The sequence below is a fragment of the Perognathus longimembris genome, chromosome 1 (genome assembly GCF_023159225.1).
Source record: "Perognathus longimembris pacificus isolate PPM17 chromosome 1, ASM2315922v1, whole genome shotgun sequence".
Classification (NCBI taxonomy): Eukaryota; Metazoa; Chordata; class Mammalia; order Rodentia; family Heteromyidae; genus Perognathus; species Perognathus longimembris.
In genome coordinates, this window is record NC_063161.1 from 137,504,216 (window position 1) to 137,576,304 (window position 72,089).

The following is a 72,089-nucleotide window of genomic DNA, read 5'->3' on the forward strand; positions in this document are numbered from 1 at the left end:
TATTCCTGAGAGAATTTGTATATGAATATAAAAATATATATCTCATCGTGTATTTAAGTTGGGAAAAAATAGACTAACATGCTATGATGACTTCGCCTTATATTTTTTCATATACTTACTATATTTTGTAATTTTCTATAATAATTTCATAATCAGAAAATTCAGAAAAGAGAAATAAGACATCTTCTCTCTATTTAAATTGCTTATATCTGAAACTAAGTGTTTTTGTAACTGAAAACAAAGACCTGTCATTAAGTGTCCACCATAGATTGACTCAATATATTACAGTATTAATTAAGCCACATTTTGCCGGGCTAGATTCACCTCCCCCTGGGTCCAGGGATGCTAAGATTACTCCCTCTTAAGTGTGTTCCCCTTTTCACCCTCTCTCCTGGGCGCCTGACCTGCAGGCACCCGACCTGCAGGCGCCCAAGGTGGAGTGAAGGGTAAGCCTCAGTGCATGGGGGCCGATGTGTGGGAGTACCCGAGAAAGCCTCAGGGGCACTCTGGTTTATTCAAAGGAGGTGCCAACAACTTATACCCCCAAAGGCGCATGCAGGAGAGGGGCTAACCATTGGATAAAAGGACTAAAAGGTGATGTCATAGAACTTCCTCTATGGGCAGAGACCACAGCCCCTCAAGGACTGGGTTTCTGGCATCCCCGCCATTGCAAACGTGCTGGCCCCGCAGGGGCGGGAAGGTTGAAGCCAGAAGGTGGGAGGGACTACCTTCCACGGCCCCAGGGCTGGGGGAAGGGCAGAGTCTCTAAGGGAACCCTAGTTGCCCTTCCCCCCTTAAGGCCAAGCTGAATCCCCAACAACATCTCTTGTGTTTTTAAAACTGCCTGGTGTCTACTGATTTCTCTTTTACCTCCACTACACTCCATTAGTGCCATTAAAAACAACCCTTAAAACATCACCTTATGAAAAATTTCTTCTTCTGAATTAAAACATTACCCACTAAGAATTTATCATTCCTGCTTACTGACCCATGGTAGCTTCGCATGTATTTATTATCCTGAAACTATGTTTGTACTTTTCCATGCTCATATTTTAACCTTGAGATTAGCAGCTCTATCTAAAAATGGTTCCCAGTAATGAGTAGAATAGGTGCTTGGTGAATATTTATTGAGGATAGAAAGGAAAGGAAAGAGAAAGAAAGAGGAAAGACAAGAAAGTAATGAGAGACAGATAAGAAAGAAAGAAGGCAGGAGAAAGGAAGGGAAGAAACAACCAAATACATGCTGAGTGCTGAATAGATACTATTTTCAATTGTGGTTTTGAATTATTCCTTGGAATTTATTTGAAAGTGTATTATTTATATTTTTCTATTCATATACCTACTTGTAAGAAGAGCCAAGAAATATTAAAATTAAGGTTATAAGAGAAAATTGAACAAATATGAAACATTGAAAATATGAAATTATAAATATGAAAAATGAAACTATAAGCCTCACAAATAAATTACAAAATTATATATATACACATATATGTTCAGTATAGTAAGGGTATAGCATTTTAAATTTTCATATCATGCTACTCTGGAGTCTGTGGGTGCTTTAAAACCAGTATGTTGAGTCTTTACTGTAATAAGAATTGAATTAGGGGTAGGAACATTGACAATGTAGCTTGGAATAAAAATAAAGGTCAGTAATCAGTGACTTCTCAGGCAATGTCTTGGGCATTATTATAGATGTTAAGGGATAGGCTATTCTGAAAGAAAGTATAATTGCTGAAAATGTACATAAAAATTTAAACTACCAAGAATTGAGCAGTAATGCTGATGGGAACTCATTGATGTCCACCTACAAATTGGTAATATTACATAGGGTACTGGGAAATATATATGTATGCAAATTGCTTTGTAATTGCTTAATGGTGTCCCAACACAAATTATTTTCATTTTATAATTCCATAAGTAATTTTTATTGAACATGTACAAATTAGTAGTGTATTTTTGAGACTGGTATAATAGGATGATACTGGATTTGGAACTGTGATGGTTAATCTTTATGCCAATTTGATTGGGTTGAGAAGGTCCTGGGAAATTAGTATAGTACTCCCCTGGGTGTATCTGTGAGAATATTTCCAGAGACTATTAGATCTAGAGAGCCCCAACCTAAAGAACAGTTTAATAGATTGATAGATTCAAAATTTGAATAGACCATGGGAATATAATGGAACTGTGGGACGTGAGTGGAAGAAGCAGGTCTTCTGTAGAAGATTCTTGGACAATATCCAGTTACCCTAGCCCTTCCTGTTACTTCTCCCCTCTGCTTCTTGGCTGCCACAAGTGAAGAATCCCTTCCACCAATGCTTTATCCACTATGATCCTGCACTGGCACAGGAGCAACACAGCTAAGGAGTATAGACTCAAATCTCTGAAACTATGAGTCAAAGTAAATAATTCCTGCCTTGAAGTCATTTCTGTCTAGTATCTGGTAACAACATCAATAACACTGATGGCATAAGGACTATAATGTAATGATTCCCTTTCAATGATGTGCTTATTGATATGCTGGGAATCCTATTGGCAGACAACCTTCACTTGTCAATAGCCTTGGAGACTATCTCAGTTGTAGAAACCACTTTCCTAATACCATGCCAAATCTACCCACATCAAATGACTATGTAGCACTATAAATATTGGAACATTTAGGCTTAAATTGGGATCATTCTCTATAGAACTTTACAGATTCCCACTAGAGTTGACTGTCATAAGGCCAATGTCACAGCTCAACTTCTCCTGCTGTTTGCTGTCTTCCTCTTTACATATGGTGATGTCTAGGTAAATCCTTAATGAACATTCTGAGTCTAACCTCTACCATGGTATCTGTTATTTTGAGACACCCCACCTCACCTCACAACATAAAGACCAGTGTTACTTATCAGATCCATTATTTATTACATAATTTGTGAAAAAAATGATTTTTTTTGCCAGTCCTTGGGCTTGAACTCAGGGCTTGAGCACTGTCCCTGCTTCTTTTTGCTCAAGGTTAGCACTCTACCACTTGAGCCACAGTGCCACTTCCAGCTTTTTTTCTATATATGTGGTGCTGAGGAATCGAACCCAGGACTTCATATATATGAGGCAAGCTCTTTATCACTAGGCATATTCCCAGCCCTAATTTGTGAAAATTTATCAGCAAAGTTTTTGAAATTTCCTCCAAAAGGTGGAGTCTCTACTCTAATGCTTGAACTGGGAGGACTTTTGATACTGCTTCAATGAAGAAAATGATGTAGAAAAGGCTTCCTTCCACATGATTTATGACTGATGAGGCTAGAAGTAAAGGTCATATGGCTTTTGCTGATTATTTCTGGGGAAAGTCACTCTGGGCACCATTAGCTGTGGTAAAGAGAATCAGTTTTCATGAAGCCAAAGCTGCTATGTAGGAAAAACAAGTGAAGAGACCATAAAGAGAGCTATGTCTGAGGAGATACAACTTTTCTGACTCCCAAATGTTTGAATTATTCCAGACCAGGTACCAAATATGTAAATAAAACCTTTGAAGTGACCTTAATCTCTGCTACACCTCATCATGAGAGACCTAAAGCAATGATTACCCGATCCCAGACAATCATCAGGTGAGAAAAACAAATTAAGTTATTATTTAAAGCCACTGTTTTAAGATGATTTGTCCACAGTTATAAATAACTGAAACATTAATTAATTTTACTTTTCTTGGTCTTCATTTTTCTATTACATGGGAATATTTTACTTAAAACTCTTAAGCCCACCTTATTAGCACATTGTGAAAACATGAAGAGCATATAAAATCTAGCTTTATAAGCTATAAGAGGCATTAGAGGGGCAATTTATTATAATTACCACCATAAATCTTCATTTCCTTGGAACAGATTGTACAGAATACTAAAAAAGCATAGTTGCTAATCTCTAAGAGGAAAGATATTAGTTCTCAGTTTACAATAATTTGTCTTAAACACAAGAATATAAATAAGGGTCTGGAATGAAAAAAAGTGGGATAGAAAACAAATGGATTAAAAAGTAATAATGTACTATTTGTCTTTATTGATTTGTCCTTTGTGTACATCTCAGATAAAAAACTATTTTTCAATATTTGTTCAAAGCAGTGTCTTTCCAGTATCAAACTGACTCACTAGTTAATTCCCACTTTTGCACTCACTGCCCCAATACCCTTTCTGTTTTTGTTCTGACTTACATCCTTTGCATACGTATATAGATATAAACATCTAGATTTAAACTAGATATAAACATCTTTAAGTGAATGAAATCAGATTTTCTTCATCCTGAACATATTGTTTTTTCCATTACTATTCCTAAAGTTTTAGTAAAGGAATATTTACAAGTTCCAATCTTGACTTGTCTTTAGAGCTTTAAATAGAATAGACCATTTCAATTCCTTCTGAGAACTTTTTGCCCCACATTGTTAATTCCAAACCTATAGATGGTTGAGGTATGCATGGTAGCTTTGATATTAATTGTTGAGGAACTTCACCCAGAGTAGAGGCAATGCAAGAGCATAGGTTATCAAGTCTAACTGTTCTTTTCCTAGTAGAAAACTTCCCCACAGAGCCTCCAATTCTTTGTCTTCAGTTTTATTTTTCAGGGAAGCAATTTCTTTACTTAGCACTTAAATTATTTGTACATTTTTTTTTTTTTTTTGGCCAGTCCTGGGCTTGGACTCAGGGCCTGAGCACTGTCCCTGGCTTCTTTTTGCTCAAGGCTAGCACTCTGCCACTTGAGCCACAGTGCCACTTCTGGCCATTTTCTGTATATGTGGTACTCGGGAATTGAACCCAGGGCCTCATGTATAGGAGGCAAGCACTCTTGCCACTAGGCCATATCCCCAGCCCCTGTACATAATTTTTTTTTTTTTTTTTTTTTTGGCCAGTCCTGGGCCTTGGACTCAGGGCCTGAGCACTGTCCCTGGCTTCTTCCCGCTCAAGGCTAGCACTCTGCCACTTGAGCCACAGCGCCGCTTCTGGCCGTTTTCTGTATATGTGGTGCTGGGGAATCGAACCTAGGGCCTCGTGTATCCGAGGCAGGCACTCTTGCCACTAGGCTATATCCCCAGCCCCAACCCTGTACATAAATTTTAATTTCTCACTTGATCTGAAGTTACTTGAGACAAAAGTAAATTTGGGGAAATCACTAGGAGCCTTAATTTCTGTATTGGCAAAGGAGTGGCTATAATTCTTCAAGGGCATTTTCACCAGCAGATCTTGCTAATGTTATATGATTAACCCCAAATGATAGGATAGCATGATTCTAGAAAGGCTGAGAATATCTTATATGTGGTTTCTATGTTAGTTTGCTAGCAGATATGGTGTCTACATTTCTTTTGCTGTCAGGTAAAAACTTGCTCTGGAAGGGTAAGAATAACAGAGAAAACAAGGAAATTTCACAAAAGCCATCATCAAGAACTCAGGGGGCAATCTAACTTAAAGCAGCTTGAATTAAAAGAAAAGAAAACAGACTATACAATCTGTTTTCTCATTTGCTTCCTGCATCTTCTTTAAATAAGCACACTATATCTCTTCAAAGATTTCCCCCTAAACAGAAAACATATTGCACAGCTTGACCTGTAATTTAAATCACAATTAAGCTTCCAGTTAAAATGCATCTTCATCATAAATCTGCTAGGAATCCCCCAGTGTTCTGTTAAATTCCCCTACCCTCTTAAACAGCATGACCCAAGTTTTATTTTCCCTAAACATAAAATGCTGAATTATAGCTTATTTATGAGTTTCATGAATAAGACTAATTTGATTGCCATTTACAAAGAAATTTTCAACAGGTTATTATACTCCTGGATCCTATAACTAATAAAAATATACAAACTAAAAATTACTCCAAATTAGTCTTCCAAGCATAATTGCTGGCAGCATTTTTTAAATACAAAAAGAAGAGCCCATCATCCAGAACTAATAAAAACACTCCCTCCTGTCTCCCTAAGCAGTACTATCTATGCTAAATCCAGTCTACCTTTTGTACGCAGTCTACCTTTTAGCCTGTTATGATTTTATTCCTAATAGACGTGGCTCTTGCACTAAATATTCATTCCCCTTAAGCAGGGCTTATAGTGGATAATGTTTGACCTAAACTTGACTACTCAGTATATACAACTGTGAATGAGAGTGTCCAAGCACCTGGGATTTCAATGACTTCAGGAGATCAGGAGTCATATGGGAAAAGCAATTACTTCATATATTAACACTGGTGCTACTCCAAGAGTAGTGTATAATTATTGTTATGGTTCAAATCAATAACATAAAAACTGATATCAAGTTTAAGATGCATAAAGCAATGTAAAACTACTGTTCAGTGACAGATTAAGCACTCAACCACTTGTTCAAAGAGTGGATAGACTTCAGTCAGTCACAGCTCTGCTCTATGTAGGGTCAACAGGTGATTCGTGGTGAACTACCATTCAACTAACAGGATGGTAGAAATAAATTATTCAAATTGTGCTGCTACTGAAGTCCATTTAAATATAAAAACCTTCTATAATTAGTCATTTGTCTCTTTGAATACAAAAATACTCCCTCAACAAAATGCATTGCCTTTTCCTTATTTCTGCAAGTCATTTTATTTCTTCTTCTGTGATAATTGCAAAGGAATAAACAGGTGATCAATATTCTTTTTTTTTTTTTGCCGGTCCTGGGCCTTGGACTCAGGGCCTGAGCACCGTCCCTGGCTTCTTTATTTTTTGCTCAAGGCTAGCACTCTGCCACTCTGAGCCACAGCACCACTTCTGGCCATTTTCTGTTTACGTGGTGCTGGGGAATCGAACCTAGGGCTTCATGTATGGGAGGCAAGCACTCTTACCACTAGGCCATATCCCCATGCCCCTTATTTCTTCTTCTGTCCTAAGGTCCGAGGAGGGAGAATTTACTCAGGTCTCTATAAGATATACTTTAGCATGCTAAAACTACTACAGTATGTTCAGGAAAAGAAGGGAGGGATCCCTCCTAATGCCCTAGAGAACAGAAGATCAAATCTTTTTCTTAGGTTCTATTTTATACTTTTACCTAGGTTTTTGCTGGTACTGCTGCCTGCCATTAGTAACTAAGATTCCACTAGCTGAATAGATTTCTGTATGGCTTTGCAATTGTTGAAAATTTCACAATCTTTTGATTCATAGTAATAAAACAACAATAGTGCTCAATTTATATAGTGTCTGCTCTACATCTTTGTTTTCAGTTCTCTTCAAATCCAGGGCTACTGTTGACTTTGTGCCTTGATGTTTTCTACATACCTGTTATGACTGCAGAAGGAAGAATCATAAGCCAAATTTCTTTGACTGCCTCTGCACAGTATTTTAGCCAAAACTCCAGTGTTTCTGGCATGCATCAAGACTAAAACTGACAGGGAACTTTACCTTTATGAATAATTTTAATAAATAGTCATAATAGGAATAGTTAGAAATGTATAGGCCCTAATCTAATAGCGGTATATTGAAACATATTTTTTTCATTAATTTGTCCTAAGGATATCACCTAGGTAGCTGCAAAGGCTAATGATGTCTGCTTGAACGCTTACTTCTTTCTTAATGAACAGTGTATAAAATGTGGTGAAAAAAATCCACATTTGGATTTGTTGACAAATTAAATGACTTTTTAGTTTAGAAAGTAAAGCCGGATATGGAGGTGTGGCTTCTTCAAGTACATAAAGCCCTAAGTTCAATTCCCATAACACACATGCGTGCGCGTGCACGCGCGCGCGCGCACACACACACACACACACACAGTGACCAAAAAAAGGCAAACTTTTACCAGCCAATATAAATGGACTACAATTGAGTGTAGGGAACAAGGAATCAAGGCAGATAAAATATCTGCTTAATCAAATGTTACCTCCTGTCTAATATCATGGGAAAAGTGGATGGCATATCGGAGTACATAACTCAAATCCTGAAGTTGAGAAACTTTCAAAACATAGACCTATTCTTGATTATTTTCAACTGGATTACATTACTACAGTAATCCTAGGGTTAAAAAGCCACTTTAAAGATCTATGTTCAACTGTATGAGCTAAGAACGTCTTCTCAAAGTTCAGCTTCAAATCCAACCCAACCCGCCTCCCAGAGTACTTATATTAGCAAGTTGGATCTTTGGAGAGGTGACAGAATTAGCCATTATAAAATAGGCCTAGGTGTGCCTCAGCTCTCTCTCCACCTTCAAGCACATAGCTAATAGCTAGCTACTCACTAGAAAGCAGTCTTTATCAGATGTTAACTCTCCTAGCCTTTGTTTGTGGACTTTTCAGATAGTGGATCTGTGAGGAATAGATTTATATTTTTCTTTAAACTCCATATGGTCTGTAGTATTGGTGTCACTTTTTAAAAATTATATTACTATTGTTTTAAGTAGTTGTACAAAGGAGTTACTGCAGTGGTGATCATTATCACCACTTTCATCATTCTGCCTCATCCCTCCCAACCCTTGGATTCACGATTGGATAGCTCATCTATGGTAGCATAAAATCCATTTAAAATGTGAGCTATTCCTAAGTCAATAGTGTCAATGTTCTCAAATACCAGTAAATCTAATATTTCTCTTCATCTAAGGAAACAATAACAGATAACAGGATCAGTTCCTACTAGTACTGGGTTCTATACAAGAACCCAGCAGTATTTAATTAAAAACAGGTAGTGTACAGATGGTCTGGGAACAAACCTAGCCCTTCATCTGCTATACAAATTGCTTAACTTTTGTGACTCTGTTTACCTGCCTATGCAATGAGTACAATAGCAAAGGTTTCCTAGAGTCACTAATGAAGATTATTTTTAAAGCCAGACACATTCAAGTCTGTGTCATCTCTCTTGATATAATTCCTGGAAACAAAAATGCTGAAATGTGCCCAAGGGAACCCTACTACATTGTTGGTGGAAGTGTAAACTTGTTCAACTACTCTGGAAAGCAGTGTGGAGGTTCCTCAAAAGCTAAACACAGAGCTCCCCTACAATCCAGCAACCCCCACTTCTGGGCATTTACCCAAAGGATCACAAACAGGGCACAATCATGTTCATTGTAGCATTATTTACCACAGCCAACATATGGAACCTCGATGCCCTTCAGTAGATGAATGGCCCAAGAAATTGTGTTATATATACACAACGGAATTCTGTGCTTCTATCAGAAAGATTGACACTGCTCCATTTGTAAGGAAATGGACTTAGGAAAAAAACAAACTTAAGGAAAGGGAAAGACTTAGAAAAAAAAACCATACTAAGTGAAGTGAGCCAGACCCAAAGAACCATAGACTCTATGGCTTCCCTTATTGGTAATAATTAGCATCTGTCTAGGATAGTACTGGAGGAGGATCACAACAGCTCAGTGACCATGTACATATGATCACATAAGATGATGTTAAGAAAAATGACCTCCAAAGTATGGAAGCAGTGGTTTATCATTGAGGTTATTATTTTGAACATACTATGTGAAATTATTTTTTTCCACTGTTCATCTTCCCTATGATTTAGACTCTGTTGTCACTGTATTTGATTCTAGTGCCCTGAGTATTTTATATATGTGTCTGAATTAGGGAAGGAAAGGGAAGGGGAACATTAAAACGGAGAGACAAAAGGTAAAAGGCAAAGCAATGCACTAACAATACTTACAAGACAATATACTGTAAACTAATTATACAAGTGGGGGTGGGGGAGGAGGGAAGGTGAGAGAAAAATGAGGATCAAGTTGGATAAGAAATGTACTCACTACCTAATGTATGTAACTGTTACTCTTCTGTACTTCACCTTGACAAAAAAAAAAATAAAAGATGCTAAGTGAAATGAGCCCTAAGTTAGGGAGTCAAGTGGTTTCTCATTGTTGTCATTTTTAATGTATTATTTGAAATGATTTCTTTTTTTTCTTGACTTTTTCTTCCCTATGGTTTATCCAGTTGTCAGAGGATTTAATTTTGGTACCCTGGGTATTGTATATATGTTTATTTGAATTAGGGAAGGAAGGGGAACATCAAAATGGTAAGGCAAAAGGATAAAAGACAAACCAATGCCAACAGCAATATTACAAGACAATATGATGTAAACTAACTGGACAACTGGGGGGGATTGGGGAGGAGGAAAGGTGGGAGAAAAATGAGGGAGGAGGTAACAAGTTTGACAAGAAATGTTCTCACTACCTTAGGCACATAACTGTAACCCTTCTGTACATCACCCTGACAATAAAATTAAATTTAAAAACATCTGGAATGTTAGGCCGGTCATTGCTTTTTATCAGACGGCACCGCTTTTTCAATGAAAGGGGTTCAACACCTATTTATCTAACCCACTTAACTATTTATATTTATCTGCCCCACTTAACTTTTCCTCTGGGCCGAGACCAGCGGCTAGCGGCGGCTGAGGTCTAGGCTGGGGAACTGAGAAGCTCCAGAAAGGCTTCGATTTTCCAGCCATCTCGGTCGTCCGAGAAGACGCCGACGCTTCTAAAAACAGAAAACTCTAAAAGAAACTTCGGAGGACTGGACAACCCAGTTGCCCCGACGAGACACAAGAACCAAGGGCCAAAATCCTTCCCCAGGCCTCCAGAAGGCGGGGTCTGCGGAGCACAGCCCGTGGCCGGAAGGGGCCTGAAGCACGGAGGGGCGGGAGATGTGGGGCTGTCCAAAGTCTGCCTGTCTCTCCAATAGCAATATATACCCACTTCTTCCCCTTCTCTATCAGGTCTCACGCCCGCGAACTTGGGTTCTAGGAGATTACATGATTGGAGCTCCGTGCTTGTCACGGCGTGTCTCGTTGATGTTCCTTTCGGTAGGTAAAAGTGAACCCCCCCCAAATCAGGCTTCTGATAGGCACCAGCAGAGGAAATGCGCCCCTGAACTGGGGTCCTTCGCTCGCGCCTAAATTCAAAGGAATAAATAGTTCCGGCGCGGCTCCTGGGAGTGGGGCTAGACCGTAGCCGGTATGGTAGAACCTGCTTCGTAGTTCCCCTAGCAAGGTACAGTTGGTCCTTTCTTGGCCTTTATGACTGGGAGGAATTCTGGGGACTTCTCAGGGTCAGGCAACCCGAAGCAGCACCCAGGCGGCTACAAAAGTAGCCGGTTGGGCCTGTGCCGGGTATCCGGGCGGGAGATGGGGTTGACTAGAAGCTAAGGGGGACTTAGGGGATTATTAGCAATGTAGTGGTCAAAGAAGTGCTGAAAGGAAGGCCTAGGGAAACAGGGAATAGTTTTGGTAAAACCTAGAGGCGAAAGAAGATGCGATTCGTCCTATATCGTTAATAAGTATTTGGTCATTTTTTTGGCCCTCCATCGGGCACTATTCCAGGCGGATCTCAGCCATGGACGCGAGTGAAGAACTTGAAGGAACTTAACCTTGTGATGAGTTGGACAAATCAGTGTTGTTTCTTGGCAACTTAAGATTCCTTGAAGAAACTCGAGATTGAGGGTGGATAGAATTGCTCATTTACATAGGGAAGTCAGGAAGTACTTGAATAAGGTGACATTTGTGTCTGGACAGGAGTAAAAGACGTAGTAAATGACCAGTGCCAGTATCGGTTGCACATTGCGGGCAAAGGCAACGTGATGTAAAATCAGTAGCTTTTGTTAGCAGTAGGAGAAGGTAGAAGACAAGCTTGGAAAGGAAGGTATGCATAGTGATAGAGTTAGGAGTTCTAGATTAGCTTCCAAGTAGCGTCGAAGTCTTGCATATTTTCAAGTAGGAGGAAGATAACTTTAACATAGTTTGACAAGTGGCTGTTTCATTTCAGTTACCTTGTCATTCCTGTTATAGTGCCTCATAATCACTCTGATTTCAAATTGACATTTCACCTATATGATGTTTCTGTTTTGTACAGACCTGGCTTGTGCTTTTCTACATACCTGGCAGAGGTCTCCTGGTCCAAGACAGTATCAAAATGCATATTAAGTCGATAGTTCTTGAGGGTTTCAAGTCTTATGCTCAGAGAACTGAAGTCAATGGTTTTGACCCCCTCTTCAATGCTATCACTGGTTTGAATGGTAGCGGGAAGTCCAACATATTGGACTCCATCTGTTTCTTGCTAGGCATTTCCAACCTGTCCCAGGTAAGGTATAAACATTCTGATTTCTGTGACTTGACACTTAGTAAAGGATTCCTCACTAAACTTTGTGACTATTGCCAATATTTTCTTCATTTTATTTTTCTTTTTAACTTTATATCACTTATGGCTTGCCTAAGTATGATCTTTTAAGGAAATTATTCCTTCTCTTAAAGAGGAAAATAGAAACTTAGAGTTGCTGCCTAAGGTTCACCCTGAAAGAATGTTTGAGAATAAACCCACACTCAAGTATTGTGAGTTTAAGGCAGTGTCAGAGTTTGTACCCACTCCCCCTCTCCATTATATTGCTTAAGGCATAGTAATGTATTGGATAATAGTGGAACTCATAGGCACTACCATCTTCCTTAAATCTTGCAAATTAACATTTTTAATAACTAGGAAACAGTTCAGTTGAAGGGAAAATCATTAGAGGTTGGTATTATTTGTCTCGACAGTAGCCTTGTTGACTTAACTGTTATATCAATGGGATTTCCAATGGCAAAAAGCCCATTTTAGGGCTACACTGAGCATTATGGGGTTTGTAGTTGGCAATTTTTTTTTCTTTATTTTAGGTTCGGGCTTCTAATTTACAAGATTTAGTTTACAAAAATGGGCAGGCTGGAATTACCAAAGCTTCAGTGTCAATCACCTTTGATAATTCAGACAAAAAACAAAGCCCTTTAGGATTTGAAGCTCATGATGAAATCACAGTAACAAGACAGGTAAGTGTCTACAAGTATTTGAGAACTTTCATATCTGATTTGTTGTTTGGCAATATAGCTTTGCAAAAAGTGCCAAGGGCAATGTTTATAAGCATGTTAGGTGCATCAAGTACTGAGTAGGGTCCTTAAGGTATCTTGTGCACTCATAATATACTTTCTTATGCACTGCATAATCACGTTTCAGTCAATACCAAACTCCATCTATTACAGTGGTCACATAAAATTATCTCATCTACTGATGTCATAGCCATCTTAATATATGTAAATACTCAGACACTGGAATTTCTGGGTGATTCATTTCTCAGAATATGTGCCTTATTGTTAAATGAAGGATCGACTGTATTAATTTTGATCATATAGCTGCTATTGTAAACTAAGAGAATTGAGAGACATAAGGAAAATTCATCTATCTAACAGAATACTGAACCATATACTTCACTCAAGCCATACTTGAAAATGTTCCTTGACTGTGTTAAGTACTTCCAATAACTTTGATCTTGCTGTCTTCTGAAATAGCCTATTCTCCTTTGGGGTAGATCTTATTAGAAAGGTGCTCTTAAGAAATTCAACCTAAATCTACTGTCTTAAAGTTTTGTACATTAATTCTGATTCTCTTGAAAATACCAGGACCAAGTCTAAATAATCTATTCTTCAGTACTGAAGTAGACTGCAAGTCTAAATGTCTTCTAAGTAGAATCCAACCAGGCCTGTCTCACAGTATTTGTTTCTAATTCCTTCATTTGTCTGATCACACCAAGTATGTATTAGTCTCCCCTCCTCCCTTCTGTTTATATTTTCTTAATGCATGGCACCTTATATTAAGCATGGGAGAATTGGTCTAAAGAAAAAGCAGAATTCATATTTTCTTCATTTTAGATATTAATATTTTTCAGGTTCAGCATTTATGTGGTGGATTTATCAACAGATTTTAGTTGAAACCATTTTAAATTTTATGTATATTATTAGCCATATTACTGCCATTTCTGTATATATGCAGGTTTTTTTATACTGTAAGGCCTTACAGTTGTCCTTTAAACTTTGCCTTACATTTAGATTATGTTTTTCACCTTGTAAGAGTTTGGTTTAATCCCATTCTCCATCTTACTACTATGTTGCTTATATATATTGTCTCATAGAAGATTCTGATAAAAATAATGTTGAGTAGAATATGACAGAGTCCTATTCACTTATTAGGCACCATCAAATGATCACCCTTTAAAACGGTCCATAAGTATCTTTCTGATCTACCAGTTTAGTTCAAGACTACCTTTAAACAGTCTTTGATAAACTACTTATTTTCATATTAGCTTTGTTGTTGAATTATGTTAATATATGAACTACCAACCTACAGTAATCCTGTCAAGGAAATAAATAAATAACTTAAATAAGTTGGTCTATACTGGATATTCTTGAATGCACCGTGGTACACATATAGAAATAAGTGCTACAAATAACGTGTCTGTATGATTCTCAAAATCTGGATAAGAGTTATAATGATTAAATAACAATTTAAATACTACAGTAAAATATGAACAAGTCAGTGTATGGCATGCCTTGTTTTTAATAAGCCCATGCTGAAGTTCCATGGCTCCTAAGTGGTCAAAAGTCATATCTATCCTTTTTTATCTTTGAGTGGAAAAAATGCAGGGGGAAAAAAAGGTGATGAGGAAAGGCAAATGCATGTTATCCATGCTTGATTGCATAGATCTAGAAGCAATCTTTGGGACCTAGTCCAATGCAGGGTAGGTTAGAAGGCTTATATGTGATTGCATAGCACATTAGCAAAAGTACTTGTGTTGTCTTGACAGGAATTAGTATCCTCTTTGGCCATTCTTCCATTGTTTACTCAGAATTGTTTTGTTTACTGTTAATTGGAAAGAACAAATATAAGTAATAGACTGTTTTATTTATAATTTTAACCTCAGATGTGCATACAAATTTATATTTTTAATACTTCTTTTTTAGGTAGTTATTGGTGGGAGAAATAAATATTTAATCAATGGAGTGAATGCAAACAACACTAGAGTACAGGATCTCTTCTGTTCTGTTGGCCTGAATGTTAACAACCCTCACTTTCTCATCATGCAGGTATTTTCTTTTGGTCTTTATATGTCTTCATAATAGTATTGAGGCTTTTTTATTGTAGCTGACATTGCTGGAGCTATGCTTCCAGTTCTTGAATTTTGCTATTTAATTGAAGATAAGACTCTGAAGCTTTTCTGTTGAGGCTGGCATTGAACTAAGATCCTCAGATGTCAGTCTCCTATGTAGATAGAATTATAGATGTGAGTCCAGTACACCATTTTTCAAATCATTACAATAGAAGTACCTTCTTTTTTTAATCTTTTCATTTTCTGAATTTATTTACTATTATGCTTTGTTTGTGTACCTCTTAAGAAATGTGATTAAGTTCTACCAATGTCTATATCATATATACATTTGAATTTTTAAGATGAGTAATTTTCTTTGATTTATTTTGATACAATAATCATAATACATACAAAATTGGCAAATATTGCCATTGTATTCATCAGTTTTTTGTCACTGTGACAAAATGCTTGAAAATAACAACTTGAAGGAAAAAAATATTTATTTTGACTCAGTTTCAAAGGTTTCAGTTTGTGATTGGCTGGCTCTGTTGGTATGTGCTGGAATCTGGGCTAAAACATATTAAAACAGTATGGCAGGGAAAGCTGAAGAAGAGGCAGAGAGGCAGAGAACTCACCCACTGCCTCCTACAGGCCCTATCTTCTACAGTAACCACCCCTTCCTGGTAGCCATTCAGTTAGGAATCCATCAATGATTTAATCAGCTGACTGACTGGGTCAGTACTCTCCTGTTCTAATCACTTCCTAAAACCTTGCCTCTGAATATTGCTTTAAGAACTAGAACTTCATAGCTGTACCCCCTTTGTACAACACCTTGTCAATAAAATTTAATTTAAAAAAAGCACAATTCAGTAATACATGAAAAAAAAGAACTAGGACTTCAAATAAGTAGATTCATATCCAAGCCATAATATCATCATCTTTTAAATTAGTGGACTCTAAAACATTTTTAATCTTTCAAGGATAAAATTATAAATAATTTCCTTTAAAGATATGCAAAAATAAAGTAAAGGCTGGTGGCTTGAATTATTTTATTTGATACTTTCTTCTATTAGAGAGAGTCACCTCAAGGTCAAGGGCAGGATATGCAAGGAACTCTTTCTATTTTGTGTTGCTTTAAGAGAATACCAAAGTCTCTAATTTATAAAGAGAAATTTGTTGGTTCTTGATACCGGTGGTTGGAATGGCCAAACCAAGACAGGAGAAGCATGCCACAGGCATCTATGTCATGCTATAACAGAAAAGCAAGAGAGGCTGAACTTGCTTTTATAATAGAACTACTAACTTATAACTGATACAATCCCATTATCATTGATTTCTTCATGAGGAGAGGCATCATGACCTAGTCACCATTTATTAAGTACCACTTTCTGACATTTGCATTGGGATTAAGTGTCTAAAATAAACTTTGAGGAACGCATTCAAATTATAGTGTGCCAGAATAAATACCTATTTATTATATCCTGGATATATAAGCATATGTTAAAACATACAATATGAATATTATTTATTAGATATTAAATTGTATTCCTCTTTTCACTATTAAATATGACTTAGATATTGTAAAATATATAAATACATAATATAGTTACCTGTTCTAGCTCTACTAGTACATGTTAAAATTGTTCCAGAAAAATAGTTTTGTCTCATTTTGTAAATTACTTCAATGTATCATTTAATTAGTTAATTAGTACCACTAGTACATGCTAATATTGTCCCAGGAAAATAGTCTGATTTTGTTTCATTTTGTAAATTATCTCATATCATTTAATAAATGACAAAATTTGATACTGTTTTGTTTTCAGGGTCGAATTACAAAAGTATTAAATATGAAACCTCCTGAGGTAAGAATATTATTTGTGAACAGTAAAAATACTAATCATAACGTTTCAGTCTTTTAACCACTCATTAAAAAAATTGTTTCTCACATTAAAATCCTTAGAAACATTGTTTGACAATAATTAGTGAGAAAGTATTAAAGAAAATAGTTTAATATTATGTCCAATGTCAAATGGGATTTTTTACTGTTTATCATCATTGCTCAACAGATGGACCATGTCAGGATTAATTTGTACAGAAGATCTTTCCCTAATAAAAGATTTGTGTAAAAATAGTTTGTTTCATAGAACAGGTTACTGAAGGCATTAGAGCTTCATTTTCTTTTGGAAGCACCTTGACAGTAGTTGGTATGAAGTAATGAATAAAAGCTCTTGAAATATGCCAATGGTGAACTGCTAGTAAGATCGATATTGATAGTACTATTCTTTGAATGAGGGTTTTTTTTTTTTTTTTTTAGTAACATGTTAGGGAGAAACTTGCCAGCCACTTAGATATCAGAATGGGTTCCAGAATGTTAATCCTCTTGATGTTGTAGGTGCTTCTGAAAAAAAGAGTGCTGGCAAAAAAGAGTATTATAAAATTATCACTAATTAATACTTCCTTTTCCCACATCCATTATTTTCCTTAATCTCTAGCAGTGTTTGAGACTGATGTACTCTGGAGGGAAAAATTGAGATACAGAGAAAATCAAAATTATCTGCCCAAAGTTTTACTGCATGTTCCTCAGTTGGGATGCTAATGTTATGCCACTAAAAGAATTTTTAAAATTCCAAAATAAGAATAGAATGGGGAAGCATTTTCTTTACCTTCTTTATAGTTGTATTTGAATGGAAATAAGAATCATTTGCTTCAATTATATAAGAAATAAACTTAAGGAACTTAATATAGCAGAAGGCTTGATTTTAGAACAGCAAGGATGCCAGATACATGTCTTGAGGATTATAGCTAATGTGTATGTATAAATATATCTGCTTAGCTTCTATGTTCTTTGGGTATTATTAGGAAGATCTAAGCAAGGTCAATATATCAACTATATAACGTAAATTCCAATAAGAGACATTAACTTACATTCTTAATACAATTGTCATTCCAGATTTTGTCCATGATAGAAGAAGCAGCTGGAACTAGAATGTATGAATACAAAAAAATAGCAGCCCAGAAAACAATAGAAAAAAAGGAAGCTAAGCTGAAAGAAATAAAGTCGGTAATGTAATTTACCTAAAACAGTGGTTGGCAAAGAAAGTACTTTTCCAACTGGAGCTCCTATAAGCAAGGAAAAATTTCTCTGTTCATTTTTCCATAGTTATCCATGTTACTTGGGGTTTTGTTTTTTCACGTTTTTTAAATTGTATTTGTTGACAACAAATAATGGTTTTCCTTTATTTTTTAGATACTTGAAGAAGAGATTACTCCAACCATTCAGAAATTAAAAGAGGTAGGTATTTGTGTGTTAGGATGGCTTTCAGAACTGGTGATATATCCCATATCATGTAAATAGGTAAATTTTCTGGGCATTTTTGTCTAGTATGAATTCAGTTCATGGTGGTACTCATTCCATAATTCAACCTTCTGCTTGTAAAGGATGTATGCTTACTCCTAGTAATTTTGAAGAATAAACTTAATAACTCAGAAAATGATGTACTACAAAAAGAAGCAAGGCGAATTTTTGTGAATAATTAAAATTGGAATTGACTGGAACAACATTTCTTAAAGATCAGGTGCTCACAGAGTGGGTGACTTCTAAGATAATGCAGCTGTTGCTCTTACTACCTCTTTTAAGACATTTTATATGTGAAGTGTTGAAACGGGATTAAGTTTTCTCTGTAATATCTACATACCATCTGTAACAGACTTTGGCAATACCTGAAAGAATGCATTTGTAAAATATGTTGCCTTAAAAGATAACTCACTTAGGAATTTATTGATTGACTATTAAAATTTAGAACTACTTAAGCCGTCTTCTAGTGTAGATGAAACTGGAAAAGTTGAAATGGATCTTGAAGGTACTCCCTTTAAATGCATGATTACACAGAAAGCACAAGTTCAGGAGTTCAAATTTAGCTTTCCAACCTGATTTTGCCTCATTTTTTTCTAAATCTGGAAACATGGACAGGTCTTTCCTCACTCTGAATTTCTTGTCTTATCTGCAAATTAAGGAGGTTAGTTGTTACTTTGTCTCATTTATGTATGCCTTTATGGATATCAACTCTTGATAATGTATGAAAAAATATTGGTAGGCATATCTGAAAGAATGTTAAGAGGCATCATGGTATATTGCTACAGAATACATTCAGTAGGATATCCCTGACAGTCTGAATTGTCTTCATAGACTCATTTCCACCAGTGTATGAAATAGGATTTCTTACTTAATCCCAACTGCCTGATTAGAAGAAATGCTACATAGTTTATCTTATAGTCATCACATATAACACTATCTAACCGCTTAAGTTCTCATGTTAAAGTTTCCAAAATTGTTAAATGACATATTATTTAAGATAAAACTATTACATAAAATTTTTTGATACATGTTGGAAGTCTGTTTAAAAGTATATATTTTGTGTGAATTATTGTTTTCTTCTATTTCAGGAAAGATCTTCCTATTTGGAGTACCAAAAAGTAATGAGGGAAATAGAACATTTGAGTCGTTTATATATTGCTTATCAGTTTTTGCTGGCTGAAGATACCAAAGACCGCTCAGCTGGGGAATTAAAAGAAATGCAGGATAAAGTTGTAAAGCTTCAAGAAAAATTATCTGAGAATGATAAAAAAATAAAGGCACTTAATCATGAAATAGAAGAGTTGGAAAAGTGTAGAGATAAGGTCAGAACATAATTTAGAACTGATAATGTAATTTGGAAAAAAAATACACAGCTTCTAATTCACAGGCTGTTTTCCATTTGATTTGTTAGTGTAAGTGTGGTACAATTAAATAGACTGTAAAAATAAAATATATAAAAATAGAAGAAAATTATAACCTGAACAGATCTTAAGTTATGTGCATTTGCTTATAGGAAACTGGAGGCAAACTCCGATCTTTAGAAGATGCTCTTACAGAGGCTCAGAGAGTTAATACCAAAACTCAAAGTGCTTTTGACCTCAAGAAGAAAAATCTAGCAAGTGAAGAAAACAAACGCCAAGAGCTAAAAAACAATATGGTTGAGGTAAGCACCTAAGAACCTTAATTTCTGCTGGTACAATTATCCATTCTATTGATACCTAGTGAGTGTCTACTATGGACTAAACATCACGTGTGTGTCAGAGATATAGCAATAGGAAAATGGTTAAAAGTATGCCTTGGGATCCTGTCAAGGAAAAGAATAGGAGAGTGAAATATGTAACATGTTATACAGTAATAACATATGGACAGAAAAAGGTAGAGGTTTAGGGGAAGAATAATAGTTTAGGATTTTAAATTGAGTAGCTTCTGATGTGTGGAGTTAAAGTGGCAAATACAGTATGAACATAATAGGTTTATGATGCCTATTCAACATCTTGAGTAATCAATGATGTTAATTATACAGGTTTCTAAATTGATACTAAATACAGATTTCAGGCCATTAGTATATATTTTAACGAGATTGTATAAAATTATCAAGGATATGAATATATATCAGATCTGAAGTTTGAGTCCTACCATAATTCATATATGAGGAAGGGAAGAGGAGGAGCAAGAAGGTTGAGGATGTGAGGAAAGTCATACCAGTAAATTATAGAGGCCACGAGAAAAAAAGTTTTAAGGAAAAGTAGCCTTAAAGAGAGTTTCTGTACTCACAATATAACATTAAAACTATGAGTGAATATAAAGAAGAACCTAACAGGAACAATACTAAGAAGTATTTTTATTTGAATTTGCATGGAATAAATAATATAAAAGTACAACAGAAATAACATTTGTGATTCAAATGACAGATGGCAGAATTGCTAAAGGGACCCTCAAAGTTTTCAGGATAGGAACAAAGATACAGTTAGAGGAGGTAGCCTTTGCAAGGGGTGGTGGCTACAGGTAACTTAGTAACTGGAGTCCAGTATATAGTCCCAGGTAAGTAGATGAATGGGTAGGTGTGTGATGGAGCCTTCAAAGGGTTTTTGTTTTTTGAGGAAGAATCTGCTGTGTAACTGAAATACATGTTCTCCCTTTTTTTAAAATGTATTTACTTCATAAAATTAAAGGTCTCTCTCCATACTATCCAATGAGACATTGTTTTCCAGAAATAAAATTGATGTAAACATTGGGATGAACATTTAGACAAAACATTTAACATTAAAGCATGAATATGACATGCGTGACATGTGCTATAACACACAGCAGATGAAATCAGTTAGTCATTTCTTTTTATAGTCTGGTTTATAAAACTATGTGTCTTGCTTCTTAGGTTTTTGGCTTACTTTTTTCCCCTCCATTTTTTTGGCACACCCTCAAGAGTTACTGATTGTTGCCTTTCATGTGTCCTTTTATTCTTGATGTTTTAGTGTTATCATGTCCAAGCTAGCACATAGACGTATTTATATTACTTCTTATGGTCTCATCTAAACTCCTAATACTTTCTAAGTGTTCACACTTTTTCTCTATATGTGGTGCTGAAGAGTCGAATCCAGGGCTTCATGTATACAAGGAAAGCACTCTTGCCACTAGGCTATATTCCTAGCGCCATGTTGATACTTTTGAAATCAACTAGGCTTAACTCTTTGAAGTATATGAATCAGTTTCACTGTGCACTTGGTATTTGACTGAGTCCAGTAAGAAAAAATATGCTCTTGAATCAAATATTACATGACATAGATTTACTAATTGCAGTTAGTTAACAATGTAGAATTTTGTGAGCTAGTTACTAAGGGCACAGAAAAGCTTCTCAAAGACAGATGGAATTTCAGCCATAGTTAAGGGACCTCAGAAAGCAAACAACTCTTTGATTTTTGCACACTAGGATGATGTGAGATACTGGCCTACATAATTGAAAGACTCTTCAGGGGTTAGGAAGACTAGAACAAAGCTCTGACTATTCCAGGGAGTTCCACCTCATTGGCAATGTGTGTGGGTGCGCTCCACTTCAGGTTTTCCGTTTGTTAATTGGAGATAAGTGTCTCATGGGCTTTCCTGCCTGGGCTGGCTTTGAACCATGTTCCTCAGATATCAGCCTTCTGAGTAGCTAGGATTACAGGCTTGAGTCACCAGCACCCAGCTCCCTTATTCTTAAAAATAGTAATTCCCAGCATTTTCCTTTGACTTTGCTTTATTTATATGTTGTCCATGTCTTCCACCTTAGAGTATGAGCTCCTTGAGGACTGTCTTTTGTCTTTCTTCAATGTCTTGGAAACAGTATCCAGTATAGAACAAGTACCTAATAGCCAGTGTTTAATGTATCATTAAAAGTGGCTTAAAATTTCTGGTCACTTTAATTCAAGGGACATAGTTGAATTTTTATTTTTAGTGCTAGTGTCATATATTAGTATGTCAAATGTATGGTTAAAACTATTGCTTGGTTGGTTTTTGTTTGTTTGTTTGTTTGTTTGTCCATCATGGAGTTTGATCTCAGGGTTTGAACACTGACCCTGAGCATTTTTGTTCATGGCTAACACACTGACACTTTGAGCCACAGTTCCACTTCAGGTTTTCCGTTTGTTAATTGGAGATAAGAGTCGCATAGCCTTTATGCCAGGGCTGGCTTTGAGCCATGATCCTCAGGTCTCAGCCTCCTAAGTAGCTAATATTACAGGGATGAACCACCAGCACCCACTGGTTAACACAAGTTTAAAAATGTCAAATATGAATAACATTTTCCAAACTTACCATATATTTAGATCTTGTGCCCCAATTCTTTATAAAGTATTTTAATACGTATACTCTTAATTTTAAACCCTTTGCTTTTAGGCATAATATAGCATGACTTACTTCAAGTTTGTAGATTTAGAGACTTATAACTTCTTCAAGTGATTTATTTACATCTGCCAAGATTTATTTGACTAGATTTTGCTGTCATATGGGGTTGAAAATATTTGAGATATAGTGTATGAGTAATATCCCCCAAATGGTGAATTACAGAATGAGGTAATTTTATTTTCCTTATTATTTCCTACTTCAAATTAGTTTTTGAAATTTAATGCCCTAAGGATATGTGTGTGTAAGAAAATAAAGTAGATGTTTTTCCTTAAATATAACATCTTTCAATTTGAAATTTCTTTTTCCAGGACTCCAAAACTTTAGCAGCAAAGGAAAAAGAAGTAAAAAAGATAACAGATGGGCTGCACAGCCTTCAAGAAGCAAGTAACAAAGATGCTGAAGCTTTGGCTGCTGCCCAGCAGCATTTCAATGCTGTTTCTGCAGGCTTGTCCAGTAATGAAGATGGTGAAGAAGCAACTCTTGCTGGTCAAATGATAGCCTGTAAAAATGATATAAGTAAAGCTCAGACAGAAGCCAAACAGGTAAAGACAGACATTAAACGTTGTGTGGTTATCTTGTTTTTTTTAAAGCTGTCTTTCACCTGCTTGGAATTGTTATAAAATGTTTAAAGTATTATCAACGAGCTAGTTTATTTTATTCTACTGTTTCAGTAGTGCCTCGAAAAATTCAAAACTATTGATTCTTAAACGTTGATGATAGATTGCCAAAGAATGCTCTAAAATTTAAATTAGCATATTTTGGGTTGCTGCTTTGTTTTATTGACATATGTTGAGGTCTTATGCTTTAGCAGAAAAAACTGTCATCCCAACCATTTCTAGTTTGTTTTGGTTTTTTTTTTGCACCAGTCCTGGGCCTTGGACTCAGGGCCTGAGCACTGTCCCTGGCTTCTTTTTGCTCAAGGCTAGCACTCTACCACTTGAGCCACAGCGCCACTTCTGGCCATTTTCTGTATATGTGGTGCTGGGGAATTGAACCCAGGGCCTCATGTACACGAGGCAAGCACTCTTGCCACTAGGCCATATTTCCATCCCATTTCTAGTTCTTAAACCTTTATTTCTGGAACTTTACAATATCTTCATCAGCATCTCTACCACATACCCACACATACTCCAGTATTGGGTCTTAGTACTTTGATTTTTGTCATCTGAAATGATTGTCAATTTGTTAATAGTTCTCAAATTTGTTAGTAGTGTAGGTTAAATTGAACTTTCCTTTCCTATATTATCTTATTTCTCATCACTCAATGGAGTTCTCTCCTGGTAGTACACAGTACTAACAAATATACACAAATACATATCTGAACACCTAAATGGAAAGGAATGGAACTAGAGTTGTGATTTGTAGCCTTTTTTTCTATTTTAAATTAAACCACCTACTAGTCATTATTGCATAGAAATTTTCAACTGTTTGTATTTTATGAACATTAAAAATGGACTTATATTCTAATTTTTAATAATCTATATTAGTTGTATGTTCATGTATAATATGAATTGTTTTTTAAGGAGAAAATACTGGGAAATGAGTGATCTTTTAGGATATTAGTCTAAAATAACCAGTTACATTTTCAAGGCTGTCTCTTAAACCAGTCTGAATCTGGGGCCATTTAATTACTGGCACACTGCCTCATGTAGTCTGTTACCTTTTTTTTATCACAGGCTCAAATGAAGTTGAAACATGCCCAGCAAGAATTGAAGAATAAACAAACAGAAGTGAAGAAGATGGATAGCGGCTACAGGAAGGATCAAGAAGCTTTAGAAGTTGTTAAAAAACTCAAGGAAAAACTTGAAAATGAAATGAAGAAATTAAATTATGAAGGTTTGACTTTATAGACATGATAATTTAATCATTAGGAGATAGTTAATAGAAACTACCTTAAAGGCAATATATAAATAGGAAACATTGTTTCTATATGCCATAAAAGTACTAAGTATATAACATCTCTGATGTTTAAGAACACATTATTGAGAATTTCAGTTACTTGAAATTCAGGAAAGGCTTTTTGTACATTTTTACATTAGAAGACATTCAATTTATATGTGGTGTCTTGAAATGAATAGTGTACTCTTTGATGTATGTCTACTTGACAACTGAATGAATACTTAATGGTAAGCATACTTCTTTTTATTTAATACTTATCAGAAATTCATATTTGCTTCTAGGAATGCTTCTAAAGAAGGTTTTCCTTATATTTTTATTAACATGGTAGACTATTTAAACTTGGTTTCAATGTACTTAACACTTTCATCCTCAGAAAATAAGGAGGAAAACCTTTTGGAAAAGCGTAGGCAGCTGTCTCGTGATATCAATAAACTGAAAGAAAAATATGAAGCTCTCTTGGCCAGATTTCCTAATCTTGGATTTGCATACAAGTAAGAGCCTTAAACATTATATTTTATCATAGTAATAACTAAAATACACTTTGGGATACACTGGATGGTAATCTAACAATTCTGTTGACATCAAAATTGTTGTATGAAAAAATTAATTGCTTTCTTCAGTTGCTATTTTTCTCCCTTAAACAATGTTTGTAGGGAGATTTCTTGTGGAATAACTTGATTTTCTTCTACTTTACTATTTTAGGGATCCAGAGAAGAATTGGAATAGAAACTGTGTAAAAGGACTTGTAGCTTCTCTTTTTAATGTGAAGGATACTTCTGCTACCACAGCTTTAGAATTAGTGGCTGGGGAAAGACTCTACAATGTTGTAGTAGACACAGAGGTAAGCTGATTGATTCTACTTAAAGTTAAAATGAGTGTTTCACTTGGAAACAAGTATGCTACTAGAAAAAATGGGTACTTAATGTTTTAGGGCCTCCTAGGTCACTTATTTGTACAAAATACAATTATTCGCTTACTGATTTTTTTAAACTTTATTCCAGAAGATTTACTTTCATGCTATGTAAGTTTATATTTACTTAAATAGCAAAATGATCTAAGAGTAAGTAACCTGTTTTGGTATCTAAATTTTTATGCAATGAAAGTATATACTATTATACAATAAAATGGCTATGATAGCTGAATTTAGTAACATATCCATCACGTTGTGTATGATCATTTATACTGTCTTCGGGTGGTAAGTCCCTCGGAAATCTATTCCTCTCATGGAACATTTTAGAATATAGTACAGTATTAACTGTAGTTCTCATGCTATGCTTCATATTTTTAGGCTTATTCATCCTAATAAAAAATGAAGCTAAATACTATCTACCTTTATTTCTTTCCTCTATCTTAGCCCTTTCTTCTGTATTTGTGTGTGTATGTCTGTGTGTATGTGTCTGTCTATGCCAGTCATACTGCTAGTGCTTGAGGTTTTTTGAAAAATAATTTACTCAAGGATAGGACTCTACCACTTGAACCTCAGACTTTGCTACCCAAATTGGCTTCGTCGCATTATCCTCAGATCTCAGCTTCCTGAGTAGCTAGGATTACAGACGTGAGTCAACAGCACCTAGCTTCTGTTTATTTTAACTTTGTTGTTTCTTCATATCTTTCTTCCTTTCTTCTTGTTTTTGTTAAGATTCTCCATATACCTGAGATCATGCAGTATTTTTCTTGTTGAGTCTGTTGTATGTGGGCTGGGAATGTGGCCTAGTGGCAAGAGCACTTGCCTCGTATACATGAAGCCCTGGGTTCAGTTCCCCAGCACCACATATATAGAAAATGACCAGAAGTGGCGCTGTGGCTCAAGTGGAAGAGTGCTAGCCTGGAGCAAAAAGAAGCCAGGGACAGTGCTCAGGCCCTGAGTCCAAGGCCCAGGACTGGCAAAAAAAAAAAAGTCTGTTGTGTGTGGCAGCATACTTTTCAGGTTCATTTTAGTGTAAATGGCAGCATCTTTTTTAAGACTAAGAACCCATTATATGTTTTTATAATATTTGTTTGATTTTGGATTCCTAAACTTTTGCAGTTTTCCATTTTAATATTTTCTATCATCATTAATAATTTTTTCTATTTCAAATGAATGTTTTAGGTTACTGGTAAAAAGTTACTAGAGAAAGGGGAATTGAAGCGTCGTTACACTATAATTCCTCTCAATAAAATTTCAGCCAGATGTATTGCTCCAGAAACTCTGAAGATTGCTCAAAATCTTGTAAGTTTTCTTATCTTAATTATACTTTAAACTATGCCATTATTTTTAATGTTAGAAAACACTGGGGCTGGGGATATGGCCTAGTGGCAAGAGTGCTTGCCTCATATACATGAGGCCCTGGGTTCAATTCCCCAGCACCACATATACAGAAAATGGCCAGAAGTGGCGCTGTGGCTCAAGTGGCAGAGTGCTAGCCTTGAGCAAAAAGAAGCCAGGGACAGTGCTCAGGCCCTGCGTCTAAGCCCCAGGACTGGACAAAAAAAAACAAAAAAAAACCCCACTAACTTTAGGGGACAAAACCATGAAAGACCCCAAAAGGTTTAATTTGGTTAAATTTTTAAAGAATAGAAAAATATTAGGGTTGCCTCTTTTCTGCAATTACATGGCAAGAGAATAAAAGTATTAGAAGATCAGAACTCCCTTTAATTACTCAAAAATTAGTGTTAGATTGACTTTAGTGTTTAGAATGACTTTAACTTTAGATATTCACAGACTGGAATGGTAGTGAAAATTACACTTCATATTTCTGAAGTTCAGATTGAACTTTGTAAATCAATATTTGAAATACTATGTCTTTTTTCTTTAATGCCAGACATGCTTAAATTGCTCACAATAACAACTATTATAGAAAACTATCCACATGTATTGCAGAGATTCTTATTATAGTTTGGGTTTGCTATCAAGCCCATGAACAGTCAACTTTTTGCAGTGGACAAATAGGGGTGTGCCTGTGAGTAAGAAAATAGATTTTTACAGGAAATACATTTAAAGGCTATCATGTGCTTTACATAGATTTGTACAGGAAATATGTTTAAAAAGCTATCATGTGTAAAACATGGTAAAAAAATACAAAATAACTGATTCTAGATGGTAAATATATAATTTAGTACCAAAACTAGTTTGTTATTGAGAAGGCATTCTAAATATGTGCATTGGAAAGACAATTTTATGAATCTTAGAAATATTTGGGACACTGAATATATACCCATTTCCTTACTGAAATTGAAGCTTTCCATAAAAATTAAAGTATTGTTGTATTAGCATGTGTGTAGTCAGGAGAGTTACAATAAGTGACTAATAATTGAATGGCAGTGTTTTATGGTTGGCATTTCTTTTGCTTAGAAAATCACCTTTTGGGGTCAGAATGGCTCTTCAAGTTAATTTAGCTGTAGGTCAAGTCCCAGTAGATGTTAATTGGATTTCAAGTGACAGCAAAAATACTTGCTCTTATTTCTGTCTCCAGACCAGTTTAACAGTAGCTGCTGTCTCAAAGAACAAAAACTGTCTTCGTTGTTTTTTTTTCTGTGAGATCTGCCAAGTTCCATTGATATACTTAATTTTTCTGAAAAGATTAATAGTAGGTGTTATAAATAAAATTTATAAAGAGACAATTGGATCAAAATAAAAGATAGCTTGTCCAGTTCTAATTCCATTACTCTGTTTTCACTTGTATAATTGGCAGGTGGCTGCTATAGTTTATAGTTTTTAAACTGACAAGAAAAGGTGTTCACTTTGGAACAACCAAATTAGAAGTTTAAACAAATGGTAAAATTACATCAATCTGAGAATTATTGTACTTGTAAGAAAGTTTTGCTCATATAGTTCATTTTAGATTGACGAACTTGGTATTGGCTCCTTCTTGACAGATTCTCATGCATGGTGATTTAGCTAAATATTTACTTAGTACCAGATCAATGAGTGATTACATCTGTAACTTTTTACTTTAAATTACATAGTTTTTAAGTAAATTCATAAGAATTAGAATACAAAGTAAATATTGCCTTTTCTTGTTGGTTTGGGAAGCAATATACCCAAAGAAAGGAAATAATATACACTGTGGCACATTTGTTTCCATACAGGTTGGTCCTAACAATGTTCACATAGCCCTTTCCCTGGTTGAATACAAACCAGAACTTGAGAAAGCTATGCAGTTTGTCTTTGGAACAACATTTGTTTGTGACAATATGGATAATGCCAAGAAAGTGGCCTTTGATAAAAGAATAATGACTAGAACTGTAACTCTAGGAGGAGATGTGTTTGATCCTCATGGGACATTGAGTGGAGGTCAGTTTTCTTGTCCTTGCAATCCTGTTTTGTGTGTGTTTTCTTTTTTATTTTTATTTTTTTGGTACTGGGGATCGAACCCAGGACGTTGCACTTGCCAGGCAAGCGCTTTGCCACGGAGCTACATCTCAGCCCAATGCAATCCTGTTTTATAAATAAAATGAGTCTTTATTTCTTTCTATCATTTTTGAAGTAGGGACACATGGAGTTGGCATGACTTATCTCAGAGTTTTATTACTAGTCTCTAATAAGAACCAAGATTAGAGTCCAGGTTTTACACGTAAGCTCATATACATAGTTTAGAAAAGCCAAGAACCAGTGGCTCGTGCCCATAATCCTAAATACTTGGCAGGTTGAAATTTAGAGAACTATGATTCAAAGTATCATGGGTAGATGAATAGAAATATACAAAGTAATCATCCAAAACTAGGGATGGTGTGGCTCAAGTGGATGAGTGCCAGCCTAGCATAGGCTCTGAGTACAAACTCCAGGACCACCCAAAAACAAAATAATACTTGCATAGCCTAAATATAAGGACTGGGTTTAATATTTGAATATTCTGCATGTGATAGGCTGTTAATAAGATGAGAAGGTATACATCATCCTTAACCTCAAGGAGCTACCATTATGCTAGTCAATCTTATAACTGCTTTTATATTCATCACAGATCCATTCCTACTTATTTGTCCTGTCCAGTCAGTGGGATATTAGTAGTTGGAGATAACTTGCATAGAAATGCTAATCTTTTGCTTAATTACAGTCACAAGAAATAAAAGCTTTATATTAGGTACATTTTTAGCCTAACTACCCTCTTATTCAGGAAACGTATCATATCAGTGCTGCTCCTGCACCTATCTAAAGTGAAAGCTGTTTATAAAGGTTCCTTAATACCTTAGGAAATTTGTAGGCAGTGTTCATATTACCATCCTTCCTCTATCCCCCATGATACTGGGGATTCAAGTCCTTGTTCTAAACAAGTTCTCAACAGAGGCCATGTTTCTAGTGCTTTCACTTCTAGTTTATTTTTCAAATAGGTTCTCATGCTAACAATTTCTTACTTGGCCACAAATTACAATCCTCCTAACTTCTCCTCCCATATAGCTGAGATTACACAAATTTGTTGGATCATATTCTTCTTGTGTTAAGATTTGCCACATTGTCTTTCCAGATCTCTGTTCATTACAGTGGCCATTAACCACATGTAGCTCCTTATATTTGATCATTAAAATTATTTTCTCAGTTGCACTTGTTTTTTCAGAGTTCAAATATCAGAAAAGATTAATAATTGGATATTGCAGATGTATAGTACATTTTTTATCATTCTATAATGTATAATTCTATAGTGTATAAGCAATAAAAAGTTGCCAGGTTAAAAAACAGGATGGTTAAGTAACTTGGAATCCAGGCAGTCTTAATTTCAGAGTTTGCTTTTAACCAAGAAGGCTGGCTGTATATTGGAATACAGAGTGACTTAATGTTTCATTAGCCAGTTAATAAATTCTGTGTTCACATATCAGATTCCCCAATAAACTTGACTAGTATCTGCAAATGGAACATAAGTAGTTTTATAGATTTAAGACAGAAACGTTTTAGAAGAAACTTTTTAGACTTTTATTGATTTGAATGCTCTCAAATTTTCACTTAAGAATCTTCTTAATCCCCTATCCTATTAACAAAGAGATTTTAATAGCATTACTAATTGACCTTGGCCTCCTCCCATCAAACCTACAGTTTTCTCATCAATATAATACTTGAAGCTGTCACTGCTTGGTGATGGGGTGCTGGTTCAATAATGGGAAGTAAGTTTATTTTGCTTTCCCTGCTGTATCAAAAATTAAGCCTGGTTATGATTTGGCAACAGCTTCTAAATCCTCATAACTTATGAGTTTATTCCATAATTATACCATGTCTATTGCAGTTAGTTGCCTTTGCTCTTATGTTTTTCTTTCTGTAACTCAGTCCAAATGATTAATTCCTGTCTTCCATATGATTTTCTCATGGAAAAGGGAAAAGTAAATGGTGACTTAAATACAGCTCCTCAAAGCTTACTTTCAGAAAAGGAATATTTATTTCTGATTTAATTTACATAATGAAGCGTCCATGGAAATGAATTGAAGGACAGTGGTTCTTTTGAATAAGCAAAACCACATCTACTTATGAGAGTTTCTCATCATGTATTGTTTTAAGGTTTAAGTGATGGAATGATTTTTTTAGCTTCATGAGTTCTAAAAGATTTTCTATTAAAGTATTTCTTATATAATTCTATTAGAAAAATTGTTTACTTGTTAATATTGTTTATTAAACATGTGATAACATAATGTGCAAGATCTATTTCAATTTATCTTTATTAGGTGCTCGATCTCAGGCAGCTTCTATTTTAACTAAGTTTCAAGAACTCAAAGTTATTCAAGATGAGATGAGGATCAAGGAGAATGAGCTACATGCTTTAGAGGAGGAATTAGCTGGTCTTAAAAACACTGCTGAAAAGTAAGGTTTTTGTTTAATTAAACTGTAAAAGATTTGGGAAATCTTTTACTTTTATTTAAAGAAATAGAATGTTTTTGCATTTAAATGGTAAGTTTTTCATAGTGTCTTTGGTTTTATTTGAAAACGTAAAAATGTAAAAAGTGAATAAATATTGTCAGTGTTGGGGATTAAGTTTCAGCAGTCAATTTCTGAATTATTGGAATTTGCTATATATAGAAGAGAAGACAGAACAGTTTTTCTATGCCACATGGAGGCTTACAAATGATATATACTTATATATTCCTTAGAATTATTAATGTTTAGTACTATTGGGTTATTTGTTCTCCAGGCTGACTTATTGACTTCTCATGGCACGGATGTAAAAGAAAGACAACTGGTTTTGAAAAAGTTAAGAATGTAAGCATCAGGGGCTGGGAATGTGGCTTAGTGGTAGAGTGCTTGCCTAGCATGTACAAAGCCCTAGGTTCAATTCTTTAGCACCACATAAACAGAAAAAGCTGGAAGTGGCACTGTGGCTCAAGAGGTAGAGTGCTAGCCATGAATAAAAAGAACCTAGTGACAGTGCTTAGGCCCTAAGTCCAAGCCTCAGGACTGGCAAAAACAAAACAACAACAAAAGAAGAATGTAAGCAAGCATAAGTGATAAACACTTTTCCATCATATGGGAAGTAGTGAATTTTTCTCAAAATCTCTACAATCTACATTTCAAAAAATATTGTGAAGTTTGAATTACAGTTTTATTTATTGTCAAGCACAGTTTGAGGCAATGATACTTGAGTGCTTATATTTTATGAATTAAATTTGTTTTCCTTCAAGTCATATGAATTCCTAGTGAGGGAGGTGTCTTATCAGTTTATATTAACTTGAAATTTTGCTGTAACTGAATTAGCTAAAAACCTTCCAAAAAACAATAAAAGAACTAGATGGGTTTATGGTAAAATTACAAGGGTTATAAAACAGTACATTACAAAGTATTACAGTCAAAACCATGTCCTCCTAAATGGAATCTCACTATCAAAAGTAGTGGACCATTAGTACTAACATTTACAAAAGAAAATTAATAATTTGGTAATAAGGTTTTGGTATTTAATTGTTATAACAGAGTTTTGTGATGAGTAATGTTTGCTGAATTTTAGATACAAACCAACCAAAGCCATTAGAAAACTTGTTTATTCAAAGATAGTTTTTAATATTTCATACTATTTTGTAAATAGTTATCTTGTGTGTTCATAAGGACATAGCTATTAAGGTATTGTGATCTTCTAGGTCTATCATAGACATATACTAGTTATTACCAATGAGGGAAACCATATAGAGTCTATGTTTCTTTCGATATGGCTCACTTCACTTAGTGTGATTTTTTTTTTCCATGTCTTTCCATTTCCTTACGAATGGAGCAATGTCATTCTTTCTAATGGAAGCATGGAATTCCATTGTGTATATGTATGTATTTATGTATGCATATATATATACCACAATTTCTTGATTCATTCATCTTCTGAGGGGCATCTGAGTTGGTTCCATATTTTAGCTGCAATAAACATGTTTTTGTGCTGGTAGCTTTGGAATGGCCTTCTTTATTATCCTTTGGGTAAGTGCCCAAAAGTGGGGTTGCTGGGTCATAGGGGTGCTCTATGTTGAGCCTTTTGAGGCTCCATACTGCTTTCCAGAATGTTTGAGCAAGTTTTCACTCCCACCAACAGTGTGGTGGCATTCCCTTTTGGCCACATCCCAGTCAGCATCTATTGTTATTAGCTAAAGATTAAAGAAAGACTTCTCTGAAGAGGAAATAAGAATAGTCAATAGATGAAGAAGCGCTGAACATCCCTGGCCATAAAAGAAATGCAAATTAAAACATCATTGGAATTCTACCTCACCCCAGAAAGAATGGCCATTATCAACACAAGAACTTTTCTGTAGATTATGGAATAATTAAACAGCAATAAATATTAAACAGCAATAAAATGAAGCAAAATTATCTGCATAAGTTTTTTTTTCATGTTTGAAAATGTTTATGACAAGTATTTTGTAAAAGTGACTCAAATGTTTATATAGATTGTGCGTGTTGTACATTTGCAAATTCTGCCCCTGACATACTTCACTGAACAGGATTTTCCCCAGGTTCTTCCATTTCTTTGCAAATGATGCAATATTGCTCTTTTTAATGGATGAATAAAATCTCATTGTGTTTATATCCCATATTTTCTTGATCCACTCTTCCAGTGAGGGGCATCTCTAGGCTATTTCCATACCTTAGCTATGCTGAGTTGTGCAATAGTCAACATAGTTGTACATCTGGCTTTACTGTCCTGATTTGTAATGTTTTGGAGATAGTTGCCCAAGAGTTGTATTGCTGAATCACAAGGTAATTTTTATGTTTAGTTGTTTTGTTGTTGTTTTTGAGGAACTCAAAACAAGCTTACATTCCCACCATCAGTGTATTTGGGGGTTGAATAAATTTACTTTCCTGCCAACAGTGTATTGAGGCTCTTTCACCCATGTCAGCATCTGTTGTTCATATTCTTGATGATCGCCATTCTATCTGGGGTGAGAGGAAATCTCAAGTGTTTCATTTCCCTTATGGCCAGAGATGTTAACCATTTCTTCATTTATCTATTGGCCATTGTTACTTCTCTGAGAAGTCTTTATGTAGCTCATTTACCCATTTATTAATTGGGTTCTTGATTCTCTGAGGGTGTAGTTTATTGAGCTCTTTGATATTCTAGAATATTATGCCATTGTCTGGCACATAACTGGCAAAGATCTCCCATTCTGTATGCTATCTTTATTTTGTTAACTATACCTTTTTCTATGCAGAAACTTATAGAAAAACTTATGTTAGGTACACTGTGGTACTGACAACCAGTTTTCAAAGTTAATGAGCTACATTTTAATACTGCTTTACACTTCAACCTAGATAATTTTAAAGCATAAGACAGTGCAAACCTTTTTTCTTGATAATTATTGGCATATCAGTATATTTATGAATAAGATCCTCAAGTGTGAATACATGCCTCAAATACATTTATTGTAGCATTTGTCATAAACCTACTTATCTTTTTCTAAGATATCGCCAACTAAAACAGCAATGGGAGATGAAGACAGAAGAGGCAGATTTGTTACAAACCAAACTCCAACAAAGCTCCTATCACAAGCAACAAGAAGAATTACATGCTCTTAAGAAAACTATTGGTAAAATTGAAGCATTCTGTGTTTAATATATTTCTGGTAAACTCCTTTAGCTTACATTTAAAAGAATGTATATAAGACACATTCACTTTTGTAGGGTAAATGCAAATATAGTATTTCTGGGTCTTAGGATATGATTATTTCCATCTTTATAATAGAACACCACAAATTGTCAATTTTTACCAATATTCATTTCCATCAGTGAAAGTTCTCATTTCTAGGTTTAAAAAATTTTGCGACCTGATGGTTTTAAAGATGATACATTAGTATTTAATTTACTTTGTGTGGCCTTATTACTTAATACTGGGATTTTTCTTGAATGTTCATGGGACCTTAGGATTATTGCATATGTGAATTTCGTATATCTTTTGCATGTATTTTCTGTTGGTTCTGTTTTTTTCTTTTTTTCTTTTTCTTTTATTTTTTGCCAGTCCTGGGGCTTGAACTCAGGGCCTGAGCACTGTCCCTGGCTTCGTTTTGCTCAAGGTTAGCACTCTGCCAACTTGAGCCACAGCGCCCACTTCTGGCTTTTTCTGTATATGTGGTACTGAGGAATCGAACCTAGGGCTTCATGTATATGAGGCAAGCACTCATGCCACTAGGCTATATTCCCAGCCTTTCTGTTGGTTCTTTAATGACTTTTTCCCATTGTTTTCATATTTACTAGTTATTTCTTGCAGATTATATTCATTTTATGGGATTTTTTTTTTTTTTGCTATTTGTCTTCTAGCTGCATTTATCGCATTTTTGGTACATAAAAATTTTGATATTCAATATAATGTAATTTATAGCTAGCTCCTTAACTTTAAATTTTGTTGCCATTTAAAAAAAAATAGGATTGCCTTGTATATGGTAGTTTTTATTTTTGATATTTACTTTATTTCTCCACCAAAAAAGATTTCTTGAATCATATGGATAAAGAGCCATTGTAAGCTTTCTAGCAACTAAATTTATGATAAATACTATGACTGAACTATTGGTTCTCATTCTAGAAAACAGTATTGTTACACTATAAGCTAAGGGACTGAGAGCGCAGTTCAGTAGTAGAGCAGAACATTTGCTTCCCTTAAATGTCCTAGTTACAATCCTATCACTGAAAAAAAAAGTAGTTATGTTAAACTTCTTTAAAAGTAGATAAATTGTAAGTAAAGTTTATATAACCCATAAGTAAAGTTTATGTAACTCAATTTTATATCATTAAAAATAATTTCACAAATCTTCAGATAATGCAAATATGTTGCTAAGTGTGATTTATGTTTAAAATACACCATTTCTGCCAGGCACCTATGGCTCACATCTGTACAGGAAGCTGATATCTGAGGATCATGATTCAAAGCCAGCCCAGGCAGGAAAGTCCATGAGGCTCTCCAATTAACCAGCAAAAAAGCGGGAAGTGGTAGTGTGGCTGAAATGATAGAGCAACAGCCTTGAGCAAAAAGCTAAGGGACAACGCCCAAGCCCTCAGTTCAAGACTGCCTACAAAGAAAAAACAAAAGAAATCTAGAAAATGGTTATAAGAATTAACTTTTTTTTTTAACTCTAGCTTCTAATCTGACTCATTTTTTATGAAGTCAGGGGCCAGGACGAACTCCCTTTTGTTTAGGCTGAGGGACTGTCCCATCTTAACAAACATGACTATAATCCCAACTAGTTTTTAGGAGGAACACGGACTGGTCCCCAGCAAAAACCTGAGATACTTTCTGAAAGTAAATAGACTAGAGTCTTAGCTCAAGTTCAAATCCCCTTACCATCATTCAAAGAGAGGTTGAATTTAACAGCCTTTATCTATAATAGTTAACTTTGTTTCATTCAACTGCTTAATAATATAGAGGAAAGTGAAGAAACCTTAAGAAACACAGAAGAAGTCCAAAAAAAAGCAGAAGAAAAATATGAGATATTGGAGAATAAAATGAAAAATGCAGAAGCCGAAAGAGAAAGAGAACTGAAGGATGCTCAGAAAAATCTGGATTGTGCCAAAACCAAAGCAGATGCATCTAACAAGAAAATGAAAGAAAAACAACAGGTAATAACTTTTCTTGGTGTTAACCGACCCTCTAAAATCAACAGAGTAGAAGGTGGAAAATCATAAGTTGGCCTTGTTCATCACTACTGCTTATGAAATCTAAAAGCAAGTTGTGTCTACGAAATAGACAAGTTCATTTGTCTTAAAACCCACTATTAAGCATCACATGTGGGTACAGGTTACATTGGCTGGCACACTCTAGGGAATGAGCAGCTGCATGGTCATCAAAGCTTCTGGAATGGATTATATGGATTGGGAGATATATCATGTCAGAGGTTCACTGAGTTGACATTTTTGTAGACTGATACCTCATATGCTTTGAATTGTGCAAAAGCAAATGTGAACTTTGTGTCTTCAAGAACTAAACTCAGTTCTAACAGGTCTTCAGTTTTTTCCACTTCTACCTTTCTTTACAGGTTTTTCCCACATTAAGATTCCATCATTATAGGTGCACATAATATTTTCAAATGAATTAGAAGGCTATCGTGAAAAAAAGAAAAGAAAGAAAACTTTAAATCTGACTTTTTTGCACATTAAATTTGTACAATAAAATTGCTAATTCATCTGTTATATAGAATTTTACATTCTGTATTAACAAAAGGATGGAGTCATTTATGCAGTTATTTAAGTGCATAAAAATTATATATAATGGCTTTTTGTAACTTCCATTTCTGGAAATAAAATATCTTTTTTAGTGTTCACTTTTTTTTTTTTTTTGGCCAGTCCTGGGGCTTGGTCTCAGGGTCTGAGCACTGTCCCTGGCTTCTTTTTGCTCAAGGCTAGCATTCTGCCACCTGAGCCACAGCACCACTTCTGGCCATTTTCTGTATATGTGGTGCTGGGGAATCGAACCCAGGGCTTCATGTATACGAGGTGAGCACTCTTGCCACTAGGCCATATCCCTAGCCCAGTGTTCACTTTTTTTATTAATTAAATTTAGTTGACAAGGTGGTGTGCAAAAGGGGTACAGTTATATAATAGGGCAGTGAGTAGTTATCTTGTGATCTCTTATACCCTCATTTTTCTTTCCCTTCCCTAGATCAGGTAGGCATATATACAATACTCAGTGTACCAAAATCATATACAGGAGCCACGTAGCGTATGCCAAAGGAAATTCACCTAGAACTTTAAATGTAACGTCAACAATAGAGTTTGCTTATCCTTGTCTTTTATGATCATATGTACATAGCTGTTGAGCTATTGTTGGAGCTTAAACACATAAAATTTTAGTAATTGAGTGCTAACTAAGCTGTGGGATGTAGTTGCATAAGAATGTTAATTATATATGTATTTGTCAGTAGTTAAAAACCTGTGAGAGGGGCTGGGGATATGGCCTAGTGGCAAGAGTGCCTGCCTCGGATACACGAGGCCCTAGGTTCGATTCCCCAGCACCACATATACAGAAAACGGTCAGAAGCGGCGCTGTGGCTCAAGTGGCAGAGTGCTAGCCTTGAGCGGGAAGAAGCCAGGGACAGTGCTCAGGCCCTGAGTCCAAGGCCCAGGACTGGCCAAAAAAAAAAAAAAACCTGTGAGAATACCTTTCTTTCTCTAGGAAGTTGAAGCCATCACTCTGGAGCTAGAAGAGCTCAAGAGAGAGTATGCATCTTGTAATCAGCAGCTTGAAGCTGTAAATGAAGCTATCAAAGCCTATGAAGCTCAGATTGAAGTAATGGCAGCAGAGGTAGCTAAAAACAAGGTAAGATTTCTTTATCAAATTGGAGAGATTAAAAATGGTCATCTATAAGCTCCTCCCCCTCCTCTTTCTCTTCTTTTTCTTCTTTCCTTGGGACTGAACTTGTCAGTTAGTAGGGAGATTCTCTACAACATAACCCTAGCTCTTCTGCTTTTATTTTGTTTTTAGATGATTTCTGAAATAGTCTAATAAACAAAAAAAAACCGGTTGTCTGTGAAATGATGCATCAAGATAACTGACTTTAGTGCTCTATGGATCTTTTCACTTGTTATGAAAGCAGGGGCTGGAGTTGTAATTACTGATCCAGGAGTTCTAAAGTAACATCAATAACTATTGTAGTCTAAATGTAATCAGAAGACAAAAGCAAGAATATTTGAACAGGCAGTTTAAAATAGATTTTTTAAATATAATGGAAATTTCAGATGTTGTGGAGTGATTACTAATGAGTCATGAAAATTCTAAATAATACAGGAAAACTAGAAAGAAGGAGTAATAGCTAGCTGTCACCCCTAGCTGTCCATGGTACACACATGGACAGAAGAAATCTGGCAGAGAGCCCTATTCCACACACAGGGCTGGAAAGTAGATTTGATTGCAGAAGTCAGAGCTGTGGCCACTGGTGAAGTTGTTGGGGTTCCAGGAAAAGCTGACCATAGTAAAATTCTGAGAGAGAGAGAGAGAGAGAGAGAGACCTGATGGGAAATAGATTCCCAGGAATAGTAACCACTGGATGACACCCAGACTAGAAACATGTGAAACCCTGCTTGCTGGGATGCAATTATGAAACTTAGTATTGTTGGAGATGACAGGAAAACGTTCCTTTCTCAGCAACAGGACAATTAATGGTAAAATTGGGGCTGAGAGGATTTCATGTGGTAGGTATTGTCTTTATTCGAAACTGACCCTCATGAATAGTGATATTTTCTTATCTTTTTTTTCATCTTAAAATCTGTTAGGCTTCATATTATTTCTATTCCTATTTTCCTTTTGTAATGTTATTTTCATTTTTTTCAAGTTTCCTGTCATTTGGTTTTAGAAACCAGTTTTGAACGTATTATCTGTCCCTGGGTTTCATGACTGCTAAATGCATGTAACTTAGCAAAGGAGTTTCATCCGGTCATGTACTTGTAATGAGGAGCATTTTGCCTTTGGTCATCTGCATCTGTACTTTTCTGTTTCAGTCATTTGTAGTACCTTGTTTTAGACTTACTGTATGATGTATTTTTGGTTACAACTAGATATTGTTACTTTTAACACATCATTTATTGCAGCATAATGAGATAATGAGAAGGAAACTACATGAGACAAGTCTTACTATGTAGCTAGACTATAGCTAGTTATATACTCCTCACTATATAGTGAGCTTGGAACTACTACGTATCACAAATTGGTTGAAATTGACCTTTCTCAGCCTCTAGAGAGCTGAGATTACAGACATCTATCAGCATGCCCCAACATCTTTGAAATCTACCATGAACAGTAAGATTTTTATCTTGCTCCCACAGAGTAATGACACAGTTAAGTTTATAGGAAATTAAATCATTCTAGGAATATTTAACAACCTAATGTGGAGCATTGTTGCTCATATGGTCTTGTTTCCTGATAAGTCTGCCTAAATTAACACCTAAACTTTTACTGATGCTTATGGTTTCCCAAGGAGATCTGTTCTTCCTTATAGTCTTTTGGCAGGTTGACCTACTTAACTTGTTTTTTCCCTCCTTTGTTTTCCTGTAACTGAGATATAACTTGAGCTAGTTTTCTTCCTGATGTTTTACTTTTCTTAAATTTTGTGTGAGGTTGTATCTTTACCAAAAGGATTTTTAAGATCTAGGATATTTAATATCTGCAAGAATGTTTGGAGGATGCTGATAGCTGACTTAATTCTAACTGTAATTAGCACTAAGGAGCTTAAGTAGCTCAGCCTTGTGAATCAGAACATAGTGAAAAGTTAGGGCAAGTACATTCTTCTTTGTGCTAGAGGATATGTTCTTGCCCCCACCCCACTACCCCAAAAAAAAGATTGCTTTTCTTTTCCTCTTCCATTTGTTTGATTTTGTGTTATAACCAAATGCTATGACCTTCCATTGCCTCTGGCAAAATCCAAAGCCTTACATCTATGAAGAGAAAAGGTGCAAAGCCCATTCTCCCTGTCTCTATCTTCTATCTCTGATCTTTGCCCTTCTACTATATGTCCTTTTGAGGTCTATCAGCTTTTCTCTTAACTGTAGAGAATTGCTGTTTCTGAGAGGTCTCACAGGTCAGTTCTTCACCATCTCCTTCCACCTACTCAATTCCATGCATACTGCATGCAACAAAAATCTATCAATCAGATTTTTAAGTGATAATCTAAGTTTGCTCCTATGTAATTCATTAGTTATATTGATGGATATGTGAAGTGCAGAGAGTTAGATGACCATCTGTCTGTAATCACATTAACATCATGTTCAGAAGTCTTGTCTGGTAAATTTGTAATAAAAGGCTTTAGAAAAATATGTATGTACTCTAATCCTATTATGTATTCTCTATTTTTGTTTTGGTTGGTTTTTGTTTTGTTTTGTTTTAGGACTTAGTAAATAAAGCTCAAGAAGAGGTGACCAAGCAAAAAGAAGTTATAACTTCACAAGACAATATAATTAAAGACAAATATGCAGAAGTGGCAAAATATAAGGAGCAAAACAATGATTCTCAGCTTAAAATTAAGGAATTGGACCACAACATCAGCAAACATAAACGAGAAGCTGAAGATGCTGCTGCGAAGGCATGTTTGTGTTCATTTTTGTCCTTAGTAATCAAATTTCTGTTTCTAGGCTGTTGAAAAATTCTAGTAAACCATTCAATGAAAAATGAGGTATAAGTGGCAAAACAATAACCCAACATAATTTTCAGCTTACAGCTATGTTGACAGCTCACTTTTACCAAACAGCATAAATTTAATTTCAGATACTTGTTTCCATCTACAAGCTGTATTTAATGTTTAGTGGTGTCCTATAGGATATACTGTTTCATTCTCCAAAATATTGAGAGAATTACCTTATTTCTGATTGTATTAAATATATATATATGTATATACCAGCATAATTTACAAAAAGAAAGGAGGGGGCTTGATTGGCTTTTAAGTATCCATGTAAAGATCAATTTTTGTAACTATTGAAAATACAGTGTTTGGCCAAGCAATTATTTTGAAGTTATCTTTTTTGCATATGAATGCATAACATCTTGGTGCCTTTTTCAGCATTCTAAAAATACAAAAATTTTAACTTCAAAAAAAATCACTAAGAATATACAAAATAGTCTCCTCGCCCTGTGAATGGACTATAGATGCTCATTCAGGTTCAATGCATGATTAAAATACATTTTTATGGCTTTATTTTATTTTATTAATTTTGAGTTCCCATTAGCCTATTAGGTAGAAGTAGTGAAGTCACTGAGGTATTAGCAATACCATTGAATACTTTTTTGGTAATTGAAAATGCTAATGTTGATGACTCCTTTAGGCTTTCTTTTGGTATTAAGGGTATCAACACTTGTGAGTATAGATGTTAAAAACTCAAGGATTCTTTGACATATGCTTGTGCATACATCATGCATAAATGGTACTAGACATAAATGTTACGAGACCAAACACTGAAGACATAAGGATAGGTGATGTGTATGCACAGTACCTTTATAGAACCTACAAGTCAACAAGAACGATTAGACTACAAATTATAAATAATTATTGTACTTCGGGTAAATGTAAAATAAGACCACATCAATGGAATGAGTAATTATAGGCAAATTAGTAAGGGTATAGGAATAGGAATGGGATGGAGTCAACATCTAGGCAGGTTTTTCTCTTGGATTATAATTCTGAGAAACTTACTAGTGTTAGGCTTCTAATATTTTACCAAGTTGGTGACTAAATTTTCCTAAGCAATTTTAGCTTTGTGCAAGTAACTTTTTAAAGCAGTAAATTAAATCTAGTAAACTTAAAAGGAATTTTACCTTATTCTATTTTAATGGGCATGTTTTATACAGGTTGAACAACATGAAATGAAATATGAAATAATGAAATATATGAAATAATATGAAAATGTTCCAAAGTCCAAAATTTTTTGAGTTGTTGACATGATGCCCTAGTTGGAAATTTCTGACATCATATTATAACATTTCACAGTCAAAATGAGATTGCACAAAAACATTGCATTACTATGTATATACACTATAGATGTGACATAAGTGAACGTTGTGTTTATCCTTGGGTCTCTTCCCCAAGATACCTTAATGTGTATGTCAGCATTCTAAAGTTCAATGTGAGTATCTGACCCCAAGCACTTTAGAATAAGGGATACTCAACTTGTACTATATAAAATGTTTCTGTGAGTCAGCTCCTCTTCTGCTAAATAATGGGAAAACCTTTTTCTATACAGTGTTTTCTCTTGAGCCAGGTGAGAAGTGTCCATCCTATGTCAGAAAATGAGGCTTAAATTGTACACTGTATTGAAATCAGGATCTCCAGCTTAGTAGGCAAGGGCTGTATAACTTGATCCATCCCTCCAGCCCCTTTTTGCACTGGTTATTTTTGTGATGAGTTCTCAGTTTATTTCCAGGGCAGTCTGGGCTGCAGTCTTGGTATTTGTGCTTCCTCGTGTTTGTGGTATGACAGGCACATGCCACCATCCTTCTGAACTTCTATACCCAGTCTGGCTTCTTAACTGTGATCCTCTGATCTCTGCCCTCCCGAGCCTGTTAACAGACTTGAATTACCATGCCTAATTCATTGTAGTATTTTTTTACCCCATGTATTTTATTTAAAATTTCTAAATATTAAAGAATGTATTTGTAAATGTTTATTTACAAACACTTCTATTTTCATATGTGACTAGGTATCCAAAATGTTAAAAGATTATGACTGGATTAATTCAGAGAAACATCTCTTTGGCCAACCCAATAGTGCCTATGATTTCAAAACTAACAACCCCAAAGAAGCTGGTCAGAGACTTCAGAAGTTGCAAGACATGAAGGAGAAACTAGGAAGAAATGTCAATATGAGAGCTATGAATGTACTGACAGAAGCAGAAGAGCGGGTAAGTCAGTTCTAGGAACATCTAGCCATGTGGCTGTATAGGATACCTATTTGGGTATTACATTCCACCTGTTCCCTAATTTCCTAGGTTTGTGGTTTCTAGTTCCCTTTTTCTGTTTTTTTATTTGTTCCTTTTCATATTTTTTTAAATTCTGTTGCTCTTTCATTGATGGTTCCATTAGATTTTTCTCTTTGCCATAAACATGTTCTGTTTTCTTATTCTTGATATAAGTAAAACCACTTAATAGATTCTGTTAATTTCTCAGTTCTGTCATTTTCTTTAGTTTCCCTAAAAAGCCCTGAATATGTGTTTGCTGTCTCCCTCTTTAGGACTCACTCTGTAACTATTGTCTTCCACTAAGGATAAAGGTCTATTAGTATTGTGTGATTATGTTAAGGGATTTTCTTCTAAATTCTGTTCCAAGCAACTATTTTCCTATATACACATAGATGATATGTTTATTTCTATCATAATTTGGTTTACATATGTATTAATTATTTTAGTTGTTATAGAAGAGGAGGAAAGACTTACTTTGGCTCATGGTTTCAGATTTCAGTGCCCATGATGAGAAGGAAGAAATTCTAGGTGGCAGGAACATGTGTCACAAGCTAAGCAGAGACAGGGCCAGGACAAGATACGGCCTGTAGGGACATGCCTTCTAACCTACTACCTCCAGCTAGGGCCCTTCCAAAACTTCCCAAACTAGCACCACCAGCTGATGACCAAGTATTTGGCACCTATGCCTGTGGAGGACATTCTGTTTCAAAGCATAACATTGTAACTCGTCACTCATTGTATTTTAAAAATAAAATTGTATGTATCATAGGTAAGAATAATGAGCCAGGCACAGCAGCTCATGTCTTGGTGAATTGGGCCACAGAGATTAAAAATCATAGCTCAAGGCCAACCCAGGAAAAAAAGTTAATAACACTCTTCAGACACTGTCTGGGCACAGTAGTGTGTACTCGTGATCCAGACAAATGTAAGATGATTGTAGCGTAGGCCAGCCCAGGCATGAAATGAGATCCTACTTTGAAAATAACCATTGCAAAGGGAGATTGGAGGCATGGCTCAAGTGGTATAGCATTTGCCTCACACATACTTGGCCCTGAGTACAATCCCTATTACTGCCTAATAAAATAAAATAAAATAATAAAGAAACCAGACTAAATTCTAAAGTATAGAGAACATTTTTATATTTTTAATAAAAAAATACTTTATTTCACAGTATAATGATTTAATGAAAAAGAAGAGAATTGTAGAAAATGACAAATCCAAAATCCTTGCAACTATAGAAGACCTTGACCAGAAGAAAAACCAAGCTCTAAATATTGCTTGGCAAAAGGTATTTGAAGCCCTATTTTCCTTTGTCAGAGCAGTGATGAAGAATATCATTATTGGGTTATACTATGGGATCAATTTGATATGGCTGATTTGTGTTTGAGTAATTTCTGTTTGTACCTAATGCAAGCCACAAAAACTTTTTATTAGATTTTTTTTTTTGAAATTTACAACTGGCTCTGCAAAAGTAAGTTTATGTCCCTTCACTGTTTATCAGGACTGCTACTCACATTCCTTTTCATAAGACTGTAGGCTTTTACATTTGGGAGAAAGCAATATCTACTATCCTCTACTCAGTTTCTGCTTGAAACCAGAAAGTCCGTTTTATATGATGTTATTAACTAATTATTGGAAACCAAAATCCCTTTTGAAGAACTTATTCCATTTTACCAAATGTATATTCTCCAACATATGTTTGTAGTCAGGAATCAGGTGCTCTACCATTTGAGCTGCTATGCACCCCCAGCCTTTTCTGCTCTGGTTATTTTTGATATAGGATCTTGCTTTTTGCCTAGGTCAAGCAAGATTGTAGTCCCATTTATGATGGTGTACACCAGCACAGCCAATTTTTTTTTTTATCTTTGAGGCATTTTGGCTTCATTAGGATTATAGATAGGAGCCAACAGTGCCTGGCTTACATACCTCTTTTTGAGCCAGTAGCACCATACTGATTGGATTGTAATTGTATATTTGAAGTCAGGTAATGTGTTTTGAATTTTGTTCTTTCTGTTGCGTATTGCTTTTGATATTTGAGGTCTCTTTAATGTTCATGCAGTTTTAGAATTTTATTCTATTTTTTTGAAGGATATCATTGGTAATTTTGATAAGAATCATGTATGTATAAGTCAAATTATATATACAAACAGGAATTTCATATCATCATTTCCTGTTATATGCCCATTTATTTGTTTGTTTGTTTGTTTGTTTATTTATTGACAGTTCTGGGGCTTGAACTCAAGGCCTGAGCACTGTCACTGGCTTCTTTTTGCTCAAGGCTAATACTCTACCACTTGAGCCATAGCACCACTTCCAGCTTTTTCTGCTTATGTGATGCTGAGGATTTGAACCCAGAGCTTTATACATATAACTCAAACACTCTACTGCTAAGCCAGCCCCTGTTGTATACCTTTTTGTTTTTCTATTTGACTTTTAATACTGTACTAAAGAATGTGAACTAAGATATCCTCTCCTGTTACTGAAATTAGAGAGAACAGTTTCAGTTTTCCCCCATGTTGGCTGGAATTTGTCCTACCTAACCTTTATGATTTTTAAGTATTTTCCTTTTTATAACTAGTTTTTTTTTTTTGTTTTGTTTTTTTTGTTTGTTTTTTTTTGCCAGTCCTGGGCCTTGGACTCAGGGCCTGAGCACTGTCCCTGGCTTCTTCCCGCTCAAGGCTAGCACTCTGCCACTTGAGCCACAGCGCCGCTTCTGGCTGTTTTCTGTATATGTGGTGCTGGGGAATCGAACCTAGGGCCTCGTGTATCCGAGGCAGGCACTCTTGCCACTAGGCTATATCCCCAGCCCTATAACTAGTTTTTGAAGTTTCTACTTTTAGTGGAGTGCTGAAGTTCATCACATATTTTTCACCCTCGGTTGAGACCTTTTTTGTTTGTGTATATAAAGTTTCAAGTTTACTTCCAAATTCCCTGATTATTAGTCACATCTTTGAAGACAAGTGCTAAATTCCTAAACCATTGATCAACTGTATAACCACAAACATTATCTCAAACTGAACTAGAATTCTGGCCCAAATTCAGTTCTCTGTATATTCTCCTGTGAGAAGAAAGGAGCTGGGAAAACATACATACATCATATATATATTCTTGGAAACCTTTTTGGCTATCCAAAATGCCCTTCCTGGCCTTCAGCCCTTTATTGATTTTGGCTAAGGCATAAGGAAAATAGTTCTTAAACGCCTTGAACAAGTCTTGGCTTTGACTTTGTGCCTCTTTTTCTCCTAGAGCTACTTATCATTCACCCGGTGACTATCAGGCCCTCTTGCCTTATTTATTAATCATCAGAAGAAAATGTTTTATATGATAAAATATTCCCCCTTTATTTACATCTGTGAATTCTGCTATGTAATATCCTTTGTGTGTTTTATAAGAGCATCAAAATTGAGGGGTAGAAATATATCCTTTAGCTCCACATGGAAGTTAGATGTGGCCTCACTAAATAATTTCTTCATAGACCCAAATACTTGTGGCTTTGCAAGTTCTCAAGTCGAAGTTGTGGTTTCACCAGCATCAGCAACTTGTAAACAAAAAAATGGGTCTGGCCATCTTTGTTACATGAATATTGCAGTGGGCTTGTGTGAGCTGCATGTGTGCGTGTGTGTGTGTGTGTGTGTGTGTGTGTGTGTGTATACCAACATTGACTTGTTCTTGGAAAGTATTCTGGTGTTCTCATATGACTTTTTTCTCCAGGTTAACAAAGACTTTGGATCTATTTTTTCTACTCTTTTGCCTGGTGCCAATGCTATGCTTGCACCACCAGAAGGGCATACTGTTTTGGATGGTCTGGAGTTCAGAGTTGCCTTAGGAAATACTTGGAAAGAAAACCTAACTGAGCTTAGTGGTGGTCAGAGGTGAATAATCTCTTCATAATATTACATTTACTTATTCTTTTTTATTATTGTCCATCATTTTAATACTTCATAATTCTGCTTTAATTTTTAATAGCCTGATTACCTTTATGTGTAGAATTTAAGTAGTCTAATATATAAGCCTAAATTTTGATTGAAACATTTGATTAAATGCATATCCAGTAAAAAGAGACTTAAGTACAACTAACCAGAAAATTAGACTAAATATGTGTAAAACAATTTTTCAGACATTTGAAAATGAGTAAGTAGTTCAGGACTATTAATACCTGAAAGAGGAACAGAAGCGGTAAACCTTGAATTTACCCAGGCTTTCTTCTTAGTGGCAGTGTCTGGATGCCAGAAACAGGGAAAGGAGCCCAGGTAGGATCAGTAGTCTCATGAAGGTAGGAGGTGTAAGTTGGGATTTGAGGAGGCCCAAGAGAACTATATCTTAGCTTTAGGATCTGCATTGTCCCTTAGAAGCATAGAGTCTCCTTCAGGTAGACCCTTAGGAACTTAACAGTAGACATTGAGGAGTCAGGCTGATTGGGCTGATTGATACACATTATTTGATAATTTACCAGAAACTAGTAAAGTTTACATGAGTTCTGAGGAGCAAGTACTAAGCATATGGTAATGTGAAGATAACATAAAAAAATAGTATACATGTGAAGAGTGGTCTGAAATGTATACATGTGAAGAGTGGTCTGAAATGTAAGAGTCTTTTTTATGTGACTATTTTTATGTAAATATGTACTATTTATTTTAGTGGGATTGTACCTTTGACTCAACATTTTTTAAAAAGTGTCAGAATATTACAGATTTTCTTCCACCAATGTTTTCTTAGGTCATTAGTGGCTTTGTCATTAATATTGTCCATGCTCCTCTTCAAACCTGCTCCAATTTATATCTTGGATGAAGTAGATGCAGCCTTGGATCTTTCTCATACCCAGAATATTGGGCAAATGCTGCGAACTCACTTCACACATTCTCAGGTAAGTATTAGAAAAAGATGTTTCAGTATAGGTTCAGTAAAGTATTTGCTTTTCTAAACTCTTTAGTAATTGTAAGCTATCTAGTACTGAACTGGGGATGTAATTCAGTGGTAGAGTAGTTCACAAGTGCATAGAAGGCCCTGATTTCAATATCTATCACAGACTGTAGGTAGAGGGGTTGGCAGGCAGGCAGGCAGGAAGCAGGCAGGCAGGCAAGTAGGTAGATAAGTAGGTAGGTAAGTAAAGATTATGATAAAATTATCATTAAAAGATTATGATAGAATTGGTTGAAGAGGACTTATTTTCAAATGGGAATAAAAGAATTCAGTCTCCCTTTAAAGAAAGCTAAACATTAAAACTGTTGATTGTAGCATGAAGGAGAATCCAATTTAGAAGTGATATAGTGTTAATGTGATTGCTTTCTCTAACTAGCTGCAGTAAGGATACACAAAACAAAACTGTTGCACAAATATACTTAAGTATTAGAAAATCATGTAGTACCTAGTGGAGAAACTTTCATTTCTTCCAGCTACAGGTGCCTAAAAGCTTCTTGAAGCCATTGTCAGGTTTGTTTTTACAGCTATTGCTGTAGGCCTTGTACCTGTTAATATGGTTGCATAAATTATGTATTGTGCAAGGCTGAGGACTATAGGTAATAGCTATTATAAATTATGCATTTATTAAGACGGAGAATGCAGAAAACTGAAGTGGCATCTTAGTTTTATAAAGGTTCTGTTGGGGTAGTGGGTAGTTACTGTAGGACTTCTAGTCTTTGATTTTATGAAAAATCACAACGAAAAATATTTCACTAAAATAGTTAGAGCTAGCAATAAAACAGTATATTTTTGCTGCATAAGACAACAGCAGTAAGCACTCAGGCACCAGAAAAATAGTTTACCTGGGTATTGAAACACTTGTGTCAAATGAAAAATTTTTGAAAAGAAAGGTAGACAGCTAGCATTCTTTTTGATGCTTAATGTCATAACTGTTACTTGGCATTTGAGTATGTGCGTATCCTTGTAGCAAGATATTTAAAGAAAAACAATCAGTTCCTAACACTAGTAATAATAGAAGAGTGAACTTCCTCAAGAACATTACAAGAAGGTTTTCATACTATTTTTTCACTTTCCCTTAAGTTCATTGTGGTGTCCCTAAAGGAAGGCATGTTCAACAATGCAAATGTTCTCTTCAAAACCAAGTTTGTGGATGGTGTTTCTACAGTAGCCAGATTCACTCAAAATCAAAATGGAAAGATTCTGAAGGAAACAAAATCCAAGACAAAAGAACCCAAGTGACCCCATGGTAGTAGTAGTAGAAACTTACCCTTTGCCTCAAACTGTGCTTATACATAGTCTACTAAGAACTTGGGATCTTATTTGTTTGTATATCAATGTTATTTTGTTACTGAACTCATATTTTGTTTGCCTTTGTATTATCACTTGTAAATGAGCATGGGTTTTTCTGTCTTAATTAGTGTGTAACTATGGTCTAATTATTGTGGTTGTGATTTTATCTGTATCATTTTTTATGCAAATCTTTTCACATATTAGAGCCTGAGACAACCTGGTCGGTAGCAAATCCTGTATGTAAAAGCAAAATATAGAGATGAAATTAAATGATAGAATAAATATAGCTAATAGCTCTTTATTCGCTAATTTCTAAGGTAACATTAATGTGTTTTGTTGCTAATAAAATTATTTAGGTAGAGAATTATAAAACAAAGAGTAGCAAGATCAGCGAAGGGAACACAAAAGAAGGCTATTAGGTATGCATGGAGTGATTTGAGTCTACTGCCTTGAGGACACAAAGTCAGACCCTAAGATAGGAAACAACCTTGAAAGGACTTCTTATTTTAATATTGGAATATCATGTTTCTATATGCATAGCAATTGATCTCTGAAACCTTAAACTGTTTGGTTTTTTCCTAGTGAGTGTTTTAATAGAAGCTTGAGAGGAAGTATGTTGCCTAGTGCTTTCTTTGTGAGTTTAATCTGAAGTCCCTAATGTTTTAAAGATTTTTGCCAGCTTTTTCATAATCGAATCAATAACCCACTGATACAGATGTTTGAAAATGTAAGACCCAGAAGACTAAATCAAATTTATCTTTTTCTTGAGTCTGATAAATACATAAATAAATCCTTCTGTTCTATCCAAATAACTCAGAAGCCTCATTTTCATAATTTTTAGTCCCTCCTGTTTTCCAGTTCAGAGAGAAGAAATTCTTTTGGAACTCCAAAGATACCCTAAGAATACTATTTACAATTCTGATCTTTGTGTGTATTGCCACAGCAAACCTCTGATGCGATCTGATCTGAGGTTGCTATTTGGGCTCCATATCCTTGAGTTCTTTGGTGTTATTACTGTTTTATCCCTGGTCCTTGCTTATAATTCCTGCCACTGAGTTTGACATTTTTCATTCTTCATTTTCTATACATATCTGAAATATTATACAGCACGCAAGTAATTGAAAAAAATTGGAAAGGAGTTAATGTAGGATTCATTTTGTGGTTGGGAACCTAGAGGAAGCTGTAAATGCTGAATTATAGAAATTTAATAATACAAATAACTGACTTTCAGAGTTTTTGTTTCTTTTCAAAAGTATTGCAATTGTTTACCAAAACACTCACATTCACCAACACATTCACATCTGATATGTCCACACTGTCACTGATAACAGTTTTCCAGTTTGGTCACAAACTCATCAGAACTACCTATATTGTTTTGTATTTTCAATTGAACAATTATAAATGTTTCAGCTAGCACATGATGGGATTGAATGTTTTCTCATGTGCTATTTCCTTTCTTTACTAATTTTCTGCTTGTATATTTGCCTGGTTTTTGTCTTATGTATAATTTTGCTCTTGGGTGAAAATTTTCAAGCATATAATAAAGTTTTGCGAATTATGTTGTTCTGTGATTAGAAGGAAGATTTCAAGTGAAACGGAGACATTTATTTCACATGTGCAATAATATGGGCTAACTAACGTTTATCGAATCCTACATATCATCCTGTTATCATTCCTAGGTGATTGTTTCATTTGCTGTACTGTAGTTTCAACTCTGCTTCTTATTCTTAGACAAAAAGCTCTACTTTTAAGCCAAACTCACCTCTTTTTTGCTTGAGGGAAATTTGTTTTTCCACAGATACAATCTCAGTTTTGCCTGGGACTAACTTCAAACCATAGTCCTTCTTACTGTCTTTGCTATAGCTAGATTTACAGGCTTGTGCTACCATACCCAGCATATTTATTATGATAAGGCTTTGCAAACTTTTTGCCCAGATTGGGCTCACGTTGTAATTCTCCCAACATTCACCTCTCCAGTAGCTGGGATTACATGCATGAGCCACTATCCCTGGCTCATTATACATATTTTAATATATAATCCTCGTAGTAGTCCAACAGAGTAAGAACTGTTGTCACCAGCATTATATAATTGAGGACACTGAATTGAACAGCGAAGTTAAAACACTTGTGCACAGTGGTAACACTTTGTGACTGGCAGAGCCAATCTCAGGTTCCTTGGGCTCACCAAGTCAGATGGGCCCAACAGCGACCCATTTTAAGATAAAATTGGTGCCTCAAGAATGAAGCCCAAGTCCCAAGTAGGTGAGCAATCCACCTCCCTTGCATGGTGCCTCCTTGAAATCCCACCCATGACCAGGATCACGTATAGCCAGCTAATAGTAGATGAAAAATTATGAGCTTAGTTCATAGATATGCTTGTTATGTGCTTGTGGCCAGAGATTTAAGTAGCCCACTAGGTGATATACTCAGTTGAAATTCATGTCACCTGACTAGACTCAGGGACAGTGGTCAATGACTTGGCCTGTTAAGGGTCCTGTGAGGAAACAGTAGACAGATAAGTCAGTCCTCGGGGAAAAGCATGCAAGTAGAAGCATGTGGGTGAGCATGGGAGTGTAGACAAGGTGAAGATCTTTAAACCTCATGAAAACTCACTAGGAAGAGGAACCAAATGACCAAGAGTAATTGCCAAATTATTACATAATCTGAACAACTGGTGTCAGTCAGGAAGGTCTATTACTCATCTCCCTATTACTAGCCCAATAGACATTTGAAGGCATCCATTGCCCAGTGGTGTTTTATCTGTCATTGAGCAGATGGTGCTGCCTGCTGAGGCGTGTCTAGAGTAGAAATGGTGGTCGACCTGGTGGAAGAAAATCAAATAAATTCAGCTCTGGCTGATAATTCTTGTGGCTGCAATTGGTCTCTAGGCAGCCTCTCCTACCAGTTTTTTTTTTTCAGAGAGGTCTACAAGAATCCTGTAGAAGTTCCCAAATTGTACATAGATTTGGTTGTTCTAAGGTGTGGATTTAATCGGAGGACTTTTGGCTCCAATTGTTAGCCATCAACAGGGTACAGAAGCCAAGAACCACTGTTCACGATTGCATTCAATCTAATTTGTCCAAGAATGCCAACATCCAATGATTTTATCAATAAAAGTCTATAAAGGCTGAAGTATTTGCAGAGGTATTTTAGTTCCAGAGCAAACTTTGTAATGGGCTAAGACTACCATTGGTGTGTCAGCACAGCTTGCCAAACTTTGCCTCTACTCAATCTACTCAATCCTGTTTTGTTGTCTCCTCTTTACAGATGTTCCCTACGCCATTTCTAATAAGCATTCAACAAATCAAGCTTAGTACAAAAGTCAGCTCCTGGAGGAGCCCAATCTATGACAATATTGCAAAGTTAACATATTTTTCCAGTTTTATGTATTAGTCTCTTCATTTGAAATTGTTTGTATAATGCCACTTGTCATCCTATTCTCTACAATAAACGTTCAGAACAGAAAGGCATCAGTGTCACACTATTGAGTTGCTTGAATGTTTTCAACAGCATCCAGCAAAGCATAGTCTTCATGTTGACTTACATGTCTTCAGAAATCTGAAATTGACCTGTGTCTTTGACATCTTTACCTTTGTTTTATTCTACTTTTCTGGAACAGTTTCAAACACATGAAAACAGCTACCATGTCCTTTGCTGAGTTTTTGAGGCTAAATGAATCCTGTTTCTTCGTCCGTTCTTATTTCAAGATCCTACATCATCAGTTATACTTCCCTTGTAGACTTTCTAAATCACTTGTTCTTTACATACATAAAGACAACCTTTAATTGAACTGTTTGAAATGCCTTTTCCAAAGCATCTTGTTCTAATGTGGATATTAAAATACAAAGTGGTATAGATAGATGGAAAATGTAACACTTGGTTATTACATCCTTTTCAAGTACCAGCTTAATATATCCAAACCTTTTCATCTTTGTTCTCAAATATTTGGATTTCCATTGGTACTTTTGTAGGACTAGTATGATTTATTAACCATGGTATTGTTTCTTTGTGAAATGATTGGACAAATCTAGGGCAGGGCAATTCAGTTTTTTTGTTCTTGTAGTAGAAAGTGAGTGACTGATTCTTATTCTGATTGGCATTGCTAAATGACAATGTATGTGGCATTCTGCTCAGCTTCAAGGACAAAAGGGGTGATTGTGCCACCAATTTCACTGACATTTCATGCAAATGATATAAATCAATGCATCTTGTACATGACTAATTGAAAAGTATAATTGCATATTTAAAATGTATATAAGGCATATTTTATATTTTGCAGCATGTGTTTTGTGGATCATGTAACATGACAAGGAACAAACATCTTTACATTTCTAAAGAAATGAGCCTTCTCATAAAACATCATTTTTGTGAGACTTTTAAGTGTCCATTTTCATGAGAACTTTTAATTATTAAATTCTGGATTCAACTCAGGCCCATAGGGCTGCGATCCACATTCTTTGATAACCTAAATGGTAATTTAGTTTGGAAACTAGAATGATATGAGGCTTATGTCATTAGTAAGAAAAACTCATTAAATTAATTCCCAGTTTCTAATTTACTTTAGGAAATTATTAATGTTGAAAAGATTAGTTGGGAAGAAGATTGATGAGTTTAGTTTTCTCTTGGAACACTGAGGTTGTAAAAAGAAGTCAGCTGTGATTTGTCATTTTTATATTGTTTGTATTTCCTATCTTAATGAACAAGTTGACATCTAGTTCACTTAATATTTTACACTTTACTAAGAGAGTCAACTTCCTTAGGGTTCCACCTTTGCTAAGGATGTATATACCATAATGGATGTTGTCAAAGGCAAAACTCTTAAATCCCTAATCTGTAGTTACTTGTGTGACCTTAGACTAGTATTATTTTTTGTTGATCACATTATTCTCATCTGGAAAAATGAGAATGATAGTAATAACCACTTCATAAAATTATAAGCAGTGAGTAAGACAGTATGCAGTGTACATGTTCACAAGTGGTTGTCACTCATATTTTTAATGGAGTTGAGATTCACAAACTTTGGTGCAATTAATATTCTTTGACCATCAGTGAAGAAGGATTCCAATAGATGCTTATTAATTCTTGGAGAATAATGAGAAAGGAAAAATTCAGCCATTTAGAATTCAAAGGCCTCCCATCCCCTCACAATTAGCATCAAACCCTGTAGAATATCTGTGCCCCCCCCAATTTTTTTTTTTGGCCAGTCCTGGGCCTTGGACTCAGGGCCTGAGCACCTTCCCTGGCACTGTAAGAGTGCGGTTTTATTTCTGGGTCTTCAATTCTATTCCACTGGTCTTCAGGTCTGTTTTTATACCAATACCAGGCTGTTTTTGTTATGATGGCTCTATAGTAGAGCTTGAAGTGTGGTATTGTGATACCTCCTGCATTGCTTTTTTTACCTAGAATTTCTTTGGCTATTCTAGGTTTTTTGCTGTTCCATATGAATTTATGGGTTATTTTCTCTATTTCAGTGAAGAATGTAGCTGGGATTTTGATGGGGATTGCATTGAATTTGTATAACAATTGGGGCAATATGACCATTTTCACTATATTGATTCTGCCTACCCATGAGCATAGTAGGTCTTTCCATCTCCTTGTGTCTTCTTTGATTTCCTTTATTAGATTTTCATAGTTCTCATGAAATAGGTCCGTCACGTCTTTGCTTAAGTTGATCCCTAGGTACTATATTCTTTTTTTGGCTACTGTAAAAGGAATTATTTCCATAATTTCCTTTTCTGCTTGTATATTGCTGGTGTACAGAAAAGCTGCTGACTTTTGTGGATTGATTTTGTATCCTGCTACTTTGCCAAAATGGTTTATTAGGTGTAGGAGTTTGGGGACTGAGTTTTTTGGATCCTTCAGATATAAGATCATGTCATCTGTGAATAGGGATAGCTTGATTTCTCCCTTGCCGATGTGGATCCCTTTGATGTCCTCCTCTTGTCTTATTGCTAAAGCTAGGGATTCCAGCACTATATTGAAAAGAAGTGGGGAGAGTGGGCATCCTTGTCTTGTTCCTGAGTTTAGGGGGGATGATTTTAGTTTCTCCCCATTTAATACGATGTTAGCAGTTGGTCTGTTGTATATGGCTTTTATTGTTTTGAGGAATGTTCTATCTATTCCCGTTTGCTCCAGAGCTTTTAATAAATATGGATGTTGTATTTTGTCAAAGGCTTTTTGGGCATCGACTGAGATAACAATGTGATTCTTGATTTTAGTTCTGTTTATGTGGTGAATTACATTGATTGATTTACGGATGTTGAACCATTCTTCTGACTGTGGGATGAAGCCTACTTGGTCATGATGTATAATTTTCTTGATCAGTTTCTGGATCCTGTTAGCAATATTTTATTGAGGAGCTTTGCGTCTGTGTTCATTAGTGATATTGGTCTGTAGTTCTCTTTTTTTGTTGGGTCTTTGCCTGGTTTGGGGATGATTATAATATTAGCTTCATAGAATGAGTTTGGGATTTCTCCCTCTGTTTCTATTTCATGGAAGAGTTCGAGGAGTATTGGTATTAGCTCCTCACTAAAAGTTTTATAGAATTCATTGGTGAATCCATCTGGGCCTGGGCTTTTCTTTGTTGGGAGGCCCTGTATCTCACTGTAAGTTATTGGCTAATATAGTTGATTTATTTCTTCTTGGTTCAGTTTGGGCAGTTTATGCTTCTCTAAGAATTGATCCATTTCTGTAAAATTATTGTTTTTTAGTGAGTAGAGGTCCTGGAAATAGTTCCTATGATTGTTTGAATATCGTGTGTATTTGTTGTAATTTTTCTGGTGGAGTCCCTGATTTTACATATATGAGTCTCTTCTTTTTTTGTAAGTCTTGCGAGGGGTCTGTCTATTTTATTTATTTTCTCAAATAACCAGCTTTTAGTCTTATTTATTTGTTGAATGGTCTTTCTATTTTCAATCAGATTTATCTCTTCTTTAATCTTTGTGATCTCTCTCCTCCTACTCATTTTGGATTTGTTCATTTCTTGTTTCTCCAGTTGTTTTAGTTTCATCATGAGGTTATTTACCTGCTCTGCTTCCATTCTTTTAATGTGAGTGCTGAGGGCAATGATCTTGCCCCTCAGTACTGCTTTAGCTGTATCCCATAGGTTCCTTTGTGATGTGTTTTCATTATCATTGTGGCTTATGAATTCGTTAAATTCATCTTTAATTTGGTCTGTGGCCCAATTGTTAGATAACACTGAGGGGTTTAGCCTCCAAGAATGTGGATAGCCTCTGTGGTAACCGTTGTTATTGAGGGTTACCTTTATTCCACTGTGGTCAGATATAATACATGGGATGATGTCGATACTTTTGTATTTGCTGAGGTTCTTTGTGTGGGCTATGACATGGTCTATTTTGGAGTATGATCCATGGGCTGGTGATACATGGGTCTCTGTAGGGTGGAAGATTCTGTATAGATCTGTCAGATCCATTTGGGATATGGTGTTACTTAGATCCTCAGCTCCCTTGCTAATCCTCTGGATGTTGGACCTGTCTCTTGGAGAGAGTGGGGTATTAAGGTCACCCACTATGATTGTGTTTGTGTCTATCTTGTTCTGTAGTTCTGTGAGAATTTGCTTGACATATGTAGGGCCTCTTTTGTTCAATGAGTATACATTTATCACTGATGTCTTGGTTCTGGATTTTTCCTTGTATTAAAATGTAGTGTCCTTCTTTGTCTTTTTGAGTTGATTTTAATGAGAAGTCCAGCTTGTCTGAGATCAGAATGGCTACTCCTGCCATTTTGATAGGTGCGTTTGCTTGGAAGATCTTGCTCCATCCTTTCATTTGGAGCCTGTTTTTATCCCTTGCTGTAAGATGGGTCTCTTGTAGACAATAGATGGCCACTTTTTGTTGGCGGATCCACTCTGCCCGTCTGCTGCTCTTTATCGGAGAGTTTATACCGTTTATATTCAAGGAGATCAAGGATAAGAGTGTTTTTTTCCCCTTCCATTTTCCTGTTAGGCTGTTTTTCCTCTTTTTTTCTTGTCTTTAGTGAGCTGTTCTTTCTGTTGGGTTCTGGCATAGTTTTTTCTGTTTCTATTTGTGTGTCCTGTACAATTTCTGTTGGGTGGGGTTTCCCTCTTAGAATTCGCTATAGGGCAGGTTTTTTATTCACATACTCCTTTAGATCCTCTTTGCTATGGAAAGATCTGGTTTTCCCCTCGAATATGAACTCTAGCTTCGCTGGATATTTTATTCTGGGTTGGCAGTTGTTGGCCTGTAGGACTTGGATGGTGTTCTTCCATTCTCTTCGCGCGTGGTAGGTTTGTGTGGAGAAGTCTGCTGTTATTTGTGTCCTTTTCCTTTGTAATAAATTTCTTTCTTCGTTTTGGGTGCATTCAAAACTTGCTCTTTATTCTTGAGATCTGTAGTCTTGATTATTATGTGCCTGGGCGAGGATTTTCTAGGGTCTGGTCTGCCATGCATCCTATAGGCTTCGGTTACCTGGGTGAGGTCCCTTGTGAGATTGGGGAAGTTTTCTGCAATCACTTTATTGAAAATATGTTGAAGCCCTTTGCTCTGGTATTCGGCTCCTTCTTCTATTCCATTTATGCACAGATTGTATCTCTTGTCTTTGTCCACTAGCTCCTGGATTAGTCTGCCCTGGAGCTTTACCATTTCTTGGAGTGTGGTAATTTTCTGGTCCTTGTCAGCTGCATCATCGTCCAAGAGAGAGATTCTGGCTTCAATATGGTCAATTCTTTGTGCTGTGGATTAAAGTGTGGAGTTTATGGATGTCAGGGAGCTATTTATGGTTGCCAGATCAGCTCTGATCATGGAAATTTCTTCCTTTAAAGAGTTGTATTTTAAATCTATTTTTTCATGCATTTCGCTTCTCAGGATGTTAAGGTCTTCTTTAACGGAGGTTTGCACTGTATCTATTTTTGCTTCCATTTTTTCTTGGTTTCTTGAAGGTCCTTCAAGACTTCCATTCTAAACTCCTGGAATTGTTTTGTGATTTCGTTCCTGAGGCTTTCCATCATTTCTGCTATCATAGCCTCGGTTGCTTTTTTATTCTCCATCTCCTCTTCGGTCGTACTGCTTTTTGGAGTTGGTGAGTTGGCTTGCCCTTTGATGTAATTTATAATACTTCTTTGTGATTTGCACATCTGGAGATCTGTAGGTGGCTTCCTTGGGTTGGCTTTGTGCTGGTTCCCGCTGGTCCGTCAGTGGGAGACTTGTTTGTGTCCTGGCTCTGGGTTTGAGTTTGGCTGTTGAACCTTACTGCCCAATGGGTGAGCGTGACCATCTCAGTTGTTGCTGGGGTGGTCACCCTCACTGCACTTGGGGGTGGGTAGGTTCTGTGTCTTTCTCTGCGGGATATGTTGACCCTAGCATGCCCCTGGTGGGGGTTTGCAGGTCGCTGATTCAGCGTGGCGTGGAGGCTTTTCTCTTCTCTGGTTCTTTTTTACACTTGGTACCTTGGTCAGAGGAGCTCACCTCTCAGATTAAGATTTGCTGCTGAGAGGTGGTTCGCCCACCTGTGTGGGTTGCTCCTGGGCCGGTGTTGTTGAGGAGCGGCCCACCCACCTGTGCAAGATATGCCCAGCAGAGCAGGCGCTGCCGCAGGGGAGCCCTGCCCACCTGTGCAGAGTGCGCTTACCAGAGCGGGCGCTGCCGCTCGGGGCCCTGCCCACCTGTGCGAAGCTCCTGCAGAGGTTTGGGCAGGAGGTCCTGCTGCTGGAGGGCTAGCACGCTGGCCCACGCTGGCCCTCAGGGGGGCGCGTGCATGTGCAATCAAGTGCTTTCTCTGGGTGTGTGCTGCCCCGAGCTGTTGGAGGGTGCTTGTGCCCTCTCACGAGTTTGCTGTGGGGGGCGGTATGCGTGAGCCCCAGCTGGGCCAAGTGTCCGGGCATGGATTGGTGCCCACAGACTCTGCACCTCAGCTGCAAGGCGGGCGTGTATTTGGGCCCTGTGAGCCTGTGACTGCTGTTCAAGAAGTCCACAAGGACCAGGCGCCTCAGGTGGGGTTTCCAATGCCCACCGGTCCCCGGGCCCCTGTTGGGAGGGGGCGGGGCCACTGAGGCCCAGCTCAGGCTTCTCTGCTGCCTTGGTGCTGCTCTGCCCCTGCTATCTCCTGTGTCCTCCCAGAGTCTGTAGGGACCTTTTGCCACCTGATTCGCGGCTGGCTCCTTTGTTCCCTTGGGGTAGGGAGGAAGAGGGAGGGAGCTCTAGCTTCTTTGTAGGTTTTGGGTCTCTGCTAGAGCTGGTCTCCCATGGGAGGGGGGTAATGGGGAACTTGGTGGTCCTGGATTGTGTGAGCGTCCCGGGCTGCCGTGGGCTTTTCGGGGCTGTGGTGCTGGGGTGCGGCAGGCGGTTATTTGGTGGTGGTGGCCTCGGTTCTCCCTGTCTGCACCGCCTGGTTCCCCTGCTGCTTACATCTGATCCCGGCCGTTCCGTCCCGCCACATTTCTTGTTCAACTTCTTAACTCCTCCCACACACACACCCATCCTCCCCCTTTCTCTCCCCACCCCATAAGTTGTACAGTTGGTTTACACCAAATGGTTTTGTAAGTTGTACAGTTGGTTTACACCAAATGGTTTTGTAAGTATTGCTTTTGGAATCATTTGTCTTTTTAAACTTTGTCTCTAAATTTTGGTTTTCCCTTCCCCATTCCTAGTTCTAATACACTTATATACATTATCCAGGGTACTAAGATGAGATACAGTCATAGTAAAACCACAGAAAGAGAATAGGGAGTACAGTTTCACATGGCATGTTGAAAATAATTACAACTATGATATAACACTTGTTTCCCTAACATGGAGTTCATTTCACTTAGCATCATCTTATGTGTTCATGAGGACATAGCTATTGGGCTGTTGTGATCCTCTGCTGCGAGTAGCCTAACCTGTGCTAATTATTCCCTATGAGGGAAACCATAGAGTCCATGTTTCTTTGGGTCTGGCTCACTTCACTTAGTATAATTTTTTCCAAGTCCTTCCATTTCCTTACGAATGGAGCAATGTCATTCTTTCTGATAGAGCCATAAAATTCCATTGTGTATATGTACCACATTTTCCTGATCCACTCATCTACTGAGGTGCATCTGGGTTGGTTCCATATTTTAGCAATGACAAATTGTGCTGTGATGAACATTGTTGTGCTGGTGGCTTTAGTGTGGTCTTGCTTATAATCTTTTGGGTAGATGCCCAAAGGTGGGTCTGCTGGGTCATAGGGGAGCTCTATGTTTAGCCTTCTGAGGAACCTCCATACCACTTTCCAGAGTGGCAGAACAAGTTTTCATTTCCACCAACAATGAAGTAGGGTTCCCTTTGGCCACATCCCCTTCAGCATTTGTTATTGTTAGTTTTCCTGATAGTTGACATTCTTACTGAGGTGAGGTGGAATCTCTTAATCCCCCTTTTGATAGATCTGTGATGCCACCATATTTGTCTGAATTTAGTGTTACAGCCTCTTTCTTTAGAGGCAGCAGCCTTGCTTTGTACTCTGTAATTCATAAGAAGCTTTATTGGTGAAGGGCTTTGCCTCCATATAGTGGTGGGGGACATTGTATAGGTAGCATAAATTAAGACTTATGTTCTCTTGGTCTATTCCGAACTTAAAATTTCTCTCGGTTCCTCAGGATGAAACCTTTACAGGCAATAGGAGTTTCAAGCTGTTTCGTGCTCACCTGGGCTTCCTCTGATGGGACTCTAAAATGCACAGACCCAAGATCCAATGCATAGCTTAAAAAAATAACAGTGTATTTTCCTTATCGTGTTGTCTCATAAGGGCATTTCAGAATTTTTACTCTGAAATAGTTCAAGTAAAATATTGGCCTTATAGCGAAAGAGAAACTTAACCAAATTTAGAGTTGACATCCAAATTTACAAATATGTAGTCTCCAGTGCAACTTGGACTTTTTTCATAAGCTATCACTTCTATTGTACTGCATTTTGAATAGTTCCATTAAAGAGCAGAAGTAATCAAAGGCACAAAGAGATACACAGAAGTCTCACAGGGAACATTTTGTTGAGAGATAATAATGTTATGGGAAGAATATCATTTGGAAAAGTAGGAAAAAATGACCTCAAACCCTTTAACTCATTTCTTAAGTGAAGTTCTGAGATCTCCATTGTGAAAGGTACTTCATTATGGAAAATAAGAAAAGACATCCAAAAAGCTCTAATGAGTTCATTGGAAAGGTCACTGTCTGAAACAATCAAGGTGAATGATGCTTACATGATGCCCAAAGCCCAGATGGTGGGCCAGAGGGACTCAAAGTTTACTGATTTTAAGGCAAACCTAATAGCTCATCCAGTCATCTAGAAGGTCATTTGAGATATGTAGCAAATCAGATGCGATTAGTTCCCAGTGCATGATTGTGAAATTGAACCAGGGAAAAAAATCTGTTTGCCAATGGCTTCTAGGGAAGCAATTTAAAGTAAAATTTACATCACAAGATTCTCAGAGGTCTCTCCTTCTCTTCAAGCCTTAATTGCATCCTCACCGCTGTGCCTGGAATATTTAGATACTACAATCAGCTACTCGGGATGGGACAATACCCTAGGTTCATGCTGGATTCACAATGGAATTTTCATTTGGAAGAAAAATTCAAATAAGATTACAGAGTTTTGTGAGTTGAAGACATTTTATACTTAATCATACTGTATGTGCTGTTAAATCATTATAAACTTGGATGGGTAATTCCATACCAACGCTGGGGTTGAAAACTTTGCCTTTCCAAAACAAGGTGACTTATCCAGTAGGTGACCTTGATAGCTAAAGAAATGTCAGAAAGAAGGTTGTAAAGGCAAGGAAGCAATTATCCCCTTTTACCACACACTGTGTTTGTTTGCATAGTGTTATTTATTTGTTTGTCTTTATTTTGCCAGTCCTGGGCCTTGAACTTAGGGCCTGATCACTGTCCCTGGCTTCTTTTTGCTCAAGGCTAGCACTCTACCACTTGAGCCACAGCCCCACTTTTGCTTTTTCTATATATCTGGTGCTGAGGAATTGAACCCAGTGCTTCATGTATGTGAGGCAAGCACTTTACCACTAAATCATATTCCCAGCCTTATGGTGTTATTTTAACAAATACAAATTGTGTACAGAGTGTACCTGTATAATCATCATAATACTCTCATGAGGTAGGGATCATTCCATTTTTGATTCCATTTAGGACTCCGTGAAGTTAAATAATGTCTTAAGCGGATAAGATCATTAATAAACTAGATTCCATCTCCCCTCCAATTGCCTCCCTTCCCCCTGGCTTTTGATTACTTAAGTCCAGTGCTTACTCTGGATATTTAAGCATAGATTTGCAAGAATGTATGATCTGGCTCTGACAACTGCTGCTCCTAGTCAGTTTCATGGGTTCATGTTTCTAGAGTGGAGATACTGATTTTGAGATTTTTTTCTCATAAGTTGATGTAATATTTTCAAGCATTTTCTTTTTGCATTAACCAACTATAGAGTGTCAGCTACCACTTTTGGCCAATAGTTTTCCCCAGGAACATTAATATGTAGAAACAATGTTCATATATTTATACTGCTTTGGGGCTTTTGCCAGTAAAAAACAAAACCAGAGCAATGTAACTGTACAAAAATACTCTTACTTCCCATGAGTTTAACTTTCTAAGAATCCATACAGCTCAAATCATACAGCATTCTGCTCTTTCTTACTTCATTTAGTATATTTTCTATTTTCATCCATATAGTCACAAATTACAAGATTGCTTCTTTATGTCCAAGTAATATTTGTGTTTCTTTCTCCCTCCCCACCTCTATTCTCCCACCTTTGTCCATTCTTATAATACCTTTGTCCATTCATACATATATATGCATATGCATATCTGGATATATAGAGAGGTATATATATATACATCTAAATATATAATGATATTTTTGTCTACTCATCTGTCACTGGACTTATAGATATTAAGTTGTTTCTATGTTTCACCTATTGTGTATAAAGAACATGTGGTGCAGTTACTTCTTCAAATTGAATTGCTGGGTTGTATGCCATTACATTTTATAACTTCTTAAGGACCCTTTACTATGTTTTCCATAATGTCTTTATCAGTTTAGATATTGATCTACTTTTGAAATTCTCCCTTTTCTCCACATCCTCATCAATACTTGTTATTCTTTTCTTTCTCTTAAGTGGTTTGAACTCATGGCCTCATGCTTGCTAGGCAGGCATGCTACTGCTGAATCATGCATGCTTCCTGCTCTTTTCTGAACTGATTACACTGAGATAGGAAATTGTATTTTGCCCAGGATATGTTTGTACTGTGATCCTTTCATTTTATGCTCACTACCATAGCCAGCCAGTTTGACAAGCACACACCACCACTCCCAACCTATTTCCTTTGAGATAGTCTTAGCTTGGCTGTCCTAGAACCATTTTTCCTCCCAATTTCAATATTCTGTGTAGTTGTAGCTGAGATAACAGAAATGTACTACCACACCCAGCTATTGGTTGAGAAGGTGTCTTACTTTTTTTTTTTTTTTTGCTTTGTCTGGCCTTGAACTATAATCCCAAACAGCTTGTATTACAACTGTGAGACACTGCACCAGTTGTGGAGCAGGCATATCATGAGGAAAAATAATCTTCTCTTTAACAAATAACATTGAGAAAACTGAGTATGTACTAATGATGGCATGTAACAAAATCAGGTTTAATTCCATATACAAATATTTGAAATAGATGACAGTTTTAAATGTAAGATTTAAAACTGTAACTCTTGAAGAAAACATACAGAAAAAGGTCCTTGTATTGACTTTGGAAATGATTTTTTAGGTACCACTCAAAAACACAAGCAACTAATGGAAAAATATATACATAGGACTACAAAGACAGTGAGGTGATAAGAATAGGAGAAAATATCACAAGCCTTGTATCTAAACATGCAGTTAGTATCCAAAAAATATAAGAAATCACACAACTCAATAATAAAGCAATCAGGGAATAAAAGCAAAAGCAAAAAAGCATGCTTTTAAAAACAGCCTACCATGCAAGCCTTCAAGGTACATGTCTATGATACCTGCTACATAAAAGCAGGAGGATCATAATCTAAACCTAACCCAAACCATAGCTCATGAGTCTACCTACAAAAGAACTAAGGCAGAATGACTCAGGGACACAAATCAAATGGCATGTGATTGCCTAACAAGCACAAGGCCATGAGTTCAATCCCTAAGACCACTAATTAAAATGAAACATACTTGAATTGATACATATTTAAAAACCCATTTCTCTGTTTATAAATATAATGTGAGGTATTGTTGAGTATTTTAAACAAAGAAAATATAAAAATGCTACAATGGCCCACAATTCCCTAAGTCTTTCTAGGTACATGCTTATTGCTCATGTATTATAGATGCTAAAAACTTTTACCATTATATCAATGCTGAAATATGTAAATGAAATTCCAATACTTACTGTCTGTTTCACCAAAAGTTGGGAAAATAAAATTTCTATTCTCAGTTGTCATGCCCTATGCTTCCCACAAAATTATTGGAGGGTGTTATTCTCACCTTTCAACTATGAATTTATTAATATGAAATCCATGGTCATGGATTTATTCATATTAAGTTGAGTATTATGTGAAATAATACTTTTAAAAGAACTTAATTGAAGGTGCATCTATAAGGTGAGTGGTTTATCTCATCTGCTAATTGAAAATTCAGAGCTATAACCCTTGCTGATACAAAAGTAATTGATCTAAACTTGAGAGATTACTCTAATCTATGCTCTTAAAGAATCTTCAATCTTTCCAGAATTATAAAACCATTCCCTACTTTCCTGAAGGGTAATGTCTCATACACAATGATGTGTAAAATGTGTCTTCATTTAATGTGCATTGAACATTTGAAATCTTGTTATAAATTCATTTTGATTTTAGGGAATCTTAGAACTTTGTAAGAAGTGATAGCCTTCCTTTTTTGTTTTGTTCTTGACCACACAGAAGCTGAAAAACAATGGCATATCATTGTCTAAGTACATCAGAGATACGTGGCTTGAATTTTGAATTTAAGCTTACCTTGTCTTTATTTCCTGATGCTTATTTCCTTTTACCTCATTTCTTTTTCTGTTTTGTTTTATCTGATTACATTTAGTAATAGTCAAGAAGTAAAGCTGATATCCTACTAGCTTACCACAACAGTAGCACACTCTTTGCTTTTGTGTGTTATGCATTGTTATAGGGCTCTGTTCCACATGCCACTCAATAGCATAGTTCAAGCTAAATACAGCTGTACTCTCGATACCTGTTCACTTTGGTTACAGTAATAAGAGATGATCTTGGAAACATCATGCTAGTTTTACTGGCTTACCCAGGAAATAGCATGTGTCTTTTACTTTCTTGTCTGATTGGCCAGATGGCACAAAGCTCCACCTGAAGAAGTCAGGAAAAATAAGGTTTCAGATTGAACACTTGATGTGCATACTCTGTTTTCTTTTTTAAAGTTTTAGCAACGATTTGTTTTAGTACAATAGATTTAAAGTGGGGAGACATAGAAACATTTCCTGTACTCTATGCAGAAAATAAAGATTCCTAGGCACATTCTTGACATGACTTGGAGAAATACTTTCAAAATGAAATATAGTTTTAACAAATTTACACATATTTGTAGGTTGAAAGATTTAAAATATTAACAGTGTCATATAGCAAATGCATAAGGAAATAAACACACACTTTCGTGATTTCACTGTCCCTGCCCTTGAGAAAGAGACCTTGTGAAAAGAAACCAACATGAATATGTGCAGTGTTGTTGTCTATTAGATTTTTCACTACTCTGACAAATACTTAAGAGATACAATTTCAAGGGAGAAAGATGTATTTTGCCACATAGTTTCAGTCCATGGTTGCTATTTAGGTCACCAACACCAGGAAACATAAGGAGGTAACAGTCCCTCCTCCAATCTACTTCTTCCAGGAAGGCCCCGCCTTCAAAGGATGCAACCACCTATGGATATAACCTGCCCATTGTGAGTCCATCAGTGAACAGATTCAACAATGGATTGTTCCATTGTTTAAGCCGAAACACCATGATCCAACCTTGTCTCAATGATTGGGTCTGCCATCTGGATATAAAGCACTCGATATATGAGCAGGTTTGAGGTTATTAGAGAAAAATGTATGACTAGTTATAAAAGAACTTACCTGGAGAAAAATATCAATTTTTTACTGTTGTTGGTCATCTTAAAGGGAAAGTAGACAACTTCATAAGGAATAACATACAAAGTGGTAGGGTTTTATTTTTGTTTTTAATTTTTTTTCTTAATGGTATGTTTAGAAAAGCCCAGGAACATGGGAGAACTCAAACACCAGTTTGATATGGAGTCATTAATTAGATTGTCTGAAAGTAGGAATAACTTTGCTACTGAAGACCTGATGTGCTAGAAACCATCATTGTCTTTTGGAGAGATAGGAAACAATTACCCTGAAGGAAAAACTTAATAGTTTAAAGAAGAGAGTGTCTTAGAATTTGTTGTGCTTCTTTATAGAGATGTTCTTTCAGCATATACCATACAATCTTCCAAACATATAGTAATCAAAAGATAATAGAAAAATTCAGGAAAGAAAGAAAATGTATGGACAAGGCTTAGAACAGAGCGCTCACTAATATTAAGAAGAATAAACACTGGAGTAAAAGTATTTACCAAAGTTCCAACTGTCGCTTGATCTGGACACACAGTTGCATGTCAAAGTTCTTGCTATATTACAAAAGGAATACTGGTTTGGGAGTGTTAATAGTGAGATAGGAACTTATAGGCTTCAGGATCTATCTAGACTTGTTTTTTATGTGTGAATTTTCTCAGCATTTAATAAACTTGAAAGTTGTTATTGAGTCTTGTGCTTGAATAAGCCCTTGAGCATCTAATTTGTCCTTAAGACAGATCACTCTGTTAACAAATAAAGTAACTTTGTTGCAGTTTGCCTGCTTGCTACTACAATGACCCTAACCTGACAAAATAGAAGAAAAAAATCTGATAAGGAAAATATCAGTTAAATCTTTCCAACTTTAGCTATCTACATGACTCACCGAAAAAGTTGTGTAAAATTATAAGAAATGGTAACTACTCCAACTGTCCATTTTTGTGCATTCAGATGATTGTTCGTGTCAGCATGGAAACAAATTTCCATACTGGGCTCTTTTATGGAGGGATTAAATAGGACATATGAAAATGAAAGAATGCTATTGCGGTCCTTGCCAGTTCTTCAATCCTGTATTTGAATAGTAATGAATCTTTATATATGTCAGTGCTGGGGATGCAGAATCAGAAGGGTCTAATTGCTATGCAACATAAAACGAGGTGAGGGGATTGTAAGCATGAATCAATAGGAGGATGAGCACCCTTAGTCCATCACAGAAGTCTCAACACATGAAAATACCTGTGTGTAATGATTTGGGGTCTCTCAAACAACTTCCATGAGCACTGTAAAAAGGTGAAAGCCTTCTCAGTATCCTGTGGCAGTATATTTTATTATTCATGATGTAGTTTAGATGCCCACTATAGTAACAGGAAATTTCTAAAAAGTGAATTAGTTTGTTAAATCTCATTTTCTGTATGCAGAGCAGGAATTGTTTCTCCTTTTTTTCTATTCCTTTCTACTCTCTCCTGTTATGCTAAAATAGGTTGCGGGGCTTAAACTCTGGGCCTGGGCGCTGTTCCTGAGCTCTTCAGCTTAAGGCTAGTGCTCCATCACTTGAGACACAGCACCATTTCTGGTTTTCTGGGGGCTAATTGGAGATAAGAGTCTCACAGCCTTTCTTGCCTGCGCTGGCTTTGAACCGCAGTCCTCAGATCTCAGCCTTCTGAATAGCTAGGATTGTAGGAGAGAACAACCGGTGCCTGGCTGAAAGAAATTACTTTTTATCCTCAGAAATTCTGCCTGTTGGATTAATGTATAATATAATTTGTAATATGATATATATTGTTATCCTTCCTGCAACAGTTTATAGATCATGATACCAGAAAACACATTGTAATAGTCCTCATTTTTACCACACCTTGTACAAGGCTATATTGAACTATTTACTCCATGGAAATCTATAGATGGGGCTCAATAAAAGGGGTAGTATGAGCAAAAGAAACTTTTATTATAATTCTTAGTTGTTCAAATTTTAGACAAATTTATTAGTGATTCAATCTACTCATTCTGTTAGGCAAAGGATGATGTATGACCATTCATGATAAAACGGGTTAATTTCATTTTAGTTCAGTTGTAAATTAGGTAATAAAACATAAAAAGGTAAGGCAGGTCAAGAAACACAGATATGCAGTTCAGAGAGAAACAGATATACAAGGAGATTTGGGATAGCCTATTCTGAGCAGGGCTTCACATAACACTGTGGACTATTGCAAAGGAATAGTGTCCAGTTCTATGATGTACAGGAAACAAATTTTGTTTATCACTCTTTATTCCAAAATATTTGTTCCGAATATTTTACAGTACTATATAATTCTATACTACTTCACCCAAACTCTACAATCTTAAGAATCACATTCTCACTTCTCCTCAGTTTAATTCATTTACTGCATTTACCAGTGAACTTATTTGTTTTTAATTATCCAAAAGGCATGGAGAGATACTTTCTCTGTTTTCAGGAGGAATTCATGGAGTACATGGCTTTAAACCTGGCTTTGAATGATTATATCAGTGAAACAAAAGAAGAAAAGGTATCTATAAAGACCAAGGGAGTAGCATATAGAAGGACATGAATTCAGGGACACAGATTGTTCATTCAGAATACTAGAATGACAATGTGTTTGAACCACAAGTGACAAGGCTGTAAAATATTTGGGGGAATTGACTTGTGACTTACGCTGTAATGGATTCCCGAAGAACACCTTCTTTTTAAAGCTTCTGCTTAGTGATGAATGTATTTTGCCTGATTATGCATGATTTCTGGTATTTCTGAGAAAATTCATTCTTTTGTGCCAGCCAATAATTTCTGTAGTTGGTTAGCGTGGTTTTGTGAAGACAATACAAGTCCAATTATATCAATTGTAAAGCACATTCAATTAATTAAAAGGCAAATACTTGGGACATATCTTGAATGATACATTGATTAAGCCACTAGACTCAAAAATGGAACAAGTATTCACCTTTGCTATCTCATTTCATTTCACTTTTAATGAGATTAACTCCATCTCATAAGATAATTTTGAGCATTTAGGTTATTCTTGTGATATATTTGTGCTGCTTCCTTCTCTATGTTGTCCCTTACCACTCTCCCTCCCCACTGTTTTACCATTTCATCACTCTTCAAGTTCTCCTGCACCCTAGGGAAGATTCCTAACTACTACAATGCCCAGCCTGATTTTTCGATGTTTCTAGTTATAGAAGGCACAAAAGAAGATAGGAGGAAAAAAATGTTGATTTTTCTTGTTTAAAATTGTTGATTTTTCTTATTTTGTTTTGCCTGGCTTTAGCACTCTGATTGTAGCACATTTGCTTCTGGCCCCTTTCATTGCTGTGGGAAAAAAATAGCTGTTGGGCTGGGACTATGACCTAGTGACAAGAGCGCTTGCCTCCTACAACATGAATCTCTCGGCTCTCGGTTCCCAGCACCACATATATGGAAAACGGCCAGAAGGGGCGCTGTGGCTCAGGTGGCAGAGTGCTAGCCTTGAGCGGGAAAGAAGCCAGGGACTGTGCTCAGGCCCTGAGTCCAAGGCCCAGGACAGGCAAAAAAAAAAAAAAAAGCTGTTGTTTGAATTGTTACATACTGTAGATATCTTTCCTTTTAAGACATTTTTCTTATGTGTTAGGTTTTGAAAGTTATGAAGTATTTTGGCATGGAATTCTATTGGCTTATCCAACTTCAATTATGCTAAGCTTCTCAAACCTGGATCTTTGGCCAAATTTGAACAACTTTTTAGCTTTATCCTCTTTTTTTCTGGAATTATAAAGACATGAACTAACATATTTTTATATAGTACTATAAATCCTTGATGTTCTAGTCTTTAATTTTAAGTCTATTATTTTTCTGTTGTTGAATTGCCTAGTTTCTACATTCTGTCACTCAATTTTTGATTTCTGCACCCCTGACCTTTTCATTCCTGAACCCATCCAGTGAAGTTTTACATAAATTACTTAATTTTTTAGTTCAAGATTCCCATTTAGTCCTTAGTCAATTTCTTTGCAAAGACTTTCTTTTTTTTCTGTTGCAAAGGTATCTGTAACTGTCACTTTATTTAAATTTTTTATTATTATTTGTTCAATCACTCAGTAGGTTTTGATTCCTCTGTTATGTGCCTAAATGCTAGATACTTAAGCTAATACATAAAAAGTATATTTCCAGATCTCCAAAGTTCCCATTACCAATCAGCTGGCCAGAGTTGTTTTGCCCTATGCAGACAGAAATCATTAATAGATGAGAATTAGCATCTCTGGTCTTAACAGCCCATGAGTGCCTAAAGCCTAAGAATTACACTGGAAACCCAGAAAACTATAGTTGCAAGTTGAGGGAGCTAGGAGCTGATTGCTCTAGACTTCAGAAGTAGAGACTTATGCCTCAAGATTCTCAGGTTGAAGAATAATTGCTTTGGGATTTAACTGCAGGCAAACCCAGAACCTGGCAGCTACAGTAATGTTTGGTTTCCAGCAGAAGTGAGCAACAGCAGGTATTGGCAGGTAGCACCTGTTAAGTGTTACAGCTCTTGAATGAACCTCTGATTTGGGATTTCTCGGCTCCTACAGCAGCTAGTGTCACTGATTTTAGGCCTAAGACACTGGAACATTTGGCCCTTAGGCTTAGCAGTTCCCCAGAATTCTTCCAGTGATGGGATCTACAGTTCTCATCTCTTTGTAGTGCAACCTGTTCAGTCTCTGCTACCTCTTTTCTCTGCCCTCCAGTAGCACTCTCAATTCTTCAGCTGCCATCTGGCTGCTACTGCTCTCACTGTGCCTTTTGTCCTGCCACCTTTGCTGCTGCTTCCGGTGCAGCTTCCACCACCCGTGCTGCCACTTCCACCATCTCCTATTTCTGTTACCAGCAGAGTCCACTCTACTAATCTACAAAGATCAAGCATAGGCAAGGAAAGACTATTCCAGAGGACTCTTTCAATATTACACCACCAGGAATAGTACAGTAGAGTGTGTCTACAAGCCAACTGGAAGAGAACTGAACAGTATGCATATATAGCCCCAAAGAAACTGTGGCAAGGGTGTTTATACCAATCATGGCACGGCCCATCATGCAAATGAAAGATTGCTCTTCCAACAATCAGAGCAAAATTGTAGGTCTTTGCACCAGTCACAGACCGTCTTCTGGCATCCGGGGAGTACTCCCTTCTGTGTGAAATTCCCTACTCGGTTCACTGAGCCTTATGCAGGCAAAAACCCTAACACAAGCTGTTTGAAGCAGTCACAGCTGGAGCAGACCCTTCTGGAGCTCAGCTGAGCTTCGGCAGTAATGTTTGTGGAGGGTAGATTCCCATAGGTTGAGTGGCAGCATGCATATTCAAAATAGCAACAGGGCTCATCTTGAAGGCCTCCTAGCCAGCTTCCTTGGCTGATAGTTCTCCATTCAAGACAGCTAGACAGGAGAGAATCATTGGAAAACTACCAATTAAGAAGTCAAGTCATCCTAGCCCCCAATGTCTTGGATGGTTTATAGGAAAAATAAAGATTAATGGTGGTGCTTACAAAAAGGCCTGTC

The 72,089-nt window shown here is 36.4% G+C and overlaps 1 protein-coding gene across 1 annotated transcript; it reads left to right on the forward strand.

Annotated features, from left to right (window-relative positions):
* Nucleotides 1-10,858: 10,858 nt before the first annotated feature.
* On the forward strand, nucleotides 10,859-51,021 carry Smc2 (structural maintenance of chromosomes 2). The gene is made up of 25 exons (XM_048338371.1): nucleotides 10,859-10,940; nucleotides 11,799-12,026; nucleotides 12,593-12,742; nucleotides 14,708-14,830; nucleotides 16,656-16,694; nucleotides 17,783-17,893; nucleotides 18,080-18,124; nucleotides 19,276-19,509; nucleotides 19,701-19,850; nucleotides 22,876-23,109; nucleotides 24,244-24,403; nucleotides 24,840-24,957; nucleotides 25,169-25,307; nucleotides 26,556-26,675; nucleotides 28,535-28,739; nucleotides 31,091-31,226; nucleotides 34,293-34,417; nucleotides 36,244-36,437; nucleotides 37,990-38,133; nucleotides 40,694-40,888; nucleotides 42,996-43,196; nucleotides 44,425-44,541; nucleotides 46,965-47,125; nucleotides 47,970-48,117; nucleotides 49,254-51,021. The coding sequence occupies exons 2-25, from the start codon at nucleotides 11,859-11,861 to the stop codon at nucleotides 49,410-49,412; spliced, it is 3,576 nt and encodes a 1,191-aa protein (XP_048194328.1). The 5' UTR covers nucleotides 10,859-10,940; nucleotides 11,799-11,858; the 3' UTR covers nucleotides 49,413-51,021.
* Nucleotides 51,022-72,089: the final 21,068 nt, after the last annotated feature.

Excerpts from the sequence above, each read along its gene's own strand:
- Smc2 (XM_048338371.1), top strand. The coding sequence starts at position 11,859 with ATGCATATTAAGTCGATAGTTCTTGAGGGTTTCAAGTCTTATGCTCAG. Across the intron at positions 31,227-34,292 it reads CTTAAAAACACTGCTGAAAA|ATATCGCCAACTAAAACAGC; the intron begins GTAAGGTTTTTG and ends TCTTTTTCTAAG. Across the intron at positions 34,418-36,243 it reads TGCTCTTAAGAAAACTATTG|AGGAAAGTGAAGAAACCTTA; the intron begins GTAAAATTGAAG and ends TTAATAATATAG.